The sequence below is a fragment of the Lepisma saccharinum genome, chromosome 12 (genome assembly GCF_977018435.1).
Source record: "Lepisma saccharinum chromosome 12, izLepSacc3.1, whole genome shotgun sequence".
Classification (NCBI taxonomy): domain Eukaryota; kingdom Metazoa; phylum Arthropoda; class Insecta; order Zygentoma; family Lepismatidae; genus Lepisma; species Lepisma saccharinum.
In genome coordinates this window covers 45,609,676-45,681,764 of record NC_139240.1, presented here as the reverse complement: position 1 = coordinate 45,681,764, position 72,089 = coordinate 45,609,676, and the positions used below count along the sequence as shown (strand labels likewise).

At 37.8% G+C, this 72,089-nt stretch overlaps 2 protein-coding genes across 9 annotated transcripts in view; both read right to left on the bottom strand.

Moving 5' to 3' along the window:
• The window catches only part of LOC145996040 (uncharacterized), a 577,368-nt gene extending 566,406 nt beyond the window's left edge, over positions 1-10,962 (bottom strand). For 7 of the 8 annotated variants that reach the window (XM_083132243.1, XM_083132249.1, XM_083132247.1 and 4 more), the window contains exons 1-4: positions 10,718-10,962; positions 7,047-7,220; positions 2,110-2,236; positions 179-312 (exon numbers count right to left, since the gene is read on the bottom strand). In XM_083132243.1, coding sequence (XP_082988369.1) covers positions 179-312; positions 2,110-2,236; positions 7,047-7,220; positions 10,718-10,765 — 483 coding nt within the window. In that variant the 5' untranslated portion in view covers positions 10,766-10,962. The remainder of the gene's footprint in view (positions 1-178; positions 313-2,109; positions 2,237-7,046; positions 7,221-10,717) is intronic. The other variant, XM_083132250.1, reaches the window with a different exon arrangement.
• An 18,296-nt stretch (positions 10,963-29,258) lies between these two features.
• Positions 29,259-67,397, bottom strand: LOC145996459 (uncharacterized). The gene is made up of 9 exons (XM_083132950.1): positions 67,022-67,397; positions 61,018-61,212; positions 47,949-48,133; positions 47,222-47,339; positions 44,848-45,018; positions 43,360-43,481; positions 39,607-39,850; positions 32,707-32,874; positions 29,259-29,767 (listed from the first exon to the last, which is right to left on the bottom strand). Exons 1-9 carry the CDS (start codon positions 67,223-67,225, stop codon positions 29,576-29,578), a joined length of 1,599 nt encoding a protein of 532 aa, XP_082989076.1. The 5' UTR covers positions 67,226-67,397; the 3' UTR covers positions 29,259-29,575.
• Positions 67,398-72,089: the final 4,692 nt, after the last annotated feature.

The window sequence follows — 72,089 nt, the reverse complement described above, 5'->3', positions numbered from 1 at the left end:
ACGTAAAACTTTCATCTTGTCTGCATTTATCGTTACTTTTCTATAATGACACTGTGTGTATTTTTGCAATTCGACATGTTGGAGGCCTTTCTAACCATGTAGTTTAATTGCATAAAAATAAAGGTGGCAAACCAAACATATATTTCAAATAAAAAAATAATATTAACCACATCAATACCTTTTTATGGTATTCTTCCAAACGAGATTTGTATTCAGTTTCAGTCCCTTGTGACAAGTTGAGACTTCCTGAAGATTCATTCTCATGCAAAGTCTCCAACTCTAGTTGCATTGCTTCTATTGTTATCACTTTGGCTTAAAATAAACACACACAAAAAACATTAGCATTGGTAACAACGATCATAATAATAGGGTTCTTCAATAAATGTTAAAAACACACTTAACTTAAAGAAAAAACAAACAGTTTAACTGTTAAACAAAGTCAGGACTGTGTTTTTTTACACTGGAACTTGAAGACATCCGTACATGATCAAATTGTCATTGAAACAGAGCATTCATGACCCAACAAAATCGACATTTGAAAATCGTTGAACAACGTTTCGTCAAAGGTCTGAAATTCTACCCGATACACGATCGAAGAAAAATCGGACAAGTTCACATTTTACCAAAAGGTGGCAGCATGAATGACACAAAAAATAAATATTGGCATCCCTGATTGCAACATGCTAACATCGTCACCTTGTAATTAGGGGGTCCCAGGTTTGATACCCAACTTTAAATTGTAGTTCCAGTCCCGATTAGCCTTTCTGTACATAAAGTGGTTAACAAGACTTCAAAGAAAAAAGGAATAAATAGACTAGCAATTACTCATTAAGAAATATAATACATATATGTGGCATTGAAATAGATTAATTGATTTGCTGTTTTAAGTCCACTTTATGCACAGTAAGGCTAATCGGGACCGGGCCTACAGCTTAAAGTGGAATCCGAACCACTATGTGCCTCCTTTGGCATACAAATAGAAAATAAAATAATTTAATTAAATCTCATTTCCATGTGTACATAGTTGTTTTTCACTCTGCTCATCTAAACTACAATTTTAAGATCGATACAAAATATATTTTACGGTTGGTTGTCAAATATACTTTATCATCACATCAATTACTGCTGTAGAAATATACATTATACTTTGTTGTATAATTGCGATTAAACCAACACGGACGAGAATGTCCCACCGCTTCTATGCTTCCAAGTCACAACCCTGTGTTAACACTTTCCACGTTGCTTTCTCTCAATCACAGAATAGAAATAAAGAGCATTCTGTACCTCAATTAATTTCAACAGCATGTGCTCTGATTGGTTGACAGTTGGTCACTAAACGTTTTACTTAGAACAGTTCATAATTAGAAATTCTTGGACAGCAACCATGAACACAAGAAGAATGATTATGAGTGTTCCGACATCACTTCCTTTAAGCATGGAATTCAATGTGCTGTTCGTGTTTCATTCGATCGTGTAGAGATAGCTTTACACAGGATATCACTATTAAAATATTAATTCAGTTTGTTATATATGACATCTGTTTCCATGATATGTTAATTGAGTTATTGTCTTAAGACCATTTTTATGCACAGATAGGCTAATTGGGACTGGACCTACAGTTTAAAGTGGTATCTGAACCACTAAGTGGCTCCTCAAGATATTGAACCTGGGACCCATTGATTACAAGGCGACGACGTTACCACTGCGTCATCAAGGAGGCCTTAACAACACAATTTAGTGCATTCCACAATGCACTTATGACTGGCTAAAACAACTCTTTTAAGAAAACAAAAATCTTTTACTGAAAGATCCAAGTCAGAATGACAAAACTGCAAATCTCATCCACAGGCTAAAAAAATGCTGGGTGGTGCACGGTGCTAAGCAAAATCAAAGAAAAAAATTTAAATGTTCTTCTAAGTCCACTTTATACACAGAAAGGCTAATCGGGACTGATTCTATAGTTTAAAGTGGGATCCAAACCACTATGTGGCTTTACCAGGTATCAAACCCTGGGCCCTTGGATTATAAGGACATGATGTTACCACTATGCCATCGGGGAATCCCCAAAATCAAATACCAACAAAGCAGTTGTAAATTTTGCACACTTACCAGATAATAAATCCTCTAGTTCTATAACTCTGCATCTCAATTTTTCTACTTCATCAAAATCTCCAGTAGCCATGCTATCTCTCTTGGAAGGGGTTTCATGTTTAGGAATAGCAACCACTATGTCATCCTAATAAATAAATAATAATAATAAATAATAAAGAAAAGAACACTGGAAACATATTAGTAAAATTTGCTTCTATTACAAACATTCTAATGCTACCCGAAAGCTAATATATTTAATGCTCTTTCACACAAGAAATCTTATACAGGGAATTGTACTCATTTTTGAATGAACATTACACAGTTAATTGTACACCAAACTGTATATTTTTGTTGTATAATGTGTGTTATCTATTGCCATCCTATTTACATTTATTTATTTATGGCTACAGCCCTCACTGCCAGATATTCCATGAACATCCTGCGGAGATTGTTTCCTGTTCATTTGATTTCCAGGTTCGGAGATGTGCCTTGGATCTACCGACCTGAGTATGTGCGACTTCTATCTCTGGGGGTATTTAACCTTTTCGGTCCCAAGCGTCTCGATCGAGATACCCAAAAGTACTCACGGTCCCAAGCATCTCAATCGAGACGCTGTGTCAAGGTTGTAGTTTTTACGTTTTTCTACTTTTGGCTAGAATTTAGATTTTTTTTTTTTATTGTTCCTAACACATGTATTTAACAGAAAGTGATGTATATAACCAAAACAAAAATTTCAACAACTTAAAACAGAACAGAATATTACAGGCTGTCTACCAAAATAACAAATAAAATATCCTTGACTTCTTCATGAACTCCCCCCCCCCTCTTTCCTTAACCTTTATGAAGGTATAGTTGGAAATTAAGAAAAATAGGTATTTTTATTCAACTCAAAACACTTACCACAAGGCTGGTTAAAATGAAAACTGAGGCTGTACCTTTACAAGGACTTGCTTTAATTATTAATGCTTCAGACTTCATCCTGAATGGCCATGTAATTCTTAAGAAACAAAATGAACAAATTTAAACCACAACTCAATACAATTTCAGATTTCCAAATATATTTTATCGTGATGTGTTTGTGTATGTCTTGTGTAGAAGTTGTGCTCTCTAATGTGTTTGTGTTTGTCTTCTGTAGTAGTTCCTCCATTCATATTGGGGGTTAGGCGTAGAGCTGACAACTCTGCACTGTAAAAAGCCATGTCAAGAATCAGCAATATAAGGCCATGGATGTTCCCAAGGTAAAATATTCCGGAGGTAAAATAGTCCCCCGTTCGGATCTCCGGGTGGGGACTACTTTGGGAGGTCCCTGGACTAAGGATAAGATCTACGTTAGGAATAAGGATATTAAATTAGGCACCTGGAATGTTCTGAGCCTTTACCGGCCTGGGGCATTTCAGTGTACAGTTAATGAGATAGTTAAGTATAAATTAGATGTAGTAGCTGTCCAGGAAGTTAGGTGGCCAGGAGAAGGGAATTGTAAAACTAAAAATTATACTTTTTTCTATGGTGGTACTGAAAATCATAATTTTGGAACAGGCTTTTTCATAAATAATAGAATTATCTCTGCTCTTAAAACAGTAGAATTTATTAATGATAGGATATCATATGCAGTTTTACAGGGTAGGTGGTGTAAAATTATTTTAATAAACATACATGCACCAACGGAAGATAAAGATGATAATACTAAAGATGATTTTTATACAGAGTTAGAACAGGTCTTTGATAAATTTTCTCAGTATGATATAAAAATTCTGTTAGGTGACTGTAATGCACAGATTGGCAAAGAAGAGACATTTAAACCCACAATTGGTAAAGAAAGTCTTCATGAATTAAGTAATGATAATGGTATAAGATTGATTACTTTTGCAACCTCAAAGAATTTAATTGTGAAAAGTACCACTTTTAAACATAAAGATATCCATAAATATACCTGGTCTTCTCCAGATGGTAAAACTCATAATCAGATAGATCATATTCTCATTGATAAGAGAAGGCATACTAGTATAATTGACGTTCGTACACATAGAGGTGCTGACTGTGCCAGTGACCATTACTTAGTAATTGCTAAATTAAGAGAAAGACTCTCAGTGATAAATCATAAGCAACAAAATCTAAAAGTTCTAAAATTTGATACAGGAAAGTTTACTGATGAAAGAATTAAGAAAGATTACCAAATTAAACTGTCAAATAGATTTGATGTTTTGCAGGATTTAAATGATGATGAAAATATAAATGAAACAGACGTAAATAAGAATTGGGAGCACATACGTAATGCAATAGAATCAGCAGCTAAAGAAAGTATAGGATACCATAAACCGAGAAAAAGTAAGCCATGGTTTGATAATGAATGTCATAATCTAATAGAAATAAGAAATCAGGCTAGACTTAGGTGGTTAAATAACTCTGATGATACAAATCTAAACAATTATAATAGAATAAAGCGAGAAGTTAACCGCACGTTTAGAAGTAAAAAACGAGATTACTTGAAAAGCAAAATTAACGAAATTGAAACAAACAGCAAAAATAAAAATATCAGAGATTTATATAAAGTTGTAAATGAGTTTAGAAAGGGGTGGCAACCTAAAGTAAACTTGATAAAAGATAAAGACGGTGATTTTCTAGCTGACCCAAGCGATATTCTAAATAGATGGAAGAACTACTTTAATGACCTTTTAAATGTCCATGTAGGAGATAAATCAGAAGTAAATGAAGTCCACACAGCAGAACCTTTAGTTCCAGAACCTAACTTGACTGAAGTTAAAGATGCTATTAAAAGGCTAAAGAATAACAAAGCACCTGGCATTGATTTAATACCAGCTGAGTTAATTAAATATGGTGGAAATTCATTAATATGTCAAATTCACAAATTAATTTGTTTAATATGGAATAAAGAAGAAATCCCTCAACAGTGGAAAGAATCCATAATTGTTCCTGTGTTTAAAAAAGGTGATAAAATGAACTGCAATAATTACCGTGGAATTTCTCTACTCTCAACAACATATAAAATATTATTTAACATTCTTTTAACAAGACTAACCCCATATGCTAATGAAATTATAGGTGATTATCAATGTGGATTTAAACGCAACAGATCAACTACAGATCAAATTTTTCACATCAGACAGACACTTGAAAAAAAGTGGGAATATAATAAAAATGTCCATCAGCTATTCGTTGATTTCAAAAAAGCATATGATTCGGTCAAAAGAGATAAATTATATAATATATTAGTAGAGTTTGGAATACCTAAGAAGCTTGTTAGTATGATAAAAGTATGCACCAGTGAAACAGAAAGTAAAATTCGTGTGGGTATTAATATGTCTGACAAATTTACAATTCATGATGGGTTAAAACAAGGGGATGCATTATCTCCATTGCTCTTTAATTTTGCCTTAGAATATGCTGTTAGGAAGGTAAACGAAACTAAAGAACGACTAAAATTAAATGGTGTGACTCAGTTCTTAGCATATGCAGATGATGTAGACTTACTGGGGGATGATGTGAATACAATTAAGAATAATGCTAAAATATTTTTCAAAACTGCTAAAGAGATAGGTTTGGAAGTTAACAAAGAGAAAACTAAATATATGCTTACAGGCCGAAACCAAGTGTTAGGTAATAATCAAAATCTAATTATTGATAACAATTCGTTTGAAACAGTTTCCAAATTCAAATACTTAGGAGTAATATTAACAAACGAAAATTATATTAAAGAGGAAATAAAAAGTAGGCTTAATTCAGGAAATGCATGTTACTTCTCTCTTCATAAACTTTTGTCTTCTCGTTTAATATCTAAGAAACTAAAAGTTAAAATATACAAAACAGTAATTTTGCCTGTAGTATTATATGGGTGTGAAACTTGGTCCCTTACATTGAAAGAGGAACATAAATTGAGAGTATTTGAAAATAGGATCCTTAGGAAAATATTTGGACCTAAAAGGGATGAGGAGACAGGTGAGTGGAGAAGGTTACATAATTTGTATACATGTCCAGACATTATTAGAATAATTAAATCAAGAAGACTTAGGTGGGCAGGCCATGTGGCACGAATGGGAGAGGAAAGAGGAGTTTACAGGATTCTTGTTGGGAAACCTGATGGTAAGAGACCAGTAGGAAGGCCAAGACGAAGATGGAGGGACAACGTCGAGATGGACCTAAGGGAAATCGGTAGGGATGGAAAAGAGTATATAGATCTTGCACAAGATAGGGACAGATGGAAGGCCTGTGTTGCTGCAGCCATGAACCTTCGGGTTTAAGAAGGCTAGAGAGTTAGTTAGTTAGTTAGTCAAATATATTTTATCACGTCACAATCTAGGTATATGCATACCAATGTAAATTCAGTATACTGTACAAAATGGTCACAAAGTGGGTGCACCCCCCTTTGTTTCCAATACTACAGTGGTTGCTGTTGTTATAGCGATGTGATCACGTACCTGATATTTCGCTTGTCCAGGACATCGGTATGGAGACCATCATGATCGTCGCACAGCTGAATTCTGCACCATGTCCTGCGGAGATATTCCAGCGCCACGTCCTATCAGCATCAGAGAGTTCATTAACATGACAAGGACGGTACGACTGGCACTTTAAAATCAAGTTTCATCATGGTCGAAAGATTGCAAATCCACAACAATTAAACATACTTTCCGATGAAAACCCAGGGGTAAGCCCAATTTGTGACCACCCTGTATAATATAAAGCAGCAAAAATTCTTGACTACAAGCATAATTTCTTGACTTGTTGACTGGTAGACAGCCTGTATTAATAAATGTTAATGCATTGGTATTACAATGCAAGTACACCATTTCCATCCTTTATGATTCAAAATATCCAGATATTACAGGATATACAGACAATGGAAAAGTATCAGTAGCGATTATAAACAAACTGATACTTTCCTATAATGATGCTTTGGTATTGGCATACACGCAGCCCTAATATACACAAATACTTACAGTCTTTTGTGTCTCCATTTCCACACTAGTTCCTTCAAAATCAATTGTGGAAGCACTATCCATGGAATTGCTGCTGCTTCCTGCTTCCCCAGCATCTCCTCCACCACCTTTAGATTTCTTCTTCTTCTTCTTCTGCTCTGTTGAACCATGTCTCTTCTTTAGATATGCAGAAAGCTGACATGAAGAAAGAGAGGAATATCATAAGCCTTCTTGTTATATCTAAAACTCAACATTCAGGACCAATATAAGGTGGTGTGTGCATGTATCCATAACAAAAATATCCAAATAACTGCAGTACGAGGTTCAGATATTAATGTAGATAAGGATATCGGAAATGGAACCTGTGATTGTTGTAAGTTTTTATATAAAGAGTTTCGGTATAAATATATTAATAACTTACGTTTTGCAAGTATCTATGTTGCTCCTGCGACGTTTCGGGATGCAACTGCTCCCTTCCTCAGGCTGTTCACGTTTAGGTTATATATAATTCATAACCACGTCAACTTCTCCTTAGGTACAGGATATAGGATTTGTAAAAGGTATGTGGTTAAAAAACAATAAAAATCTAAAACCCATTGCAGGTGCATGTCATAGTACCATGACATTTCCCCGATTATAAACTGCTCCTTGGAATGTTAAAACTTTAAAACTGAATAGCCACGGCCCGCGTGTGCTGCAATTACTCTATGAGCAACTTAGATACTTGCAAAACGTAAGTTATTAATATATTTATATTAAATTTGTGAGTAATTCGCACAACTTTCATCATGAATTAGAGTTTCGGTGTTGATGCATTAAGTGAAATTCATAAAATAAATGGTTGAGTGTTTTATTAGATTCTCTGCACTGACAGGAAGTTGATAGCACAACCTTTTAAAAGAGCCAAACGTTGGTTTACTAATACATGACTGCACGAATTCTTAATATAAAAAAAAACACTGGGAGAGGTAGATTCATGCTTTGGTACCAAGGTCTATAATTTCTGACTTGAGCACATAGGCGTGCACACAAGGTGGGCAGTTGCTCCCCCTAATACCTTCACTTAGAAATTTAGTGTAGAGGAATTTTATCACAGTTATTAAACAATATCATGTTGTTGTTGTTTATTTAAATAAGTATTTTCAAGGCAGTGAAAATTCCAAGCAACTATGGAAAGAGAGAAAGGATGCATTATTTTTCTATGAAATTGAACTATACAACGTTGTTCTCTAGCAAATTTCTTGTTATTAACACACCCACACACTTTATTTGTTAGTTTTGTTCCCTCTATTTGCTGACTTGGTGGCGATTGGATGACAAAAGTGTTGAGTGGGTTTTTACAGACAGTTTACTTTTTCTTTGTAGACATGGCTTAGCATTAAGAGGCCATAGTGCAGGACAAAAGTTGCAAAATTGCCCCCATGCACCCCTAATTGCAGTCACTTTTGGAAATTAATAAATGATGTGTCGTTGTTTTGAATCTGCTCTACGAAACCATGTTTATATGTAGATGAGTCTAAACCACAGAGAAGGAAAATAAAGGGGGTGGGGAAGAGAGAACTTTTGTGCCAAAGAAGTTTGAATTCTTCTAATACAGTGATATTAGTTGAGTCCGGACACACTCTAGATACGCCCCATTCTATACACATCAATAGAATAAAATGATGAGATGAAATGTTTTTTTCTTTCTCCGAATGAACTTTCATCAATGCTTTTGACCCCCCGAAATCAGAGGATCTGTGCATGCCACTTATAGGATGTGGTATTTTGTAGCTCTATTTTGCACCACTCCTCCAACTGATTTTGTAGCTTATATTTTACTCTGGGTAAGAGATCTGTATAAAGCAAACGAAGAAGTATTACATATTCCTGGGCTCTCATTTTTTAGCATTTGCATCTACTATGTCACGGTAATTATTTTGATTACTATGCGCTCGAATATATGTGAAAACCCACTTTCTGTCATTGTTGTCGAAGATGCTGCATCGTGCAGAAAATCAAGTATTCAAAAGTTGTTAACTTGCAAGCAGCACTGCCTGTTCTCGACAAAGCCTGCAAGATGCTCAATGTGTCAAGTGAGCATTAGGGAGTGGATAGAGGAGCGCTTGATATATGGAATAACACTCAGACGAAAGTATTGACATATCTTGTGGTAATGTTAATTTTTGAATTTCATTATATGACAGAACATATAATGCACAGCCATATATAAAAGTGTATATAAAAGTCAACGGTAACAGTTTACTATCCTTCCGAACACCTATAACTTTTCAGTTTCGTCAATTTTTGACATTCGTACTTACCTATCTGCTTCGCGGAACATTCCGTGAATGGTTTTTGGGGCTATCCATCCCAGAATTGGTGGGAAATTTAAACTAAAAAAATTTTTTTTGAGTCCAAATTTCCCACCGATTTCGGGCTCCGCCCCTGGGGTAATTGACCTACCGCCCCCAACTGCTAATGTGGCCCTGCCTCCGCTATGCTCCGGCTTTTTCTATAGACTCCCTGTTAAAGGCATGTTAGAAATTGGCCGGAGTCACCTGCCCCCAAACTTTTAAATTTGAAGAAATTAGTTTCCAGGATACGGAAAACTTACCTGAATTTCACACAAAACACCTTCCCGATGTTAGACAATACTACAGCAACTTACTATGTTAAGTAGTTTCTTCTGTAGAAATGAAGAAATCTGTCCGAAGGATAGTAAACTAGCACCGAAGAAACTACTTACCGTAATAACTTCCTGTAGTATTGTCTAACATCGGGAAGGTGTTTTGTGTGAAATTCAGGTAAGTTTTCTGTATCCTGGAAATGGATTTCTTCAAATTTAAAAGTTGGGGGCAGGTGACTCCAGCCAATTTCTAACATGCTTTTAACAGGGAGTCTATAGAGAAAGCCGGGGAGCTGGAGCGGAGCGGAGGCAGGGGAGGGGGGAGTATGTCAATTACACCAGGGGCGGAGCCCAGAATCGGTGGGAAATTTGGACTCAAAAAATAATTTTTTACTTTAAATTTCCCACAGATTCCGGGATGGCTAGCCTCAAAAACCATTCACGGAATGTTCTGCGAAGCAGATAGGCAAGTACGAATGTAAAAAAATTGACGAAACTAAGAAGTTATAGGTGTCCGAAGGATAGTAAACTGTTACCTTATTTAAGGTTATAATACCTTGGGTTGCATCAGGAGTTTGTTTGTAATAGCATAGATCGTCAGCATATGGAATTATTTGATATCCATATGTTTCTAGATAATGAATGTGATGAACATAAATGTTAAATAAAAGGGGTCTAAAAGGCTATCCATGTGGTATGCCATTTCGTACCTGCCGAGGACCGTTAATTTTATGATCAAAATAAAACAATAAAGTTCGTTCATGATATAAATTCCAGGTTAGATTGAAGGATGGACATTTAAATTTTCAATTATCTTTTATAGAATTTGAATTTGAACTGAGTATTCTGTTCAGCATTTTATAATGTCCTTGAAGTATATACTATTGACTTCTTCCACAACTATAAATCTCCAGAAAATACGTCTGCTAGGGTTTAAACCCAAAATTAGCAAAACATTAATGAACAGGCTAGACCGTTCGTATCACGCGCACGAAAGTACAGTACTCGAACCAATATTTATTCGCTTACAGTAATTAAGCTGCATCAACTAGATGAAAAAATTAAAGTATAAATAAATTCTAACCTTTTCTCTACCCGCTTCAACTTTTTTCTGCCGCCCCTCTCCATCCATTTCACGTATTCTCCAAACACATCACTTTTGTATCAGCATTTCAGTCACTATTGTTTTCAGAATTCAAATTAGGGCTGTTATTTAGTGTGTCACTATCTGCTAACATAATTTTTTACTATTTCAACTAGCATTTATTGTACCGAACCCCATCTACTAAATAGACAGAAAACGAAAAGAAGTTAAAATCACAGAATACTTTCAACGAGAGACCAGACTACGCTCTCCTTGCGCGGGCTTCCGGTATATGAAGTGATGGCGTGCCGCCGATGACGCCATCATAACAAAGGAGTTGTGATTAGTATAATCGAAATATTATAACAATCGAAATACAATTGATCGGGATCTTGAACAGTGGATTTCCACTTTGATCGTCTTTAAAGTGGTTATTGTCTTTTTGACTTTTTCCACTATGAAGCTCTGAAATTTCTTCATTATAACAATCTTTATTCTAGAAATCCAAAAACAACAACTTGAGATTAGAATCCGGCCTGGGCATGGGTATTTTTTGCGACTGTCCTTTGATCAATTCAATCACTCATCCTCATCGTTTCGATTAGCCACAAGTGGCAGAAAAAAGCAACAGTGCATTTGTTAACTTCTTTGCATAATCATAAAAGAACGGAGAAAATTCTGTGTGCACACGGGGGGAAGTTGCCCCCTCTAATATTTGCACTTAGAAATTTGGTATGGAGAAATCTTATCGCCGTTATTAAACAATATTATACTCTTGAAGTAAATTAAGTATTTTCAAGCCAATGAGCGCTCCAATCAACTGCGAGGATAGTGACGGCCAGTAGCGTACGCAGGATTTCATCAAGGGGGGTGTTATTTCTAAAACTTTTTCCAAATTCACATTGTTTTATTATACTTTAATTAAATAATAATAATCACAATTAATTAATTAATTAGCTGAATTAATACTAATAATACTACTAATAACACTACTACTACTATTAAGTAGTAGAGATATACATAATACATCTAAAGTAAGAATCACGAACCTTCCGACCTTCTGTAAACAACCGTCTCACTTCGAGTAACGTATCACTCCGCGCCAGCTTTTCGCGAATGGTGCGGCCATCATATGCTGCTTACTCGCAACCTTTAATTTTACGTAACATGGAAAAGCGTATTCTTTTTTTAACTGATAATCTACACATTGAAGTATAATAAATTTTCTACAAGTGATTAAATACGTGTTCTTGTTCAAGAATGAACATATTTTTCTACGCCAAAAGTTCAATTTATCTGACACTGGGTTAACAGATCCCCCTTCCCCCTCCTCGCTCAGCATGACAACGCCAAAGTTATACAAGAGAGTGAGAGATTCGTTTCAGTAAATTCAAGCCTTTTGGTTTTATTGCTTCCTCTTCCACCAAATTATTGCCCAACATTGTTGACATGTAGAGCATTGTTTTCTCCTTTGTGCAACAAATATACCGCCAGTTTTAGCAGAAGCTAAACAAAGATAAGCCGGGGAATAAAAAGAGATTGTTTATCTTTCTCTCGGTTTCTCGTGCACTACAAGAAGACGATAATAAGCACATTATTTGCGCACGTCTCATGCAAGTAATGTATTTTCTTACCTTGATTCAGTAGCCTACTTCCTTTTTGAACTTGAGGCATTTTCGGCGCTAGACATCATCCTGTCAGAGTACGGTCTGTGAAATTTGCTTCCCAAAAAGGAACTCAACGTGGCACAAGACTGCTAAAATTGGGGAGATCGTCATCAATCATCACTATCAACATCTTCTCCACAGTTGACAGGACGGCTCTTTGATTGAAATAATACGAAAGCACCTCGCGTTGTATTGCGCTTATCTCAAAATCGGTTTACTTGTTTATACGAGCAACAACGTGTTTTTCTCGCGGGACTCACAACTTGACCGGTCGTTTTCCTTTCTTTCACTACACCGAAAACACAAAGACGCAGACATACAATTACACTTGGACACCAACTTCACTGCTTGCTCAGGATAGCACCGACACAACGTCACATAAACGTTAAGAACAACCTGCTTCTAGCCACTTTTCAAACGGCTGTATTTCCGAAAGACTCTGAAAACACGGGAGACCATCCTGCACGCATGGAAGTCGTCATGTTCGAAACTGGCGCTATTTTCTTGCTGTTCACGTGATCGATTGTAATTTTTACAATAATCACGTATTATTATTATAAACAGAAACCTTTAATGAAAATATATTTTAAAATGTATAATCCAATGTAATTTACACGTTTTTCTTCCATGAGCGTACTTTCATAGAACGGACTACATGATGCGGAAGAAGTCCGTTATTAGGCTGTTGCCAACCACAATACTTCTCACTAAGTCAAGTACAGAAACGGAAGTGGTATGTCGATTGTCGGCATATGATAGTGTGATTTCACATTGTCAGTGACGATCCTCCGGGGATGGGGAAGGGGGTGGGACGCAGGAGTCGATCTATAATCCAAAGGTGTTCACCATCCGGATGGTGACATCCTCACACTCCGGAATACTTTTGCGGGTGAAGGAAGGCAGGCCGTAGGGTGAGGCAGGTTGATTTAAAATGAACACCTCACAACAAGAGAGAAGAAAAATGTGACAATATTTAAAAATTCACCTCCAAATATGCATTTTATTTTATATGTAGCGTACAATAAAATGTGACTGCCTCAAAATATTTCTGTATTCTACAGTATTCTTTCCCCACTTTTATGCTTCTCTAAGTTGCCGTTTTAGTTTCCCTTGGTGTCTTTGCTGCATAATTATTAATTTAGTCAATCAAATCATATGTATTAACTTACTTTCATTATCTATAATAATAAATCATAACACTTTTCAACATCAAATAAATTTAATGAGGAAACCCCGGTTTCAAAACGTAATTCATTTCATGTGTCACATTCTTCTAGCAAGTTTTTTTTTAGTAAAATGTGAGAGAAAATTAATCCTTTTGTACGGAACCGTCTTACTTCTGCGGGATAAGATGTACATTTTGTATTTGATTTTTTTAATTTAGCGTTGCTTTTCTTCCACTTTTGGCTAATCCCGACGATGAGAATGAGTGATCTTCAGATGAAATTGATGAAGGGACACTCACAAATAACACCCATGCCGGGATTCGAGCCAAGGAACTTCGGTGATGAGTCTGAAAATCGCCCACCAGGCAAGATGTACATTTTTTAAACTTTTTTTTAACATACATTCAATAACTTTCAACAGGTCATCACTCAGTGATACACTGCTTATTCCGCATCTGTTGACAAATGGAATGTTTTTACACCTTGTAGGCTATGTGGATTATTTTTGTTTCCATAAGTTTGCAACACTGTTAGGGTACACGTGCTTTTGTTTACAGAAGGTCTTAAGTTCTATGATTCTCACTTTAGTATTTATGGAAACAATAGAACGAAATTACTTTCTAGTCATTCGATTTTTATCAAATCCTGGGAGCATTTTTTTGTTTCTTTGTTACGAAATAATTATCTGGTCAACGAGGTGAGACATTTCAAGGGTGAAGAAGATCCATAAATACAAGAAAATATATTAAAATAAATTGAAGTAATCAAAATATGGAACTCATCCAAGGAGCTGCGGTGATCTGGTCGGTAGTATGGTAGAACGTCTGACAAGTGACAATCACACGGGAGATCCAGATTTGATTTCCGAAATTGGTTGGAATTTTTCCGGCTTTTTCCCCGCATAAATGTCCCCGATAATTCACATCTGGATTATCTCGGTGTTCTTACCAACAAAACATTTTACAATAGTTAAGCTTATTGTCGCTTGAATAATTGTCTAGTCAACAAGGTGAGACATTTTAAAGAGAGACATTCAAACGTGCTGCGGTAAACAATATAGTGGGAAGGCGAATTCCTCACTGTATTCACGTCCGCCTAGCCTTTGTCTATACATTAGCCTCTTACAACGTACCAATAACTTTATTTAGTTAATTCTCATTGTTCACACACACAAAAAATACATGTTCGTGATGGCCTCTACCGAAATTTTGAGAAAATCAGAATTTTCAAATAAAAATCCGTTAAGAACTTTAAAAAATCAAAATGTGTAAATGCGAAACCTCTTTTAAAGTGAATCCCGATTACCATTTTTGTCTTTGAATACAATTTTAATGGACTGAAAAACTCCAAAAATACGAAATATTTTATTATGCAGCCTGCCCTCCAAAACGAAGCCATGTGCTATCCACATTTACTATTCCAGCTCCTCCAGAAAAAAGAAATCCTGCGTACGCCAGTGTGTTAAACATAGTTGCAACTGAGATACAAAACAACTTTTTTCTCTTTTAAATCATAGTTACCCTAACCTAATCTCATAAACTCGTGTTTATTTTCAAGGCATCACTCTGAAAGACGCGTGTGTTTGGAATACTGTGCTTTTCTCCATGCTGCATGGAAATAATAATTCAAATTATTATTATTATTATTATTATTATTATTAGTAGTAGAAGTAGTAATAGTAATATTATTGTCCCAGATCTTTGACTGTGAAAAATTGGCCATTTAATTTTTTTTCCACAGCATTTTTCATAATATTTCAGAAGCTCAAGGGGGGGGGTTAAACCCCGTAAAACCCCCTTGCGTACGCCACTGGTGACGGCAATTGGGGGCTTGGTGGGGCAGTTGCACCCTCCACTTTTTGCCCCAGCACTTTGGCCTCTGCTATGGCTTCTGCCTGACTTATATTGCAAGAAAAGGTGAACTGTCCCTACCCCCTCCCCGATATGGCACCCAATCCCCGCTACTTATGAGGGACATTATTTCTGGACTATCCCACTTCGGTCTTGTCATTAACACTCCCACACAGCCCCAGATTTCCCAAGAGACCTCAGGCCCGGGTCTAGAGCGGCACTTTGGTACGAGGGGGGGGGGGGGCACGGCACGATTGTTTGTTTTAAATTTATAAGGAATACCTAATTCTCGAATTGCCTCTTCTTTTCTCCGGACACGAATAGAATGACTTAATGTAATAGTTGTATTGTAAATATAAGTTTTAAGGCCGTACTAAAGGCAATGTTGTGGTATTTTTTCGATAACATATGGCAGCACCGTTTGCCATGGCAACCGAGGGCCATGTTGCCAGATCTCCGCGTAATCAAGGTAGATACATACAGGTTGGTCAATTAGGGTATTCCTTGATGGGATATGACGTCACATTGGTTAGCAGTTTTTATTGAAAAATCTAAGTAGATGTGGAGCAATGTAATTGTTTATCATGATATTTTAGTTGTATGTTCTTATTGAAAAAAATACAACAATTTATCAGCAATGGAAGATAGTAATAGTCGTAATAGTAATATAAAATCCTTTGTATTGTATTATGTATTTCTTTTAATATTTCGAAAGCAGAAGAGAACATACAAAGATAACTGTAGTTAATTCAAACACGAAATGCATAAAGTAAGGAGAGTAATTGAAATAATTGAAAACATTTTGCAATTACGTTTGAAGCGAATGCTGCGTTGACTGTAGAATTCACTTTATATAACATTACTTGAACACATTTATATCTTTTATCGGTGACGTTACCAGATTTTCTTCATAAATTTGAAGAATTTCAGTGAACATTTTGTAAATATTTATAAATATTAGCGCTCTCTAACGATCCTCAATCTTTTATCCTTCAAGTGAATAAATATGTAATTCTACACCCTTATTTTTACTGAGTTTTAATATCCCGATTTTGAAAGAAAAATGTCAGAAGAGTCCTGGATACACAATGGAAGACATATTTGTTATTTTTATAATAGTTAAATATTAAATACAGTTTTGTAACGCATCTAATTTATTTGCATGTCATGTCACCACACAATGTCCTGTTTCATAGTTCTTTACGGATTTGATCTATTCTGGTTTTCAGTTCTACAGCTGATGTAGAATCTTTGGAAGTATCAGTAACATTTTCAAGTAACAGTAACTGTAAACTACTCACGTTATGAAATTAGTAATTGTAACTCAGTTATTTTTCCACCTAGCTAGTAAGTTGTACAATTACTTTACTGCATGGAAAGAAATAACTTGAACAAAATGTTCTCCTGTGGCGGAGTGGTTAGCACATCGCGCTAGGATGCCAGGGGTACCGGGTTCGAATCCTGACCTGGGCATGGATGTTTGTGTGTGTCCATTCATCAATTTCATCATATCCAATCATCTCCATCATCGTAAACTAGCCAAAAGTGGCACAACAAGCGAAGTAAAATGAAGCAAATCAATCAATTTATGATAATTAAAATCTTGAGACCATGAGGACAATTTTGTATTTTTTTCGGCAAGAGCCAGGATGTATCCCAAGTTTATTTGTATTAGAACACTTACCATATAAGACTACATACATAATCTCCAACAATTCTCATGGACACAGTAATTTTATAGTTCAACAAAAATTCTAAAAAATATTTGGTTTGCTCAACAAAATAAAATGAAATGTTAATCGTCATTGCTTTCTAACAGAAGTTTACTGTGAATTTCATTGCCTCAATGTTTGTACATGAAATGTAAGAAATAAGTTATAATTTAATGAAACTTAATGCTAAGCATTTGGTGGTCATCGGTGGTGAAAAGGACATCGCGCTCTTCTCGTACCTGCCAGGAAAATACACCCTTAAAAGAGTGATAGACAATCATGGACATGATCCGAATGTCTTACGAGATGAAACAAGTCTAGAGTAAAGTAACTGTAGTAATAACTATGTCAGGTACTTTCTAAACAACAGTAATTATATGCGAATTACTTTCTCAAGTGATTAACTCGAAGTTACTTTTAATAAGTAACTATTCAAACACTGCTGATATATCATCGAGTTCAGCAACATACAGGCGTGGTTGGCTGTATAGCGCAAATGTGCAGTGAACCCCCAGTAATATACAAAATAAACAATAACTAAGAAGTTCATAAGCGTAGAGTGGCAAATTCTCTTAGTGAGAAGGAGAAACCGTGGGCCAGAGCCACTCAGCTCCCCTCTAGTTCCGTTTCGTGCAAAGCCTCCGCTGAACCTCCGCAAGCCAACCCCTACCATGCTAAAAGCTTAGGACGGCTAGCAGAAGCTCGACGCGTACATATGGCGAAAATACATGCAGTCTGAGACTGGGGGAAGGCAGTCTCGTCAAAACGGACATGCGCAGTTCGTAGGATCACCAGCGAGCTGGAGTGAATCACGCTCTTCTCTCTTCCAGTGTTGCACTATGTGTTTCAATTTGAATTCATTTGGCATTCTCTTTGTATTATTTATATTTTACAATACGTATTAGATTAATGAAGAGGGTGTTATATAAATGTAGAGGTAACACCGAACGAAAGCTAGAAGTAAAGATGATGGGACAAATAAGATAAATATGATAGAAAACAACTTGCCTACACATTCAGAGTTTTCATCTTTAAGATGGAAACACTTCAGGTGGAAGGAGCCGAAAAGTAAAAAATAGCGCGAGGGCGAGGGGTTGCTTATCGGACAAGACTTGAACAACCTTTGGTCTTCTTACGTCAGACTAAATGCTTTCGTTGACATGTTAGGCTTTTTAGGTTTAGTTGTCTTAGAATATATACACTCACTTTTCGGGGCTTACCGTGCTTGACCAAAAATGTAATATTTGCTATTTATTCAAGCATAACCTAACAATGAAGGCATTTCGCATACGTCAGAAGACGACCAAAAAGTTGTTTGGGTTTCGTGCGATCAGTTATACTCTAGCGCGAGAGGGTGTTCGAAGGGACGCGCGCATTTAACTTTGTTACGTGTCATTGTCTCCATACTTGTTAGTTTGTTTTGAAGTGCATGGCTGGTGATTGAAATATATATGGCATAGTGATACGTTGAGTGAAGTGAGGTGGATTGTGTATTGGAAGGAGTGTAGTTGTTGCTGTGCAAGAAGTTAACATATTGCATAGAATAGAATCTAATCGCTTTGATTTAGCGATATACTTTCGAATAGTTATATAAGAATTATCTTGTAATCAAGGGGTCTTGGGTTCGATTACTGATACATACTCATTTTAGCAGGCAGAGATTTGTATTTTTTAACTGTAGGTTCAGGATCCAGTTCCAATAATATAGTCTATTTGACAGTGGTGGGACCAGAAAAGAGTTGGCAAGAGTGGAAGAGGCAAAATTGAGGCGAGAATATTTTCTGAATTCTGAGAAACCCCTAAATACAATACCATACGAAAATCTTAAATTAAAATGATCGCCCCCTACACACACACTCCTTGGTGCTGTCACTGTTATCTGAACATAAAGCAAATTAACTTTGTCAGTAATCTACCAGCCAAAATTTGATAATTTTTCCCAGTACTATCTCTACGAACAAAAGCGTGTAGTGTCTCAAAAGGTTTAGATAAGTCCACTTTGCATAATTTTGGTGAACCCCCAGGAAAATTATGCACGAGCCGCGCCTGGCAACATATTAGTATGAATTGCGAGATAAGTTGAGCCTCCCCCTTGGCAAAGTGGTAACATAATCACCTTGTAATACAGGAGTCCTAGGTTCGATAGACGGTGAGTGTACAGTGATCGTCAAATAAAAATGGGACAACTAGACCCTGGAAGTCTCCCTTCTCTGCAATGCGTCTTGTGTGTTGTCTAAATCTACGGCGATGAGTGAATAGTAATAGCAAATTTTCAATGGCAAGTTATGTCACTGCCATTGAGTTAGGCAACATACACAACGCATTGCAGGGATGCAGGTATTTCAGAATATAGGTGTCCCATTTTTATTGCCGGTGACTGTATATAGCAGTTTAGATCCCACTTTAAACTGTAGGTCCAATCCCAATTAGCCTTTCTGTGTATAAAGTAGATTTAAAAAAAGGAGTTTCCAGGAAAGATACAATACAGTAATAAATACCATTAGAATAGAAGTTCAATAGCTTACAAATAATTGTTTACAGGGATTACTAAAACTAGATTTTCGGGATATATAAAATCATATTTACGTTGTTGTTTCAATGCATATTTATTATTTTTCTTTATCATACCCTGCAAAACATTAATGCGTTCTCTGAGAGCAGTGTTGGCGATTCGGTTCCAAAACTTGGAGAGGGCAAGGACACTTTAATGTCCCTTGGTAGATAAGGTTTGGTATAGTATTGGGGTAAAAGTGGAGGCCATCTGCCCCCCCCCCTCCTAATTGCTGCCACTGTCTGAGAGATTTTGCAAATCATCATCGCATTCAGGAAGAAATTTATTTTCTTAGGATTTTTGAAAATACCTCTCAAAATTTAAACTTGCAAGAATATCAATGAATGTGTGCCAATGCTTGACAGACAAGACAAGTAAGTCACACAACTCGCACTTTTTTTCTCTCCTGTTTCCCATAATATACAATTTACAATTGATGACCACTTGCTATCAGATATTATTAAGGCTTGAAACATAATTTCTTGAGCATATTTTGGACTCTTGATTTCTAGTAAATCATCACCATTCAATCAAGTGTCTACGCTAGCAAGCAAAAACATATGTACTCTTCCATGTACAGTTCAAACAGTTCACTTTGTTGATTTATATTCCATATAAGCTTATACACCAACTGCCATGGTACGCAACTGCCATTGTCGGTCAAACCTAATGTCCTTTTGTACAAATTTCAAGAGTGCTCTTTACTATTGGTAGAAGACACTTCGATTAGTTTCTCAAATGCTCATCTGCAAAAAGAACAAATAAAAATAGTTTTAACATCGTATATGAGACTATGAACTTACAAAACATGTTTAAAAAATATTGATATTATATTGTTACAACCTTATACAAGTTGAGTTAATAATGGAACTTATAGATGTTGTGTAAATGGATTTGAAAATAATGGATCCAATCGGCACTATAATGCTTAACGATATCGTCCTGTTATTAAAGGGCTGTTTGGTTCACGATATGAGCTCACTTCAGTGATCTAACTTTATACTGAATGTTAAATATGATGAGCCTAAAACAAAAATTTGCAAAATAATTGTTAGAAATATTTTCATAGTAGAGTGATGATTGCAACGCTATATGGAGTGAGGTTCCTCCAGGTTCGAATCCTGGGTTCATGCAGTGACGTGCGGTGACGTCGACACTTGGGGTAGCAGTCAGTGGCGTGCTCAAGGGGGGGGGGGTTGGTGTGAGTCACACCCCTCCTCCCTTTAGGGCCAGTATTCCTTCAAAAAAGAAGAATGTCAATAACAGGAAAATATTGCAAAATTATGAATGAGTACTAGAAAAAAGTACACGTAACCCCCAACCACATTCGAAAATAAAAAACTATTTGATTTGACTCTAAGCCAGAGATCCTGGGTTCGAATCTCGGATTGGCCATTTGTGTTCTTTGTGTGTGTTCCTTCATCTATTTTGTTGTACCAAAGGTGGCGGAAAAGCGAAGTAAAATAAACCAATTTGAGCAATCAATCAATGATTTGATTTCATTTTTGTTACTTAGCGTCGCTTTTTTGTCACATTTGGTTAATTGTGAAGATGATACGATGAAACTGATTAAGGGACGAGCACAGGGAACACCCATGCCAGGGTCAGGGTTCGAACCCGGAACGCCTGGTGTCTTAGCACGCTGTGATAACCACTCCCCCGCGCTTGGTTGATTTGGTGACAGGAAACAAAACACAACACACTTTTTTGTAGTTTCTTCAATGATATTCATTTGACTTTTTGAGTTCTGAGATACATTTTTCATTCCAAATTATTTCATTATTCACTGCAACACATAGGACAAGAATGCGCACTCATCACGGGTTCGAATCCTGGCCTGAATTGTTCATATGAGGTCCCTTCACCAATTTCATCATATCATCACTCAATCCTCATTTTCGCGATAACCAAATGTGGCAGAAAAGCGAAGTAAAATAAACCAAACCAACAACAATATGAACACGCGTTCTCTTGCCCAAATAAATACATCCGTATTTATGACTGTTACAGGCCAATATATTAGTATATTTAAATAAAACATTACTAAAACGAGAGTCAGAGAGAGCCTGAGCACATATTTGTAATTTAATCATTATATATTCCATATTTGAAAAAGAAAAAAGAAAGAAAGCATAACATTATTGTCTGCACATAACACGTTCCTATTTTATAAATAATAAAACTACATCCCATATTATACATACACATATTGTACAACGTGTAAAAGGTTGTGTAAATACAGAGAACATAAGTACTGCAGAAAATTTTACCCTGTGTTCTTTAGAGGATTTACAAAAAAAATTATGAGAAACCAATCCCCTATCTGTCCTATAGGAGATAGACTGGGGGACCTGAAAGCCTGGGCTTTCAACCATTGCAGCGGGGGGCGTGGGGGCAAGGGAACTAGAGGTAGAAATCTTCCTTTTCCTTGGGCCGGCCGTTTCTACCTGGAAACTGGCCTGGCTGAAGAAGAGCGAGCTAGGATATCCAGCCTGCTTTGCCCGCGGAGAACACCGATGGACGAGAAGTGCGTGGAAAAGAAGGTGTTGCATATGAGCTGTGGTGGCTTTAACAAGACAATAAATATTGTGATTTGAATATAATTCGAGATGTGAGATTGATTGATCTATCTCTGCTAGACTAGCTACTCCTCAGTGCACGTCACTGGGTTCATGTATGTATTTATATCATTATCTTTGTTCCAATCATCCATTTTATCAAATCATTATCAATCATCATTGTCCCAAGGAGCAGAAGTTGGAGGTAAAATAACAGAAATACATTATGAAATGGAAATTCAGTTCCTACTATATTTTTTATTTGAATTATTATAGTAGACCAGCCAAGATGCACAAAAGCTTAAAAAAACACTTTTATCTGCATGGAATGTTAATAATAGGCATCCATGCTAAATCAATCAGTCTGACAGAAAAACTAGGGTGGATGCCACCAAAAATTTCGACCTTATAGGTAATTTCAAGGTCATATTATGACCATAAAAGGTCAAATTTCAAACTCATCCAAATATGTTCATGTAATATATCAAATGAAAGATATGGACGAGACAAACTGTTTCGTGATATTTTTAGGTCAAAATATCGATGTCAGAAGTAGTCTTGTGGGGTAAAGTTAATCAGGCTAAATTTGTATACATGGGAGTCCTACGTAGTGGACCATCCAAGAAGCAAAAAGAGCATTTTTAAAACATTTAACTGTATGGAATGATAATATCAGACATCCATGCAAAATCAATCAGTCATAGGTCTGAGAGAAAAACTAGTCAAGCTTCATACTCACTGGTATTCAAAGTAAACTATTTAGTAAAAACGGCTACTGAAATTCAATCTGATATTGAACCAAATATACGTAGCATAACACTGGTCTACATATGATTTTTTTTTTTCTGCTGACTCAGATATTTTAACTGATTCTATATAATTTGAGGTCGCTGATTCCAAATATGTAGTCAGAAAAAGTGTATCACGTGTCAATTTTTCACAAATCACATTTGAAAATTTTCACAATATTATAAATAATACTGGGCTAAACTCCAACAGTTTTCCATGTAGATATCTGCACATAATGAAATTATAGGACTATACATAGGTGGCGTAGCTGATAACAGGTATTAAGTTGCATTGTTTCACAAGTCACATTTCAAAATTTTCAGAAAATTATATCCGGCTACATTCCAACAGCACTTGCAAAGAGAATGCGACGTAGTCAGATGTCCATGCAGAGTATCAAGTCACGTTGTTTAACAAACATACGTTTCTATTTTCTCAATAGGAAGTTCTTAATGGACAAAAAGTTTAGGCAATTCCGGCAAATTGATCAATTTGTTTCACGAGCACATACAGTCAACACCTGATGCCTGTACTTATGCTAAACTTAACATACACCACAGAATAGCATAACGTGCATACCTACTTAGGCAAAAAGTTTCGTTTCTTTGATTTTCTGGAGTAGGTGGCCTCAGGAACGTCACGCTGCAAGCACCAGCAATAGTCGGCCATCATGTTTTCATTCCATCTCCCCTGATATCGGTGCTCCATGGTTTTTATGGCTTGGTGGAAGCGTTTGCCCTGTTCTTCACTTACAGCACCAAGATTGGACGGAAATACATCTAAGTGGCTGTGCAGGAAGTGAAACTTGACACTCATATTTACTCCTAACTTTTGAAACGTCACCAACAAATTTTCAACTAGAACCTCGTAGTTGTGCGCCCTGAAGTTTCCAAGAAAGTTTGTAATGACATCAGAAAAGGCACACCATGCATCTTTCTCTGTTCGGTTCATTGTTTGTAAGAATTCTTCATCTTTCATTAGCATCCTTATCTGAGGACCATCAAAAATACCTGCTTTTACTTTCTCATGCGTCAATGCAGGAAATTTTGAGCAAATGTATTTAAAGTAAGCCCCATTCTTATCCAGAGCTTTTACATACTGCTTCATTAATTCCAACTTAATGTGCAGTAGTGGAAGTAACGCTTTCTTAGGATCAACGAGCGGCTTGTTCTGGATGTTTTTCGCCCCGACTTCAAAGCTTTTCCTGGCAGGCTACAGTCTTCGTACCCAATGTTCGTTCCTTGCTCGACTGTCCCATAAACTCATATTTCGTGAAACCTGCTTGTTGACCAAGTAACTTTGAAATGACTTTGAGATCTCCGCACACAAGCCAACTGACATTTGCATACTTTATCTTTCGAAGCAGTTCTTTCAATGTTTCGTAGCTTTCCTTCAAATGTACGGAGTGGCCAACAGGAATGGATGCTAACTTATTGCCATTATCTAGCAACACACACTTCAAACTCCTCTTCGAGCTATCAATAAAAAGCCTCCATTCTTCTGCATTATACGTACATCCCATCGCTTCAAATAGTCCCTTCACATCTGTACAATAGACAAGTTCTTCCTCCCTTTGAAAATATCTTAATAGATGCGTCTCTCTGTCCCGATACATGTTCCAGATGCTAACATATTTCTTTCCTTTAGTCTACACAGGTCCTGCATACTTTATGAGGTGCCCAGGATTTATCTTGGTCACCCAATTTAATTCCGAAATATGCACTATATGCTTTCCTTACAAAGTCAGTAATATTTGTCCTTTATTTTGGGGTTAACAATGTTCGAATAACTGATTGAAATAATATTCATTATAATATTCCATTGCTGCCATCCTGGGACCTCTTTACGGACTACGTTCTTTCATTGCTCTAAATATACATCCCTAATATTAGATAATTTTCTATTTTCCTCCGAAACCTGACGTGATAGAAAAAAACGGATTTCGGTTTTGGATTTACCACCCTCGAATTACTAAAGAACAACCATCAGCTTCCAGTCAGCAAAATGGACGTAGACCAGTGTAATCAGGACAAATTATGATTTCTATGAAGTGCTGTGTCATCCACAATTAAATTATTGCCCTTGTACTTGCAAGAATGGGAACTAGTATCTTCATTTATCTATACCGGTACTCATTTGGAAATTCTCAGTAAACATACAGACTTGTGTTCAATAGACGGTAAGACTTTAGTCTCATAACTGTTAGGGTGTACTTTTACACTTTAAATATATACAGCATCAAGTTATTGGACGAAATGCACTCTCATTATGAGCCGTCCTAAATTATAAAGGGACAAGAAAACAGAAGAGCTTCGTACAGTTTACAGAACCGGTTTTCTGACGTGTTGCTGTAAAGGAAGATAACAGAACTGTGTCCGAAACTTGCAAACATTCATGGATCTCACATTACATCTATTCGAATCAAACCTAACTTAGCCTGACCTACTTAATACATATGAATATTTGCGAGCTGCTTCAAAAATAAAAAGAGAAAATCTCTTGTAGAAAACAGGTCAGAAAGTACTCGTTTCAACCATGTACAAGGGCAAAGTAAAAAACATTTAAACAAACTACTGATTTGTAATAAATATTCCGATGTACATGTGAATAGCAAGAGTGTCCTAGGTTAACTTACAGGAATGAAAATAGAGCATTTTATGCAATATTCATTTAATTATATCACATATAATCTTTATTAAGCTATATTTCATGCCATGGTAATGATCTCAAAACGGTATTAGGATTATGCCTAACGTAAAATATAACATTCTATTCTGATTTTACAAAGAATTATCAACTTCGTTTGGAAGTAAAGAAAGTCATGCAGTGTTTAAGAAATTGATAGGTTCAAGCAATATTCTCACAGAAATTACATCAGAAGATATTTCTTCAACATGTAAATAAATTATACATTTTGCCTATATTTCAAACATTTTGCTTTTGACGGATAATATTAAGCAACAAGCAATTAAATATTAACTTACCTTCGAGTTGTTCAGCTTTTTAACATCCTCCGTGGAATATTTGTTCCCTTGTTCTCGTATCTGTACGGGATTCGATAGCTTGGTTTGATTTTAACTTTTTCAAGAACTTGCATTGATCATATCGTTAGAAATCAGTGAAATCTCGGCAACAGTGTTGGCTAAAATCTGCACCACGGAGTATATTGTGACGAAATGCCACTTCAAAAATTTTAGTGATAAGCACTACTCTCTGAAGGTACGAAATGTTTTCATTTTTTCACATAGTATTTCAGGTTCTTGCGGGAAGAACATGTGATCTTTGTTTCACCATGAAATCTTCCATACTAGTTATAAAAGAAAGAGAATGCACCAGTATTAACAAAACTACCACTTCAGCGCCATCTGTACGCAGCAGTTTGAACATGACGGAGACCTTATATTTTCTGTTATTTACTTAAATCCCTTCAATCGTAACAAAATTATAAGGTTCACATGTTCTAGTGAATAAAACAATCTTTTATATCGGAAAATTTCTTCCTTACCGAATCTATATTAGTTGTACGGTTATCCTTAGAAATTTAGGTCTATGCTCTAGCATGGCTTTAGAACCAAGAGAGATAGGCTAGCAGGGCTCAGAACAATAGTGCAGGAGGCCTTCGAAAGATCGCTTACAGCAGACGACAATATGGGGGTGTGTCTGCGAGAACCAATCAGGTCCGTGAATGAGCAAGCCCGGTTGCCACAGCTAGCTCGCTGCACCCTTCCGGAAGGGTGAGTGACCTCTGCCTCTTGCTACCTCAGCCTGTTTGTTCGGCTGAGGAGCAGACGACATGAGAGTATTGACAATAGTGTGCGAGCGACGTCTGCTGTTAGCCCGCGAAATGGTCTTTCTAAGGCCTCCTGCACTATAGTTTACTAATTTGTTGTTAATTACCGACGTTGTTGTTTTGAATGTAGAGTATTGTGCTGAGCCGGGTCGGCGATTGCGGCAAGAACGTGGAGCCTGCTGTTTGCTTTTGAAAGACAACTGTTTGAAAACTTTGACATCATACATTGATGTGGAAAATATACTCCTCAAACCTTAACATCTTCACTTCTTCTACTATTTCGACAGCAATCTCATAGTTTTCACATCCTCTTTCTAGCTATCCTCAGTAGTTTTCTTCTTTATGGAAATCTCATTATTATTATTATTTCATAATAATATTATATCCATTTAAATCTCAATTGGTCATGCTGCATGCTGAGCAAGGATGTATTTAGTGGGGGGGGAGGTCCAGGGGGTGACCTTCCACATATTACACCCAATTGTCAACCTCACTTCCACATAGTACACCCTGGACTGCTTCATGCAGACTAACGAGGCTCTGGCGACTGGCCAGTATAATTCTGTGTGTTGTCCTGTTATTTGTCCTTGTGTGTACCGAGTGCCCATTTACAGCCTCAGCTTTTAACCTAAGTCAGAATATTTTAAGATTTTAGTTATGTTATTTGCTATGGGAAAGGGCTGGACACCGTATAACGTGATGTACCCAAATTTTTAAATTCAAATTTAAATTCAAATGTTTCACTCTGTGTTCTAAGCAATATGACTAGTAAGCTTCGGATGTAATTCTCTACATGTAAACTCTTCCAGATGTTGGAAAAAAAAAGTAAAATGTAAATGTGATTCATGGATGAAATAAATCTAAATCTAAAGGTGGACTCATCATTGCGCTGCTGGCAATAATCAACCTGCTTTTTGGCATTGGTGCTAGTAAACAAGGGTTTCGGGTTCCCCCTCCCCCCAAACTTAGGGTCCGAGTTATGCTCAAGGGCTTACCTATTTGCACATCATTAAATAATTAAGGCCTTTTAAAATATATACAAGGGGGCTGATAAGTTCTCAGCCCGACCCAGAAGGACTTTAGCTACAGGCATGAAAGTTTCAGGCTATTCAACGTATTCTCCCTGAAGGTCAACACACTTGGCACTTCGTTGCTCCAACTTCTCTAACCCCTCCAAAAAAATGATTTCTCCTGGTCTGCAAAAATCTGTTCGGCGGCTGCTATAACCTCGTTATCACTTCTATATTTCTCTCCTTTTAGAACTTTTTTCAGTCTAGGGAAGAGGTAATAATCAGAGGGTGCAAAGTCTGGTGAGTAAGGTGGGTGGTCAATGCACTGAAACCCTATGTCCTTCAGAATCCATTGTTCTTCCAGCCTTGTGAACGGGAGCATTGTCCTGCAGAAACAACACACCTCTCCTCAATTTCCCTGGCGCTTTTCTTTAATAGCATCCTTTAACTTAGCCAGAAGACTGCAGTAATATTCTGATGTATGGTTTGTCCCTTTGGAAGGTAATCTGATAACAAAAACACCATCCTTATCCTAGAATATTGAGGCAAGCACCTTGCCTGCGGACCTCTGTGCTTTGAATTTCTTTGGCCTGGGAGATCCTAAGTGGCACCACTCACATGACTGCTGTTTGGTCTCAGGATCAAAGTAGTGGAACCAACTTTCATCCTGGGTAACAAGCCGATGCAAAAAATCGTCCTTAGAGTTCGCAAAATACAGCAAAATCACCTGAGAAGATGTCACACGTTTGCGTTTCTCATCGGCGTTCAAACGTTTGGGCACCCATTTCGCGGAAAGCTTGTGAATGTCCAACTGATTATGGATTATTGACAAGACACGTTCTTTGGATATGTGCAAGGTCTCAGCTATCGCTTGAAGTGAAATTCGTCTGTTACTCAAAATCAGGTCATGAACCTGATCCACTTTTCCAGAGTTGACACTGACACTGGCCTCCCACACCTTTCACCATCTTTTGTGGAAAAATCACCAAGCTTAAAGTTTGAGCACCAATTCTCCACAGTGGAGTATGAAGGTCAATGTACACCCAATGTGTCTAGCATGCAACCATGGATTTCCTTCGGCAACTTCTGTTGCAGGAAGAAGAACTTCATGACACCTCGCAACTCCTCTTTGGTAAATTCCAAATTTGGCTGCACCATGGTTCAATCAATGGCTTGTAAAGAAAAAAACGTTAGTGATACGATCATCCCAGCTAGCACTTAAACTTCCAAAAGATCAATGTTTCAAATGCAATCAATGATTTCAGGATGACATGTGCGGAAGGGGGTCAGGCCGGGAACTTATCTGCCCCCCTCGTATATTTTTTTAAAAATCTGTTTGTTTTACATGTTTTGATATGTGGACAGTATTTTTTTTAATTGTTAATTTTTATTGATGTTAATATAAAAACAAATTACAGTATTTATTAACAGAAAAAAATAGGCAAATACAATTGTTTATATTTTTAATATCGTTACATTTATAAATACAAACATACAAAAATAAAAGACATCATTTAAATTTACACGACCTAACTGCTTCTTAGACTTCTTCAGAACAACAAATTATGTCACATAATAATAAAAAAGAGGGGGCTGCAATTTCTTTCTAAGATATTCAAATACAATAAAAGAAGACTTGGTGGTTTGGCAACACTAGAACAGTCACCCCCATAATTTCTTATTATCGCACACAAGTATTGTCACAGGATTTTCATTACATGTAAATACATGTCAAAACACATAGACACACTTAATTTTACTTGACTTATATTCCCGGTTCGTCCTTTTTACATGGGCATATCCACTTAGTTTGGATGTTCCCAATGACCTCTTCGTTTCTACTCATAATATCTGCTAGTCTTTTCTTTCTGTCAATTTCTTCCTGATCAATTTTCCTCTCATGCACAACTGGTAACAAGTTAGATGGTTTGTAAGTTTCTGCAAATTTTGTAAAGTCCTGAAACACGCAAATACAAAATAAATATGTGGTAGTACCCAAAACATAAATTCATAAAAATTTAAAGTTATTTTTCTGTCTGTAGAGTATGGTTCTAGAGTGGGAATGAGAGCCTCCACAATGGCATGGTGGTAATGCAGTCACCTTGTAGTCGAAGGGCCCTGGGTTCAATCGCTGGTGGTTCAGACAGTACCGATCAGCCTGTCTGTGCATAAAGTGGACATAAACGTTGGCAAGATTGAGAATACAGTATTAAGGTACAAACATGTTCCAGCAATACATACAATCCAAAACGGAATTTTAAAAAACTAGTGCTACGTCCTGAACAATCATGGCAATATTGTGCTGTGCCTTTTCTTTCCCTGCCTACAAGGTTAGTCGGATTTTACCATAATCCAAAATGTGTATAATGTGGGGGAAAAACCTCATCAAACTGATCAAAGATGGAAATAGTGTGATGAGCATCATCCTTACATTTCTCTCTCTTCATTTTTGCCATATACTTGTTTGATAGTAAATTTGGTTTTTAGCTGGGCTGACGTGGAGCTAAATTAATTTTATATATTTATTTTTCCATCATTCTGCTGTCAACATTTTATTCCATAACTTTTTCAGTGATTTTATGTGAAGTTCATACAAAATAAATTAAGTATCCTATTGCATGGAAAAGTTGCCTGTTTCTGTGGAAACACAAAACTCCTTCCATACAATATTTTTACAGGACTTACCGTATCACACCATGAATAATTATTTAATTATTCTATGCTTTAATTGCATTAAATTGTCTCTAATAGAACAATTAATTTTGTAACCTTCCATTCAGCTTAATATAAATTCACCTAACCAATCATTTTGACAAGTTTAATTGACCAGTTTAAATATTTAGAAACAGACTATGATTTTGTGAACAATGACAAACATTTCTGTTGCTACAGAGGATTCTACTGGTGATATGACAACTGTAATTTCCATGCACATATAGTGTCATTGTATTCATCCCAAATTAGTCTCTTAAATGGATAAGAATTGATAAAACTATCAATTATTTTTAAACCTAAGTAATAAGTTAGTTTTCAACAGAGGAAATCAGAATTAGCTGGAATATTCATCCTCGTTTCTTTTCAAAAGTTTTATATTCAGGTTTGATGACATAATTTTGCAGTCACATGTGATGTGCATTATTCTTTCAGCTTGGCACTACAGTATTGCAACATCCAAAGGCACAAAGTTACACAAGTGAAAAATAGTATGTGCTGCTGCTGTCAGGTGCAATTTTTTTTTAGACCGGTTAATGGTAGAAGTGTGTGGGATCCTGAAATATCAGCACCAGCATTTGGAAAAAAATTCCTGGCCCAATCCTGACTTCAGGATATGATTTCCGGAGTCCTGAACGGACAGGAAATTTCAAATGGTTCTTGATTAAAAGTGCCCTGCTACTGGCAAAAAGCAAAACTTAGAACAAGAAAGTATGAATGTCTTTCCATGTTGCAAGTAGGAGCGATTTTTAATCTAGATACGATCTGTAAAAAGATATGATGAATAATTATTTATAGACAACAAACTATGAACAAACAACTTCAACCTGAAGTTACGGCTAATTAAATGGAAGTTTTGACTTTTCCTAACACAAGCATAATTTTCAACCTATTCTGTTCCTGCTGATGTGTTTTGCTACACCATTGGAAATTTGATATTCCCAAGAGAACAAGTAAAACAATACTCCCATAAGTGTAATGGTAAGTTTTCTCCCCCTCCTACAACCATCCAGCACACAGACTTCTCTTTACTCAGCTTGCTGCGGGGAAAGGTCAGTGGGGAAGGAGCAATTTTGGGTTTTCACGTGGAACTGTACTAGTGCCCTTGCTTCTCAAAGTTTTCTGTATTATTAATGTCAGAACCATCTTGTAAAGGAAGTTTTTATTTCAGAAATGCATAAACAAGGAGAAATAATATTTAGAATTTGAAATATTCAAAGTGTCAGTGAATACTGATCTTTTACTGTCCCTGAAGTGTCCAAATTTTTGTCAGGAAATGGTGAACATTACCCGTTCTGATCACATCCTGACCATAAAACCTCCATTCTGTACACCCTTCGTCAGTGGCCTTGCAACCCTGCATTGTCATCATCCCAGCAGAGAACACAACTGTCGGGCCTCCCCGATGGTGCAGTGGTAGCATCATCACCTTGTAATCAAGGGGTTCCGGGTTCAATACCCGGTGGAGGCACATAGTGGTTTGGATCCCACTTTAAACTGTAGGTCCAGTCCCGATTAGCCTCACTGTGCATAAAATGGACTTAAAACACTAACTCAATCAATCAAAACACAGCTATCAAAGGTATTGTAAAATAAGACTATGGCAGGGAATGAGAGGTTGGTGGCACTATACAGAGTGTCCCAAAATAGTGTTTACTCTCTTTGAACGTCAATAACAAGAACACTAATAACAGCAAGCATGAACTTTTTTTGGTGTCACATACCTTAAAGTTATAGATGTTCAAAATGTCCACCATTGGCAGTAATACATTGTGTGCAATCCGAACAGGTCGATAAACAGCAGATACGGTTTCTGCGGGAAGGGAACCATAGGTTGTCTTAATTGCATGTCCCGCGTCACTCTGTCTCTGGCTTTGTAGTGTACACACATCATTCATCACAGTTCCCCACAGGTAGTGATTTAACTGTGTTAGATCAGGAGATCTGGATGGATATTCGACTCTTCTTACGTTTCTCAAAAGAAATTTCTCACCTCTGCCATTGATACGCTGTGACGGGACTAAAAACAAAAGAAGGCCTATATGCTCTCACACATGCTCAACATAAAGATTGCAGCTTCAAATACAAAACGTCCAGTCAAGTCACCTTTAATAGTGTCTCTGTTATTAAAGTTCGAAGAGTGTAAACATTATTATGGGACACTCTGTAAGTGAAAAAACTTACTTTGATGGATTTTTCAACAAGTGTGGCACCACCTCCTTTCTTCTTAATGTCTTCAACCATGTCCTTGGCATATTCCAAGATCTCCTTATCCGTGTTTTCAAGTTGTTTGACTTTATCTATTATGTAACCCTCATCTACAAGTTGTTTTCGATGTGCTTTAGTTTCCTCCTGTAAAATTAGAATAAATTTAGTGTTCTGTTGAGTTTAAAATGGTTTTTAATGCCATTGTCATAAATATTGCTAAAGAGTTCTTTTACTTGGCATATAAACAAATTAAACATTTTGCTGTTAATAATAACTGCGATTTTACCAGGGTTGCTACTTTTTTTTTATTATGAAATTCCCTGACATTTCCAGGTTTTCCAGTCCACAAATGAAATTTTTTCAGACATGTTCATCACCATAATTTTTGCTTTTGAACCTTGTGTTTTTCAATGAAATATATAATCCGTTAATTATTACAAATATTCACTTTCACAACATTTCTTTTTTACCAAATTTCATTCTACACACACAAGAACACGTGAAAATTTGATGAGTAAAATGTAAAATTACAATTGGCATCGAATGTATTGGATGCTACAATCACATCCATCTAGCCTTCAGGCTAAGGTAACAGAGGTACATTATTTCACCATAAAAGATCTCCACAATATAAAAACAACAGAAAGAGTTCATAAACCAAGCACAATTTTTCATTTTATAGTGTAGAAAATGCTGCTTCTTTGCTTACATTTATACGTACACAGCATCTGGAGAAATTTTTGTTCTATACAGAAAATGCCAACAAGACTAAGATCTATAAAATAATAGACGATAACCTCATCTTCACCAACCTTTCTGACAATTATGATTATATTGTCAACGAACTTTAGTTATCAATCAGATATCTGGACTGCAAGTTTCAACTTTGATATTCTTTCTAATATCTAATATTGTAAAAGTAAAAATTTATTACAGAAATTCGAAGGAACCATAATTTTGCACAGGACTGAGAATCGAAACAATGAAAGAAACAAGTTTCTAAACTGAATCTTTTTTGGGAGTGGAATCACAACAACCGAATCCATAAGTGGAAGTGAACTGCTTGTTCATTTTGCAACTTTTTCTCTTGCAGACTCCAAAATGCACGTAAATTCCAGACGATCTGCAAAATTCCCTGACATTTCCTTGATTTTTTCCTGACAAGCCAAATTCCCTTACATTTCCCTGTTTTACATATTCTGCATGATACATTCAACAGAACAAGAATAAATTACGATTACAATTCTCATGATCCAACACAGAAAAATGTTATAAAATGTTCACCAATTTTACATTTTCTCACATTTAAAATATGGGGAAATGTAAAATTCACATTGGATCCATGAAAAACGAAATCGAGGTTCCACTGTACAACCATTAAAATTTTCATTATTAATATTAATGATATCTGTGTATACTAAGAAAATCTGTAAATATGTACTATTTCTAGCATTCATAAAGAATTTTCTGAAGAGCACACACTACTTGTCACTGATATTTTCATTTCACAAAATTACAAATAAAATAATCATAATAGTTTTGTCTTCACTTCCTATATTTTAGTCTACATGAATCTTTTATGAGGTCCACTTAATTATATTTTAATATTTCAACTGGACTATTGTATGGCACAGAGTATTAATTATATCTTTCTAAAAAGTGTGGCTCAACCAGGGAACGAACCTGGGTCTTTGGTACTCCAATAGTCTGCCACAGAACTTATTCCACCATATCACAGTCCAAGTAATGGATTGGCAAAGAGATACGTCCGAACGGTCAAAGATCACCTTTACAAAAAATTCAGAACTCTTACTACTGTTACATAATACAAGTTTAGGTGAAGAAAATACCCTACCATCAGCTTGGGTATTAGCATTTACCCATAGAACTTGGTGGACAATAGAGGATAGTTGCAGAGAAATTATAGGTAGTAATAAAGCTCCATTTCTGAAGGCTCGGAAGTCGGGAAGGTGACTAGAGGAAGATTATGGAGATGATGATTTAGTCTGGATACAATGTTGATTTAGTCTAGATACAATCTCCAAAGTTTACGAGACCAGCCTTTTCACCGCAGAATAGGTTCCACTTGTCTCTACGAAGTTCAGATGTTGAGCACTCACAAAATTGTGCACATTCGATGTATGTGTCGTAGATGAGACAACTCTACCAAATAAGACGTAAGCTGGAGTGACAGTTTGTCATCTTCACAGGTTCAGCAACACTCTCCGCCAGGCAGAAGGAAGGGATACTGCCTCGGTTCCCTCCAATGATGGTACTGCTACACCCAGGGTACTTAGAAGGTCTACTCGACACAGAAGTCCTCGAGATATGTAACTAAATTTCTCTGTAGTGTGTTCACATTTTTCATTTTCTGATTTCTTCTTCATTTTTCTTAGTCCAGAAGAAAGATGATAGTTGCAGATTATAAAGAAAAGGTAATCAAATTTATATTCTGTGTTGGTTACTATGACAACACAATTTTGTTATGTGGATAGAGGAACATGGACTACAAGTATACATGAATACGTTATTATTATTGTGAACAGTTATGTGTAGGTTTACACAATTAAACTGGTGTTGTTATGTTCACTGTTGTACCCAATGACTTTATTTCACCTAATAATTCTAAGCAATGGGAATGAGACGACATCAATTTCATTGAAGAAAACTTTTCCATTAATTTGATCATTCGCACGCTCCCCAAAAATAATGCACGACACTTTCATGGTTATCCTGAAAGTTATACAAAATCGAAAGTTTCCATTGATTTTGTACCAATATTATGTGGAAAAAAAAGACTCTATTTTGTGATTATATAACAGGTATTTTTTTTTACATTCTGATGTAATTTTTAAATATTTTAAAGCAAAACTCTTTTAAATTAATGCATATAATTGGAGTGGAATACTCACAAACTAATATTAGTAATTATTTTAAACAACTTTTAATTGTTACAATTTTCAAGCATCGGTATTGGTATTGATGGGAATTGGTAAGAAGAGTGCTCGAAGTAAGGGGGTGATGGTATTTCCCCAGCTGCCTAATTGTCACTATGTTAAACCAGTGATCAGAACACTACATTTTAAAAGTAGCTTCGCTACAGCTACCGCTACTTGTCCAAAAACGTAGCTTCGCTAAAGTAGCTTGCTACGCTACTCATGTGCGCTACTTCGCTACTTTTGCGCTACTTCTTCATCATCATAATAAAAAAAAAATAAAACAAACTTGAAACAACCACATGAATATTCAAAAGAGGTCCTTAGTATGATAGCTGTACTTACTGCAAAATAGATTGTTATTTATTATCATAATTTCCGACATTTGTTAGATGTTTGCTCTAACATTGCAGATAGCTGGGGCATGCTTCTTTGGTATAACTGAGTAACAGGTGGAGCGATGCTTTACGTAAGTTTCCTGTTGGGAATGCTTCCCTGAAGACACAGTGAAAATTTTGTCACCTTGTAATGATAGGTTCGATATCTGGCGGAGGCACTAGTGTTTCAGATCCAGTCTCGATTAGCTTATCTGTGCATAAAGTGGACTCAAGACAAAAACTAGGAAAGATGCCTAGTTGGGAGGATGGACCCTCCTGTTCTTCCATTCCCCACACTGCTCATCATCATTCATCATTCTTCCTCATTCTCACAATTAGCCAAAAGTGGCAGAAAGCAACTCTAGATAACAGAATAACAAAATAAACCATTCATTCTCATTGTCAAGATTAGCAAAAGTTACAGAAAAGCAATGTAAAAGTAGAAGAAATACAATGTGTAAACCCGAATGTTCTAAACATATTGCACTTTTAAAATTTGTGAACAAATATTATGACCAAAATAATTGTAATTTCAGAAAGTGTGTCTATCATTCTTGTGGTGAGATCCTATGTACTAACAATGATCAATGTTGTTAACGTACTGAGCCATTGCATCCTGGCACTATTGCTTTGTTATTATCCATCCATTGATCGCTCGTTTTTTGCACTGCAAGATGTGTTTTACACAGTAATTAATGACATTTACCTGTCTCTTGCACCATAGATATACACAGGATTTGTTTCTGGGGTGGTGCAAACAAGGCTTTTTCCCCCAAGGGTGCAGCAAACGAGGCATGTTTCTCCCCAAAATAGCGATGCAGCTAAAAAAACGTAGCTGTTAGCCAGAATATATTCACATATGCCAGTTCAGTTTAGTTATCTGGATATTAGATTTATTCTATTCTAATGAAATAAATTATGCAGATATCTATAATCTGTGATATCAAGATATTTATAATCTAGATTATACGTATTTCCATGTAATAGACTTTGTCTTTATGAACCTCCTGCAAAAGTAAGCGTTATTATCGAATTTTTCTTTGACGCTGTGATCACATTCAAAATTTTCCTCAAAATACAGAGAAGATATGTAGTTGTAGCAGAATTTTCGCTACAACTACAGGAATTTTGTAGCTACGCCAGTACAGCTACCGCTACAAATTTTATAGCTAGCTACAGTAGTGCTGCTACAAGTAGCATGCTACTTCCAACCACTGTGTTAAACCATAGGAGCTTCCCTCCAGCCCAAGGTTCATCCAAACATCCCCAAGCTAACATTTTCCACTTCAGGTGCTGGGTGCAGGTACAGTCAACGGCAAAGATAACAGTAGGCAAATTGTTCATCACTATTTTCATTGCTCTTTATTCCGCACTCTGTGTTGTTTTAAGGAATGAATTTCTGTTGATACAAAGCAGATGATGTCCTCTGCCTATTGACGTTGTTACTTCAATTCATGACATCACATTGTGAAAAATGGACTGAATGAAAATGGTGATGGACAATTTACCCACTATTTCTTTTGACGTTAGGTGTACCAGTTCAAAGTGGTATCAGCTCTGCCATAATATAGATACACACTAGGGATGGCCAGATCCAGATCCTGGTGGATCCGAAATCCGGATCCGGTTGGTTCCGGATCCAAAAATTTTTCGGATCCGGATCCGGTACTTTCGGATCCGGATCTGGTACTTCTGGATCCGGATCCCTTTTGCCATCCCACATGCGCTTCTTTGGAAAGTAAGAATGTGTTTATAACATATTGTTACCTGCTAATACACACACACACACACACACACACACACACACACACACACACACACCCGCACGCACGCACGCAAATTTAAGTGGGCATTTGACCCCTGTGTCCCCCTCCGATTTTCATGAAACTTGGCAGGTGCATAGAGGGGCCCAAAGGAAGAAATACGTGTTTTTGTGTTTCAGCTAAAAAACTGTTTTAGGGGGCAACCCCCCCCCCCCTCAAATGTCAAGATGAGGAGAAATTGAAGTGGGGATCTGACCGCGAAACTACGTAAATATGGCATAGGAAGAAACAGGGGGCATAGAGCCCCTCTATACACCTGCCAAATTTCATGGAAATCGGAGGGGGGACAAAGAGTTCAGATGATCCCCACGTCAATTTGTCCTCGTCTTGACATTTGAGGCGGGTTTTGCACACTAAAACAGTTTTTTAGCCGAAACAAAAAACACGTATTTCTTCCTTTGGGACCCTCTATACACCTGCGAAGTTTCATGAAAATCGGAGGGGGACACAGGGGTCAAATGCCCACTTAAATTTGTCCTCATTTTGACATTTGACGGGGTTTGCCCCTAAAACAGTTTTTTAGCCGAAACAAAAAAACACGTATTTCTTCCTTTGGGTCCCTTTATACACACACCTGTAAAGTTTCATGGAAATCGGAGGGGGACACAGGGGTCAAATGCCCACTTAAATTTGTCCTCATCTTGACATTTGAGTGGGTTTTGCCCCCTAAAACTGTTTTTAAGCTAAAACAAAAAAAAACACATATTTCTTCCTTTGGGCCCCACTATAGACCTGCCAAGTTTCATGGAAATCGGAGGGGGACACAGGGGTCAAATGCCCACTTAAATTTGTCCTCATATTGACATTTGAGGGGGGGTTGCCCCCTAAAACAGTTTTTATCCGAAAAAAACACGTATTTCTTCCTTTGGGCCGTTTATTCACACACCTGCCAAGTATCATGGAAATCGGAGGGGGACACAGGGGTCAGATCCTCACTTCAATTTGTCCTCATCTTGACATTTGAGTGGGTTTTGCCCTGTAAGACAGTATTTTAGCTGAAACAAAAAATACGTATTTCTTCCATTGGGCTCGACTATGAACCTGCCAATTTTCATGGAAATTGGAGGGGGACACTTAGAACACCTCCCTTGTTAGTCTTACACTTTGTAATTATATAACACTGCATATATCAATTTGTAAAACTGTAACTGTAGAAAAATTGTATAATTTTTGTATAACACTATCTTGTTATATGCGTTAAAGGTTTCATCCTGGAATGGAATGTCTCACATTTATGTTTGTTTCCATTTCCAATACATTCGAATGAATACATATTCGTTTCAATGGCATTTACAAAATCACCTCTGACATTTTATGTTAAACAAGTAAGATTATTTTTGTGCACGTGTGTGTTAGCCGATGCGTAGCAAAGTATTTTAGGAACAACACTTGAAAAAAATTATTGTAGGACTAACTAATGAAAAATTTCTTTGTAATCGAAGATCATAATACCTTTTAAGGTGTGGTAATATTATAATGGGATTAAGATACGAAACTCTCGGATCCAGATCCGAAACTTTCGGACCCGGATCCGGAACTTTCGGATCCAGATCCGGAACTATCGGATCCAGATCCGGAACTATCGGATCCGGATCCAGATCCAGAATTTTCGGATCCGGATCCAGATCCGTAACTTTTGGATCCGGATCCGGATCCGTTTGGCCATCCCTAATACACACCCTTAAGGATTGAAATAAAATTTAATTCCAGATGTGTAATAAATTATTGATGATTACTTACAACTTGCTTATCCAGCGCTTCCTTGTATGCTCTGTGGCTTTCCAACTTCTTCTCTCGTTTCTTTTGATCAAAAGCTTCAATGAGTTCATCTCTCTTGAATCTTTGTATGACATCCCACTTCTTCATTTCTTCCAGCTCTTGTCTCTTCTTCGTCCCCTCTTCAATCTGTGCAGTACGGAATTCTGTTACTTCCTTCAGCCGTTTAAGTCTTTTTCTCTCCTTTTCTTCTGACGCTGCTGCTTCTCTGTAAAATATATAATATATAAATATTCAACTACAATAATTTTCTAATGTCTGTTTTCATAATTTGTACCTTTCTTGTGCATTCATGTAGAGGTACTGTCGGTTCTAGTGATCATTATTTAATAATTGCTAAAATTAAGAATGAGACCAAATCATAAACAACAGAGATAGACCTGAAGCATGAGCAATGCCAGAAATTTTTGTAGGTGGAGTAAAGTCATTGATAAGACTTGAATAGTACCAACAAAAATAATAATTATTATTAACATGATTATGATTGTTATTATACAACAATAACTATTATAGGCTAATAAAAATACAATTTATTCCGAATTATTATGACCTCCTCCATGGCCATGCAGTCTAAAGCGCTGGCATGGGTTCGAGTCTGCCTGGGTTCAGTCTCTGGGTTCTAGCCTGTGTATAGGACCAGTGGCAACCCAGCATAATGAGGAAATTGGGGATCTACGAGTGAGTAGAAATATCCTACGGCTGAGGGTTTGACGTGCTGATCCCATGTCACCCCATTACCAGTTGAATATCTCCACCCCTCTAGGTACGATTGTGGGAGGGAGACTGGCAGTCAGGAGATAGGTCAAGGCCCTTCAAGGCTGTTGTGCCATGGGTTGTTGTTGTTATTATTATAATTATATCCTTAAGGACACTTCTACTCAATCTTTGAAATGAGTGAATATCTAGCACAACTGTGTTTCATTAGTTTTTAAGAATTCACACAGTTAGTGCACTTAAATGCATAGTTACTCTATTTTTATTAACTTTTAGTTACCTAATTTAATAAGCTTTAGAAGTTAGGGGAGAATGTTAACCATGAAAGTTTATGTTGTGTGACCTCTCACATAAAATTCTAACTTTTGAAAATTTGAAAACTGTGGAACCATTTATTCTTTGTATTAAATGATAAAATATGAAAATATAACTTGTTTCCTGTAGTTTACACTAAATGTTTTTGGACTCTAAATAATTATTTTGTTCTAATAGTAACTGAACTGTATATCTGTTATTATTATTATTTTAAATAACATGTTTCCTGCTTTTGTAACTCAACCAGGCTAATTTCCAGAGAAGGGGGTCCAAGGACTGGTTCGACTCCCCCTCCCAATGTCCATGACCTGAAGGAAATTAGAAAGGATAGTCAAGAGCAATCTTTCCCAGAACAGCAGCGACAAGTAGAAGAGATATGTTGATGCAGCAGTGTTAGTTTCGTTTGCATTTGATCACTTAACATTACATTAACTGCATCGATGAGCCTGAGTTGTGACTGGATAAGGGTATACCAGTGCTTGAAGTGGAAATTCTTAGGTGGGAAGATGTTGCTTGAGACTAGGCGTAATTTGTGTGGGCAAGGGAGCACTAGTCCCCCTCCCATTTTTTAGGTTTATTAAAATGTACAAGTTAATGGTACTTTTAATCCTTCTCGGTCCTGAAAAACAAAGTAATGAGTAATTTTTATTTCTCAATTGTAACAGTTATTTAGTAAAATAGTTCTGGATGCTATTTTTATGGGCCTCCCCCACCTGCCTTCCTCGGGTTAGGTTCTAAGTTATAAGAATGAGTTGCGGGATGCTCCTATGTTTTAACAGGGAGACAAAGGAACAGCTAGTGGGATACTTTGTGCAATTCTTCCTAGGCAGGGTGGGAGATGCCATCATCCTTCAAGCACTGGTGTGTGTATATGTAGGTTGTTAATAAAGTAGTGGCAACACTGTCAGGAAAAGGTGATAACACCATGCATATGCTATCAGGCAGTAATGTCAGTTTGGGTCCGTGTCGATGTGTGGAGTGCCAAAAGTGGTCGGTGCATCGAGTGCTGTTGTGTATGTACGAGACTGAAATGAGCAACATTTTTATCACCGCCCTAAGGCATGTTTGCCAAAGTAAGACAGCGATTTTGGATCAAAATCCAGATGGCTCATGGTAAAAATGCACTAGAGTGTGATCAGTACTTGCATGAAGCATGTAGCAACAGTACCTAACCGCAACCTCCTCAAGAAATGCACTTACCCATTGTGCAACAATCAGCTGTGGTTAGGTACTGTTGCTATAGGCTTCACGCAAGTACTGATCACACTCTACTGCATTTATACCACTGGCAATCTGGATTTTGATCATGCTTTTTGGCAAACATGCTTTAGGGCGGTGATGAAAATGGTGTTCATTTCAGTCTTGTACATACGCAACAGCACTCGCTGCACCGACCACTTTTGGCACTCCACACATCGACATGGGCCCAAACTGACAGTACTCACTGCCTGATAGCATATACATGTTGTTATCACCTTTTCCTGACAGTGTTGCCACTACTTTATTTACAACCCACGTATAATAAAACAAACCCCCTACATCCAGGCAAGGTCTCACATCAGTATAGAATTAACGAAAAATTCAACCAAGTATAAATGTAACATATAAAGTGTCAAAACTATGCTCCTTCAGGGTTGCTACGATTTTTTGATTATGAAATTCCCTGACATTTCCAGGTTTTCCAGTCCACAAATGAAAATTTTTTAGACATGTTTATCATCACAATTTTTGCTTTTGAACCTTGCATTTTTTCAATTAAATATATAATCTGTTGATTATTATGAATATTCACTTTCACAACTTTTTTTCTTAGCAAATTTTGTTCTACTCACAAGAACACGTGAAAATTTGAAGAGTAAAATGTAAAATTACAATCGGCATCAAATGTATTGGGTGCTACAATTACGTGCATCTAGCCTTCAGGCTAAGGTAACAGAGGTACATTATTTCACCATAACAGATCTCCACAATATATAAACAGCAGAAAAAGTTCATAAACCATACACAATTTTTCATTTTCTGGCAGATTTATAGTGTCGTAGAAAATGCTGCTTCTTTGCTTACATTTATAAGTACACAACATCTGTGTTCCATACAGGAATTCTATAGGAAATGCCAACAAGACTAAGATTTATAAAATAATAGACGATAATCTCATCTTCACCAACCTTTCTGATAATTATGATCATACCCAGATAGCATTTAAGTTAACTGCAAGTTAAATCGACATTCAATTTAACTTGCAGTTAACTTACGTGCTATCTGGGTATTGTCAATGTACTTTAGTTATCAATCAGATATCTGGACAGCACATTTTACTTTGATAATCTCTAACATCTAGTATTATAAAAGTGAAAATTTATTACAGAAATTCAAAGCAACCATAATTTTGGACAAGACTGAGAATCATAAAAACAAAAGAAACAAGTTTCTAAACTGAATCTTCTTTGGGAGTGGAATCACAAGAACCGAATCCAGAAGTTGAAGTGAACTGCTTGTTCATATTGCAATTTTTTCTCTTGCAGACTCCAAAATGCACGTAAATTCCAGACAATTCCCTGACATTTCCCTGTTTTCCAGATGAGTAGCAACCCCTGTCCTTGTATACTGTAGCTGAACTACAGTAGGTGATTACATTTAATATTAAAAAAAAAATGGTGATATGTTCAATATGCAAGAAGTACTAACTTAGCTTCTTTCTCTTCTATTGCTTTCTTCATGGCTTGTTGCACAAATGCAAGTTGATTTGCTTGTTGTTTAAACACAGTTTCACCCATTTTTTGTCTTCTTACAACATTTTCTTTCATAATCTGTAAAAAGAAAACCATATTGAGCAATTATAAAAATTAACAAACAATGGTTGAATTATTTAAAAAACATATGTACTGTAATATTGGAAAGATTACGCTTCCTGATGCACATATGAATCTATGTATGTGTTAAGGATTTCAGGTTAAATTTTATCATGCTGTTAAAATTGCAATATCTCTTAATAGATACACAGATTTTTTTCTTTTGAACTGAATCTGTCATTACATCAGGTTAATGACATATTATTTTTAAACACATGCACATTAATGTATGTATTATAATATATATTTAATCATGAAATAACACTGCTGGTACATATTTGTACTTACTTTTTCACAATATTTTGACTTGAAGACATCATGATCAAAGAATTGTTGTACATGTATAAGTGGCTAAAATTTTATTTATTAAACACATGATCTATTAATAGGTCATACAAATGCACACATGGTAATTATACAATCTCTGATTTTTTTAAATGGTATAATTAAAAGATCCAGAAACGTAAAAAAACCATGCACCATATGAAAATCAAACTCCCAAAGTGTTTTTTTAATTTTTTTTTTCATTCTGCTGGCGTAGATGTTAAAACGCTGACAGAGGTGTGAGTGTGAACCAGCTGGAGAAAGCATTTTGCATGCCTCAGTTTTCTATATAGCCAGTCAATCGTGTAGAACTAAAGCAAATATGGCCCCCTCTCCTCAAAAATTAGAAACAGGAGCACAGGTGGGGCAAAATTTAGTACAGAATTTCAGGTGGAATTCGTGGAATTGTTGATTAGCACAATGGATTTCTAGTAAAATCATAGGCTGTCGTTGGTTTGAACCCCACCACTGGTAAAGAGCAATATATTAACCTGAATAGGAGACAAGAGGTGCTCTCTTGAAATGCAGTGTTAGTATAACTGTGAAAAGAAGCAGTCTGTTTTATTTTTATTTCAGAAAAAAAAAATGTTCATCACATTATTTTTTTATTTAAAATTATGAATCCCAAATATCATCAGGTAATTCAAAGTCATCATTGTTTTCACAAAGTCTCTTGATGTTTTCTGTTATATTAAATTTTAAAGATGGTGGCTTACCATTTGTGACAAAGAAAACTCCGAAAACACAACAAAAAACTGTTTTGTTATGCTTGTAATAACCGTGAACTACAGTAAAATAATTCTACAATGCAAGCAATGCATACATACAAGAAAAACTATTAATGCTGTAATAATTGTTGGAGCTTTGACAGCAAATAATGAAGAGTTTCTCTCAGGATACCAGGCAGGTCAGTTCTGGATATACTTTCGAGCTTTTGAGAACTATGTCCCTGCTGATATACCAAGAGGATCCCTTCAATTATAATGCTATACAAACTTACGGAAAGTGTTTTATCCTTAATCATTTTTGATAACCTGTTCTTAAATTCTGCATGGGATGCAAGCTCTTCATCTTCTTCCTTAGCTACCACTTTCTTTTCCTCTTCAATTTCTTCCTTTTCTTTCTTTGCTTTCTTCACTTCTTCCATAGCTTTCAGTTTTAAATTGTGAGCCTAAACACCAGCACAAAGAAGAGAAAATGTTAGAAAAATAAGGAGTTATCCTTTTTTCAGCTTCCGAAAGTAAAGTATAGAGCTGTGAAATATATCTTAGCAGGCCCGTAGCCAGAATTGATCTCCAGGGGGGTTCTTTGTGAATCAAGTCCATTTTTCAAAAGTTAAACAGAGTTAAATAAAGGTAAATTATGTTTGTGGGGGGAGAGGGTCATTAAGTTACACAAATAGTACATTTTTTCTATATCTTTTAAAATATCACTTGAGGTGCTAATTGGCTGCTACAGAAATCATCCTAGGCTTACTACACACTCCATACTACGTTTGATGATACACATATTTATATTAAACAAGAAAAGATGGACAAAATTCAATCATAGTGCCTACCATACATTCCACTCCCCGGCCGAAGCAATAAAACTCCCCTTCGTTCCCAAAACTTGGGAGCTGTTAACCTTTCACGCAGATGCGGAGGGAATTTGCATAATGACATCAAAGTCACAGATTTCTGTATAAATAGGAGGTCGCAACATGGGCAACGAAGGTACAGATAATTTGATTGAATTTGAATTTAAAATTTTGGGTGCGTCAGCACTTAGGCTACTTTGCACCCGTCGCATTATGCAGGGTCCAGCCCCTTACCATAACATATAACAAAACTATAGTTACGCATAACTAAAATCTTAAAATATTCGACCAGTTAAAAGCTGAGGCTGTAAAGGGGCACTCAGCACACATAAGGACAAAAACAGGACAACACACAGAATTATACTGGCCATAGGGTCAGTCGCCAGAGCCTCATCAGTCTGCAAAAAGCAGCTCTAGGTGTGCTACGTGGAAGTGAGGTTGACAATTGGGTGTACTACATGGAAGAATCACCCCTTATACCCAAAAGGTACAGATAAAGAAGCTCCCTGTGAAGAAACTTTCTGAAGTCTAGAAAAGAGAATCTCCTAAATACTTGCCGCTACGTAAGACTTCTTATAAATAAGGTGAATGAATGTAATAGCTGCTGTTCATGCTCCCTGAATTTATCCTTCACCAAAGTTGGGAGCAAAATAATATCTGCTTGTCTACATTTTCACTTTTCACTGCAAACAAATTACACAAAATAGTTTTACCTAATGTCAAGGGGGCTGACGGTAGTTCCAGGGGGGACTCAGCCCCCCTGGCCCCTGCCTGGCTACGGCCCTTTATCTTAGGCTAAGATACATTATCTTTGTTAAACCTAGGTAGTAATGTATTTTGCATAGAAGCAAAACTTGTTCTATCTCTACAATCTGTCAAGACCTGATCAGAGGATGATATTGTGAATGGTTTGTACAGCTAACTGCAAATGTAGTAGTAGATAAACTGTCAATCATCATGTTCTTTCAGTATATTTTCACACATTACAAGTGCCAACAAATCAGCAATCCAGCATAAGTTGAATTCTGTACAACAAGAGAGAATAAAAATAACAATGGACAATTTACCTACTATTATATTTGCCATCGGTTATGTCATTAGGTTAATAAACCGAGAGGAGGCATGCATCTTTATTTAAACTGTAGGTCCAGTTCTGATTAACCTATCATGAGCAGATAGATCATGAAGCAGACAGAACATGAGTCCCTGACGCCCTCCCGATGGAGTTACACCTGAATGGAGCCCTGGTTTTACATTCCTCCACGTATGACATTCTTTAGCCACATGACCCTGAAGAATGTATAATCAAGAATCCACTATAGTGACTGAAAATTTGATAGAAAATCATGAATTAACCCTGCTATTTTTTCTAGCAAGATCACACTTTGGTACAGAATACTGAAAGAGCTGCCGTCGCGGTAAATGTTGGGAGTAGTCGCTTGTTTGATGCAAACACAGCGACAGGCTCTCCTTCATCATTTCTTAAAAAAAAGGTCTGGGTAGGTTAGATCTGGTGCTCAAGGTAGCCAGAGACCTTTCGAATCTATCCTGTTCTTGAAGATGCTACTTGAATTTATCAGAAGTGTGTCATGTTGCCCCATCTGGAGGATGTGACATCAACATAGCTCCTGGTGTCATTCATTTGTCTATTTAGGTATGCTGAACGGGAGTTTCTTCTTCCTACAGTAATGAGCACATCCATAACAAATTATTTACTGGATGAAGCTAGTAGTGAAACACCCTATATAACAGACTTTGGAACAATCATTAAAAAAAAATGAGAACATATACATACATCTAACTCCTTTTGCTTTTGGATTTCTTTGAATTCTGCAATCATTTTAGCAAGATTAATAGTGTCTCTCTTCTTCTCCTCTTCTTCAAGTTCCTTTAGCATTTCTCTCTCTTTCTCTCTATGAAAGCAGAAGAAAAAATCACAATGGTAAATACAAATAACTTAAAAGGAACTTCATCACAGACGCAATTATAAGGAATAGGGATAATATGTCAAAAACCCTACTGGAAATTTCTACTTTTTACAGTAGACATAATCTTGGAAATCTACTGAAACTCTGAACACCTTCAGTAGGCCTAATCATAGGCGTAACTTGGCAGGACAAGGGGGGAGGGGAGAAGTTTCAGGTTTTTTAAAATTTACAAGTTAGAAGATCTGAGAAGCGGAATAATAAAGAATAATATTTGTGATTTCGCAAACGTCACTGTTATTTAGCAAATAATCCTGGCTGCTGTTTTTTTTGAATGGAAAAATTTTCAGGTCTCTTGCCCCAAACTTAAGCCCCGGTTTCATTCTACCTCCTCAAAATTAGGCCCAAGTTAATTCTGCCCCCCTCAAAATTAGATCCCAAGTTACGCCCATGGACCTAATCATCAACATTTTTTGCTTGTTACCAGGAATATAGGACATTGTCAAACCTTCTACCTATATTTCCATTTAAAAATATCATGACATATCAAAAAACTTAGCCACTTGAACTCATAACATTAAATTTCATGTAACGTACTGCTCTTTCCTAAATTGAACAAGTTCTTCAACTTTCTTTTTCTGTACTTCTTCACGCTGTACATTCTCTCGTTTGAAAGCTTCCAAGTCTGCCACAATTTTCTGATGCTCCTTCTCCTTCAGTTGCTTCTCTATCTCTTTCTGACCTTTGCTGAACTCCAGCTGAGCTCTACGCTCACGCATAACCTGCAATAGTTATATTATCAAGTTAGGTTGTTGGTTGTGATATGTTCCCTCTCTCTCTCTCTCTCTCTCTCTTAAGCCGGCTTTACATGAAAGCATTTCCTTTAACATTTTTGCTAGCATAAATGCTATGTAAATGTTTCCAAAAATCTTATAGCAGATAGTACTATACACACAAGCATTTCATATAACTTTTCGGATAGCTTTTGCGATTACAATGCATAACATATACAGCATGAAAGGCACGTCGTGGTGCACCATCTATGCTGAGTGCACGGTGTTTACATTTGAAAAAACTAAAATATTATTCCATACGTGTACAGTAAACATTGTAAAGTATGTATTTAAGCAGTGCCATTGTTTTGTACCTAATAACGGTTTATATGAAACGTTATTCCTCTTGCTTAAATAGTTATGTGAAGTGATACATTGTTTGCATCTCACGCGGGCGCCATTACATATGCACTTGTGACCTAGAGGTCTCTTCTGATTGGTTATGCTATGAAAAATGTTATGGAAATAAGACAGGTTCTATCCTTGAGAAATGCCATAAAATATGCCATACGATTTTTCACTTTACACGGTAGCATTTTGGTCATGGCACAAATGTTAAGGAAAATGCTTTGTTTAAAGCGGGCCTAATACACATATACTTAAGTGAATGTGCCCAGTTTCACAACATACAAAATAAAAACTGTCCAGTGTGCGATCCGCGCAAGAGACAAAAGACAAAGACATAAAGACAGACGATGGATTCGGGAGTTGAATGGCTTTGTCTACGCGGCTGGTCCAGGGATACGTGCCTCCAGGTTACGTTGCCGAACAATAGGATAGGTTAACCTAACCTACTCACCCACTTTGGGCTTGATTGAACCTATGAAACTACTCTGCTGTGCAACCCGGACGCACCCATCCCCATGCAGCTCTACGCTGTCCTCCAGTGACCATTAACATGGAGGATGTCCCCAGTAGACCAGCATCCATTCCGAGGAATGATTGCTGGTGTATCATAGGGACTTTCAGCCTAGTTATTCCGGAGCGAGTGGTACGCTTCCCGGACTTACCCGCCCAAATATGAATTGATAAATCAAGATGTTGGAAAGACACATTTAATATTCGGGGTACTAATACATTTTAACTATATACAAGCACTGCACAAACTTATAAGATTGTTTTTACAATTGGAACCAACAAAATGGGTAATAAAAACACTGTACTTACATATTCTGCATTCACCTTACCACACCTGGGCCTTGTTGCACATGTCACTCCAACTATAAATGGGGAGATTTTCTGAGAATTTACACGAAAAATATAGCGGTATCTTAAGACATATGGGTATTGTCTTGCAACTGAACGGTTTCAGGGAGCTATATCACAAAGGATGTGCCGATTAATTATGGATGTCTTTGGATACAAAGCATCATGGCTTCCTGGAGGCTCATTGTCCTCACCATGTGCTTTTGAGAATTTCAGAATTTTCATGGATATAGGTTCCATGCACTTTAAGACACTTCCAGTGCTGTAATTCGTTCATATTATACACTACAGGACTATTCCCAAGCCCTTAATGGATATTTCACACACTGGTGACACCATTGTCCTCTCTCCACTGGCCTACTCTGGCCCAAAACTTGGAGCGATGTTAACTGTACCAACTGTTAGCAAGAAGTGAAATCAAGATGGCTTCCTCACATGTTAAAAGCTATCACAGACTCATTGTCTGGTAGCCACGCCCATGAGGCCATCTGATTGGTCCACAGCACCTTGGGTTACTTGCCTTCATCAAGTACCTTGAGAAGCCCAATAGATGGCAGTCTAGTCAGGGCTAGTTCCACTGACTCTCACCAGATGGCTCTGGTGCTGTGAGACCGATTGTCTTTTGTCCAAAAACATCGATTTTTTGATGTTTTTGTGGTTTGTTTGCACATATAATTGTTACTTGGAGTTATTTTCAGGGAAAGCAAGTTATTTTGTGCTTGCACAAATATTATCCTGGAAATATCTGTATTAATAAAAAATTTGCATGAAAAGTAACATGTGCTCTCTGAATTCTACCTATCAACAAAAGGGATGTATTTTTGATAACCAATGAATTTTGGTCTGGGGCTTATTATTTACTTAATATTTTGATGTTTTATCATACTTTTACTAATTAGGCCTAATTTCTGTTAATCTTAACATATCTGGGAATGTCTATTCCTATTAATTTTACCTGAATTGAATTGGCCTTGTACTTTGGTTGGAGTGGAGTGCTGCCTGTATGTATTGGGGATGTATACCCAACCTTTGGTTGGTTATACATATCCCGGGCCCTCGGGAAAAGAAAAAGGATACGTGAAGCGGATCATTTTTCTTTACCCTTTACTACACTATACCCAAATACATACACAAAATATTTATATACACACTGAATTGTTAAGACCATGCTGGTCCGAAAAGAACATATACATGAAAGAAAATAAATTTGCAATTATTCTTGCCCGTCACTCGGATCTATGTTTGAGATATTGTTCTGTCCGATATATCGAACGATTTCCTAGACGGTATATACATGGTTAATATAACACACTTAAAAGTTTTCAATAAATGATTTTAGTCATTCATGTTATATCTGCTTATTGCCGCACTGAATACAGTTTTTGTATTCGAACTGCTTAGTAGTTTTTAGGTACGTATCTAATGTCTCTGCCCCTCATTCACTTGAGGGTGCAGTACCTTCAAAAAATGTTCACCATACGCCTTGGTCTGTTGTCCACATTTGATCACCTCACAATTGTTCTTCAATATCTCCTTAGGTGGAGATAGCTGTCGCCTGGCTTTGTGCACTTTGCGTTGCCATCAAATGTTTTTGTTGCTCGCTTAGCGGAACAATGCTTCGACCTGGCTGTCCATTGGGATTGTGTACAATCTGTGGAATGCACTCATTTTGTGAAGTCTGTAGGATTGTCATGGTGGTTCGTTTCTGGATGTCATTGTTCGATTACGAACCCCTGACACACTCCCTGCTTCCCCATATTGTTGGAACGCTGAAAAGATTGTCTCTAGTTCCTGGTATAATATGCTTGGGGGTCTGCTGCTGCCTATGACACCATGCACTTTTGTATGTTTGCTCCGGGGTTTTGTGGTGACACTGAGGGGGAGTTGGAGTGATGTACTCACTGGCCCCACTTCACACGCAGGCTTTGACCTTACCCTTGTTGGTTTTTGGGTTGTTCCTTATAAACAACCCTATATGTTTGGGGGTGCTCGCATATTTCCATTACTGCTAACCCTGGTTTGGTCGAACCCAACCCATCGGTAGTGCAAATACCCAATGATTGCTAAGCAATATTTTGCTTGATTGGTAGTGAGTGATCTAGCATAGATTTGTACTCATAGGGAAATAAACCTCTATATGATGGTTGGACTCACTTTTGTGTCCAACAAAGAAATGGTCTGGGTAGACAACAATGAAATTACCCTTTATACCACAATGAAATTGCCTTGGCATATAATACTGAAGTAATACTTTTGTATACAACAATGAAATAATACTTTTGTATACAACAATGAAATTGACTCTTACACTCAACAATGAAATAGGCTTTTGTATGCAACAATGAAATACTCTGGCATACAACACTGAAATTGACTTTTGCATACAATGATAAAATAATCCCTCACATGATCTTGACAAAAAAAATTTCTACCCTATGTACAAATGGGTGAATGTCACAGACCAGACAGAACCTCATCCACAAAACCTCTGACCTTTAACATATATTAATACTAGTGTTCGAAAAATGTGTAGCTTTTTCTCCTCATCTTGTACCTGTTGTACACTCCTATCCGTGCGTCTTACCCTGGATGCGCTAGAGGGATACCAATACCTCTTATGCGACTAATACTATAGCGCAGGAGCCGTACCGTCGCGTACTTCTCTCCTAGGTCCTACTGATATCGGGTTTAGGAAGAAACGTAGAGCTGACGAGCAGACATCTACAGTTTCCATGGGGAAGTATCACAAGGGTACGAGGGTGGAGCCATTTGTGCGCAGTTACTCGTCTTACCAACAGACAAAGCAAGTCGTAGGGAAACGGCTGCACCCCGTCGGGATTGAGGTTGAGTCCTCGTTGAATTCAGAGGCCCCTTGGCTTGAATTAACTTCTTTGAGGTACTCTCGATGCTAACACCGGATGTAGTAGTCTGAGCTTCTCAATGTAATGACTATACACCTTATAGCTACACCTCCACAACTTCATGTTATTGACATGTTGGTTGGGTAGGCTCTTACCGCTAACACAATGAACAAGATTAAATATGTTATCCGTCACCTGATCACTACAAACTAATGGACCGAAGAAGGTGTGGAACAATTTGTGGGTCTGTCCCTCTAGAGCTTTGCTTTGGAGATGGGATTTAAGAAAAACTAAGTCGTACACTTTGATCACAGTTCTGTTTTGCTGTGACTCATTTACCTTATTGTTGGCTTTGTTTCGCCTTTCGGCCGTCCGGGATACAGCCATGAACAATTGCTGATCCCATTCGGTTTGTTCACCTGTAGGAATATGAAAGTGTTCCATAACGGGGTTCCTGAGTGAAACATGTAGCCTAAGTTCTGCTGGTGCGTACCCAGTGGTGTCATTGATCGAGTGATTGATAATGCTAACCACTGCTGGTAATTTATCTGACCATGTTTTATGGTTTTCATTGCACATGAGCTTTAAGAGCTTTCCCATATCGAGGTGCGTCCTCTCAACTAGATTGGCGGATGGGAGATACGATGGTATAAACAGAACCTGAATTCCCATATTTTCAAGGGTTTGAGTGAATTGCTTGGCCCTAAACTGGGGACCATTGTCCACTACAATTCTTTGAGGAAGTGGAAAATGTACAAAACATATATCAATGAGTTTCCTCACTATTAAATTCCATGCTTACTAACCGAGTAGGAATTGTTACACCCTGGCCACCATCACCCCCAGCGAGAATAGCACTGGCTAGTTTCCCGAGGGTTGGTCGTAGGGCAGAATGGCATTCATCTCACTCTGTTGAGATTCCATTTGTTTACCCTTGGGTGTGTGACCTGGTTTGGTGAACCATTTTACCTCATCGAGTGCATTGAGTATGGCATCCATACCTCGTGGGCTGAAGTGAACCAGGTCGGGTCTCATGTTTTGACCGTAACCCATGGTTTCTTCGAACAGCGACATGTTCATTTCTTGGCCCTTGTGCACAAATTTCGATGAGGAATCCAGAACCCTTACATTGCTATTATCATCAAGGGATAATATTTTTGCAATTAGTGAGTCATACATGGCCCAGAACCTGTGTCGATTCTCATTGGCTAACCTGGGAACTGGTGGAGGAGTCAGAACAATGACCTTCTGAGCACCTTTCCTCTTTAGGGTGTAAATGATATCCTGGAGGTTCCGGAACACCTGGTTGGTGTCCTTCCCTCGGAGCATATCATTTGTGGATATCATTAATAACACATTTTTATGAAGACACTTTTCCCTTCTCAAAGCACTGAGCAACTGCGCTGAGGTTTGTCCAGATATGCAAAGTCCGATGTGGTAATTACCATCACTGTCTCTTTGGACAGGATACCCGAATTTTCTTTGCGCAAGACGTGACAACATTGAATCACCCACTGCCTGATACTGATTTATCAGTGGAGTGTGCTTGCATGAATCTGAACATTGTGGGACAGGTTTAGGTTTGGCATCGCCCTTCCCCACGTCAGGACGTTGCCTACCTAGTTTCCCTGGTTGTGCACATTTGGATGCACCTCAGCGAGATGCTCGGAAGACCCGTGTGAGCTGGCGGAACTCTTACGCTGGGACGTTCCACCCTTTCTCCGGTCTACCTTTCTGTTTGGGTACTCCTTAGGCCGGGAGCCCCTCGCAGATTTGCACATGTGAGCGTCCTCCTTTTTGGATGAACCGCTCGCTTCACCCTGACCACGACTCACATAGGTCCGGTTAATGCGAGTCGTAGTTTTCCCGTAATTGGGTCGTGCTGGCGTTGCAACTTCCCTCTCAGGATATTGTGGCACTTGCACACTCTCATACCGAAGTATGGAGTTGGCCACCTCCTGAAGAGAGACGAAGGGAGCCAGGATTAACTGGTCCTTCAAGCTGCGCGGCAGCTGTTGCACAACATGGGTGAAAACCTGGTTGTCGGCGATTTCTGGCAACGCAAGCCTAATCATTTTGACTTGTCGCCAGAAATATTTGTGCACTGATCTGTGCTGGGATGGGTTGTACCTTTCGTTGAGAGCCTTCGCAAGGGAAGAAGCTCTCCACCCATCCCCTTGGAAATATGAGAGGAACTGCCTTTTGAAATCCGAGTAGGACTTGAACTTTCGTTCGTTCCTCTCGTACCACTGCCCTGCCTCGTCCCGTAGACAGAACGAGATTATTTGGAGGGCATCCGCCAAATCTACCTCCAGGAGAGTGAGATCTCTCTCAAACTCCTGCACAAAATCTGAGGCCAGCCTGTTCCCCTGCCCGTTAAAGGTTGGGAGCTGTTTGAGATCAGCAAACCTAACCCTAGGTTTGCTCTTGTTCCTCCTCCGATTCTTCCTCTTCCTTTGGCTGCGGACTTCGGCATCCGAGCTTTCGGAATTGGATTCCGGGGAGTTACCAAGTGGGTGGTACTTGTTAGGGGGAGACACATAGCCACTGCTCTGGTCAGAGCTTTCGTAACCCTTAGGTCTTCGTTTGGTTTTGTGCAAGGCATGGTAAACAGACACATTCCGTGCAGGTGAGACGGGCATGGTGGCTGACGTAAGTGGAAGGGCGGACTGAGTTATTTGTCTCTCCATCCCTTCCAGGCAAGCAAGAATCCTCATCAGGCTTGCATCGTCAGACCTTTGTTCTGCTGGCAGCTGCTCCTCACCAACCCTTTGTTGTGAGGAGGTGCGCTGCTCAGTGACTTGGCCCTCGGAAATGCATACATGCGAGCTGCGGCCTTCCGCCTGACAGTTCGGCATTTCCTTCCTCACTTGCTCGAGAACCCTGTTCTCGATCGTGACCATGTGGTCACTGCAAGTGAGCTCTCTGCATATGTTTTCTAGGGCATCTAACCTCCCTAGAATCTGAGCTGTGGTGGTCTGATTGTCACCGCCTTGCACTTCGCTAACGAGTTCCCTCAGTTCCGAAATTTGGCCTGACACTTGTGTAAAATCCCTACCTAATCTTAACTCTAGGTCATTACATTGGATCTCTATTTGGTTAATTCTATTGGTGTTGGTCGCTACTTGTTTAGTTAACAATTCTGAGGTCTTCGTGGTGGCATTGTGGATGGAGTCCAGTCTGGCCTGGAATTCCGTCCTTACGGCTTCAAGTTTCTTATTTACTTCAGCCGATGCCTTGGCAAATTCCCTACCCTGAACATCAATTTTCGCCTCAAGTTTCTGACCCTGTGCCTCAAGTTTCTGACCCTGTGCCTCAAGTTTCTGACCCTGCGCATCAAGTTTCTGACCCTGCGCATCAAGTTTCTGACCCTGTGCTTCAAGTTTCTGACTAACATTTTCAGAGACTTTCGCTTGCTCCTGGAGCATTGCCACAATGAGGTCAAGTTGGGGGTTACTACTGGTACTTGCACTACCGTTGGGTGGGAACCCACGACCTGCTGGTCGTTCCAACGACCTTGATCTGGTATTCATATTTGGGGAGTGCCGGTACTGAGTCTCATAATCTTGCGATCCGCGCAAGAGACAAAAGACAAAGACATAAAGACAGACGATGGATTCGGGAGTTGAATGGCTTTGTCTACGCGGCTGGTCCAGGGATACGTGCCTCCAGGTTACGTTGCCGAACAATAGGATAGGTTAACCTAACCTACTCACCCACTTTGGGCTTGATTGAACCTATGAAACTACTCTGCTGTGCAACCCGGACGCACCCATCCCCATGCAGCTCTACGCTGTCCTCCAGTGACCATTAACATGGAGGATGTCCCCAGTAGACCAGCATCCATTCCGAGGAATGATTGCTGGTGTATCATAGGGACTTTCAGCCTAGTTATTCCGGAGCGAGTGGTACGCTTCCCGGACTTACCCGCCCAAATATGAATTGATAAATCAAGATGTTGGAAAGACACATTTAATATTCGGGGTACTAATACATTTTAACTATATACAAGCACTGCACAAACTTATAAGATTGTTTTTACAATTGGAACCAACAAAATGGGTAATAAAAACACTGTACTTACATATTCTGCATTCACCTTACCACACCTGGGCCTTGTTGCACATGTCACTCCAACTATAAATGGGGAGATTTTCTGAGAATTTACACGAAAAATATAGCGGTATCTTAAGACATATGGGTATTGTCTTGCAACTGAACGGTTTCAGGGAGCTATATCACAAAGGATGTGCCGATTAATTATGGATGTCTTTGGATACAAAGCATCATGGCTTCCTGGAGGCTCATTGTCCTCACCATGTGCTTTTGAGAATTTCAGAATTTTCATGGATATAGGTTCCATGCACTTTAAGACACTTCCAGTGCTGTAATTCGTTCATATTATACACTACAGGACTATTCCCAAGCCCTTAATGGATATTTCACACACTGGTGACACCATTGTCCTCTCTCCACTGGCCTACTCTGGCCCAAAACTTGGAGCGATGTTAACTGTACCAACTGTTAGCAAGAAGTGAAATCAAGATGGCTTCCTCACATGTTAAAAGCTATCACAGACTCATTGTCTGGTAGCCACGCCCATGAGGCCATCTGATTGGTCCACAGCACCTTGGGTTACTTGCCTTCATCAAGTACCTTGAGAAGCCCAATAGATGGCAGTCTAGTCAGGGCTAGTTCCACTGACTCTCACCAGATGGCTCTGGTGCTGTGAGACCGATTGTCTTTTGTCCAAAAACATCGATTTTTTGATGTTTTTGTGGTTTGTTTGCACATATAATTGTTACTTGGAGTTATTTTCAGGGAAAGCAAGTTATTTTGTGCTTGCACAAATATTATCCTGGAAATATCTGTATTAATAAAAAATTTGCATGAAAAGTAACATGTGCTCTCTGAATTCTACCTATCAACAAAAGGGATGTATTTTTGATAACCAATGAATTTTGGTCTGGGGCTTATTATTTACTTAATATTTTGATGTTTTATCATACTTTTACTAATTAGGCCTAATTTCTGTTAATCTTAACATATCTGGGAATGTCTATTCCTATTAATTTTACCTGAATTGAATTGGCCTTGTACTTTGGTTGGAGTGGAGTGCTGCCTGTATGTATTGGGGATGTATACCCAACCTTTGGTTGGTTATAAGTGGTTAAAGATATTTTAATGTCCAGTTACATTGAGTATTGACTACACTTAGCACAAATCAGTTTTCAAAATGGCCACCTCTTGCATGCACACAGGCTCGGAGTCTGGCTGCACACTCATCTATTGCAGGATGCATGATGTCTACCAAAAAACCTGCCACTGTTGCTACCAAAGGAATGCTTCGAACTTGCAATTGTGGGGTGCCTCTTCTTGTAGACGATGCCCTCAAGCTCTGGCTCCAATTTGTAGCCCAATGGGTTGAGGTCCAGGCTGCCAGATGGCAAGTCTGCAGGCAAAATGAAATGAGGCATATGACGCTCTAGCCACTGTTGCATTGATCACGACTTGTTGGCTGGAACAGAATCTTGCTGGAAAATCCAGTGTTGATTCCAGAAGAATATGATGCTTAAATTTTTGACGACAGGCTTCAGGACTGTGTTTTCATACACTATTGCACTGATTTTAACCCCCTTTTCACAAAAATGCAGCTGGGTGGCACCAGAATAACTCATCCCCCACTAAACCATCACTGAAGAGGGATGATATCCCCTCTGAACACTCGGAGCTTATTGACGAGCTTCCTGCGAGCTAGATGCATATATCTGATCATTTTATTATTATTATTATTATTTATTATCTCAATAGGGTTACAATTAAGTCATACAACATTTCATTTAGAACAATATTAATACAAATAATGACTTGATGCCCTATGTGGTAAAAAATATACAAAAACTACATCTAAGGAAAATTAGATGAATTTACATGAGTATACAGTATAAAGTGTTCTATAGTAGCAATGAAATAAAGAAAGTTTGAGAGTTATACACATTTAGAAGAAAGGAAAACGTAAGGGTGTGTGGGTTTGGGTATGAGTGTGTATGAAATTAGTCTTCGAAGTACATGGATGAAAATTTTAAAACATGTGTGTGTGGTGGGAATGGTGGTGGAGGGGGGGGAGGTGAAGCACTGAAAATAATGTTACTGGAGTTAGAACTTATAGGATGTGAACGTAGAAGACGACAGAACTGCACTTTGCTGGTACTGAGTTTGACCTTCGTCGGGAGTGAATTCCAGGTTACCGCTGCTAGGTACGAGAAGGACTTCTGGCCAAATCTGGTTTTGTTAGGTTTGGGGATTACTAGGTCTCTATGTAAGGACGATCTGGTGGTTCGGGTACTGAACTCAGAGTGGAGCTTAATCCTATTATGCAATGGAGATGATTTGTTATGTATACTATGGAATACCTTATTCAGGTAGATGTAATGTATTCTCGAAGTGACTGTGGGTATGTTGTAAATCTTGCGCAATTGTTGGGAATTATATTCTTGGGGGTGCATGTGTATGATTCTTAAGCAATTGCTTTGGATTGTTTCAAGTTTCTTCAGATGAGTTAAGTTACCACCAAAAATAAGACTAGCACCATACTCGAATACGGGACGAATAAAGGAAAGGTAGAAATGTCTACTAACATTTCTATTGAGATATTTACGAATTTTTTTTAAATATGTAAACATGGTGATAAATTTTACGAATATAGTTATTTATTTGGAGGTTAAAATTTAGCTGGGGGTCTATAATGATTCCTAGATACTTTAAATGATTGCTCAAAGGTACTCTGGTGTCATTAAGGGTAATATCTATTGTGTTATCCGGGATTCCCTTACCGGTATGAAGCACCATAGCCTTTGTCTTTGCAACGTTAAGCTTCAGGTTGTTGACGTTGTACCAATTTAGTACTTTGGGGAATGAGTTTTCCATTTTCTCCTTTACATCCTGGTACGTTTCTGGATAATTTCCGAAATATTTGAAATTTGACAACTAAAATAATTTTGTAGAAATCAAGGTGCTTTGGTTTAAATTAGGTTGATTTAAATTGGGTGATTTTTTTAAAATCGCTGATTTAAACCACTTTAAAGAAATAATTAAAGAATAATGTACATACATTATACAAGTATCACTTTTGGTGAAAATACATTAATCTCGCAATCATTTAATGGTGTTTATTAGGCTCTAAGGAAGGAAAAGAAACAAAATATATGTACTGATGTGGTTATGCTCATACGAAAGGAACTGTAATATATAAACTGTCAACATACTTACATTTCTCTTGTTTTAAAATTTAATAATTTTCATAGTCAAAAATAGAAAACAAACTTGTGTAGAATAATACACAACATACTAATCATGTTAAACCATAAACAGTATTATTATCATTAAGCTGAAAATACACGTGGCAGCTGATTCTTTGCAAACTATCATGAAAAAAATATCCAAATTTCAGCTACAAGACTATAAAAAATATTTTTAGTTACAATTATATGTTTTATTGGTAACAGTTCGTTATATCAGAGACACATTTCTTTATTTTTACAGAAGAAACTACTTACGGAAATGAGTTTCTCCACGCTTTCCAACATTCGTCGAGGTATTTTCTTTCATCGTAGAATATATTTCACCGGGAAATCATGTATTTTTCAAGAGAAATATCTCACCGACGCACAATTGCCATTGCTTTCGCTATGTGAACTGCATGCGGCGTACGTTTGATGACATAAGCCCCTGTCAGTGTTTCCAACCCCTTTTTTTCACTATGCTTGCCAACCTAACCTTATCGGAAATGGTTCGTGGGGCTATCCGTCAGCTACCGTGCATAATGGTTTGTGGGGCTATCCGTGAATGGTTTGTGGGGCTATCCATCAGCTACCCATGCATAATATAAAATTTTCACAATTTGACAAACACAATAGTAGGTATTTTTCGGTGAAGAAGGTTGGAAACACTGCATACCCACAACATGAGTCAAAATGTGCCCGCCACATTGTGTGTTACAGAAGCGAAGTAAGGAATCAAAAAAATCACTCTGTATGTGAAAAATTGTGTTTGTTTTCGTGTAAAACGCATAATGTTCCGCAATACACAATTGGTAAGTACGAACCATGTGAAACACAAAATATCGGATTTTAATGTGTCTCCGATATAACGAACTGTTACCGTTTTATTTCCACTGGAAGAAATAAGAAATAAAAATCATGATATTTATCGACTTGTAGGAATGTGTACAGTTCATTTTAGCAGAACTTTTGCTAACACTAACAATTGTTGCTTTTGAGCTTGTTTTTTTTTCATACATATAAGTTGTTAACAGTATACAAACTGATAATTCACAAAAGGAATATAAACAAGAAAATAAAATACGATAGCATGCTGTACTGTAGCCAGGGTGGTATTTGTAGGGGGGATGGGGGGATTCGCTCCCTCTGCTTGATAAAGTGGCATAAAGTCATTACCTCATGCTGTCCCCAGACAGTCAGTAGAATTTTCCCCCAACTGGAATTTTTTTAAATAACACACTGTCTGTAGCCTATAAAATACTACTGTAGCTTTTACATTTATATGCGATCATTAAAATGCATGTATTATTATTATTATAAAAAAATCACCTCTATTGTATACATTCCATCTTTTACATAATATATCATCATCAGTATTTTACCATGAATGACTTTTTGGTAGATGTTAATTGATTTCATCCACATATTTAATACAGACATATCCAGTACATATGTATGATTTGAAGTAGGCCTATAATATATTTACCTCTGAAGTTCGAAATGCTGAGTTAATTTTCTTCACATTATCATGCTCATAGAATATTAATTTTTTAGCATTTTTCAGTGTCCCTTGCCTTTCTAATTCAAGTTCCTTGTGAAATTCTTCTAGTCTTTCATCCCTAAGAGCATCTAAAGCTTCCTGGCGTTCCTTTTGTTGCTGTATTGTCCTGTTCTTGATAGCCTAGTAAGAACAAATATTCAAAAAATAAAAGTATATTAAAAGATACAAAGAAAGTAGCAGTTATGGAAATATTTTGCTCTGATTAAATATCTCTTACATTATTTTGTACATAAGAAAAAAATTCAATTATGATATACAGGTGAATAGCTTATGGTGATGTTTTCACAATTAAGGAATGTGTTTAAAATCCTGTTTGTACTTTTAAGTGCTGTTTTCTATCTCTTTAAGATATCACGAGTATGAATATGAATAATGATTAGATAAAAAAAAGGGGGGACACACAAAAAGGAACATACATGCACTGGCATGGCATAGCGCAGTTCTCTGGGGGCCCCCTGCAAGTAAAATATTGGGCCCCCCTTACTGACAAAAAAATTATGATGCGGGAGTGGAACGGACGTACAATTGTTAGCTAGTCCCCCTTACCACCACCCTCCCCCCCAAAGTTGTACAAGAAATTAAGTTTTACCCCAAATACTCTTTTTTGTTATCGACTTATATATCAGTGTAGTACCTTCTTGAAACTAAATCAGGATGGTCTGAATCTCTGATAAATAACTGGAAGAAGAATCTGGAAATCTTTTCTCTGCGGCACTGCCAGGAATCATTTTTTAAGGAGGGGAAAGCTTCATAATGCCAAATATTTTGTTTGTGATCATTTTTTATTTTTGCTTGAAACATTTTTTAATGAGGTTACATAGGTTACATATAATACACAGATATTTTTTTAAAAAATGCTGTTTTGGGGGGGAATTGTTAAGGGATAGTAAGCACTCATTTCATGGACTTTGAGGTGGTTGCACCTTCAGCCCCTAAGCCATCCCTGGCTGCGCCAGGCCAAGATTCAACATAATAGTCGCTCACATTAGCCTTCTAATACTAATAGTGACTACTCAAGCAAACTTATCACTGCAGTTATGGGAGTTGAACCAGACCTCTCGGATTTCCGGTGGTAACCTAACATCACACAAAGTCAATTGCTATCTGGTCGAAAAAATGGTCGCCGTCTTTGGTCTTGGGAGATAAAGCTGCGATCGGACTCTATTCACTGGAAATTTGCAGCTTGGAAGGACTGAACCACTCCCCCCCCCCACCACCAAAAAAGATTCGACCTTAATATCATTATTCATAATTTTACTGCTGCCACTTCTTTTCGATAGACCATTGATCATATATTTCTTAAAGACTTTTTAATGAAACAATAACCATTTTATTAATAGATCATCAGTGCTCAAATTTGCATACGCATCCTCCTCCACATACTGCATTGTCTTCAAGTTGATCCATGCAAGGATCCTTCCTTATATCCCCAAACTCAGAACAAGGGAATTCGCAGACAGGAACTTTCACATCGAACACTGCAGATCACAAAATCGTAACACATTGGAAAAGAAAAATGGTTATTGTGTAGCAATAAGGAATCGACTGGTTGACCAACTGAATCTTTCTACAGGAATCACAACCGTAGACAATTGACACACTACACTACGTTTACGACAAACTGCGCAGCCATAACAGTATGAGATGAGGGATATTTTCCTATCGATTACTATATGCAGAGAAGGTAAGTTAATTCTGCATTTCGGAGGGGATCCATTTGATTTGATTTGATTTAGTTTATTTTACTTCGCGTTTTGTGCCTCTTGGCTAATTTGCAAAGATGGGGATGAGTGATGAAATTGATGAATGGACATTCACAAACAACCAAGCCCGACCGGGATTCGAACCCGGGACCCTTGGCGTCGCTCGGAGGGGATCCATATGACAAGTTACCCGGGCTCCTCTGGATGAGGTAATACTCCACTGCTTATTATCGCAGACGTCGTTACATGATATTACTGGGAAACAGATTTCTGTTTCGCAAATCGATCTTTTTTTTTTGTAAGCGACACTAACTGGAATTTCTGCTATTATATAAAATTTCAGGACCACATTGCGGGGCCCACCCGCATTGCAGGGGTGGTAGCTACGTCACTGACTGGACTTGAACCTATAATCTTCAGTGGCAAAATCACACTAGTTGATCACTCAACATGCTTGGCCAGTAGGGATGTAAATATAGCAGAACTAATGTGGGTAACACTTTACTATACCTGAGACAGATGCCTTCAAATTTCCAGGAGAAAGTACTTACAGAATTCATTTTCTGGAGTGTTGTTGATGTTCCGGAATGTAGTTTTGGTCCATTTTAATGCGAATCCATGTGGTTTTATACGAAAATCTATTTCCGACGTGCTATTGCTGCTGCCGCCATTTGCTTTCTGCACGAGAGCACAATACGCGATATTGCTGCTGCTACAAGCCGATGTTGTCCGTATATGCTAAATTGAACGAAAGGAGTGCTAATGGAACCTAACCTAACAGGCCTAACCTAACCTAGTAGGCATACCTCGTCCCCGTAAGTAAGTAAAAAAGTCAATTTAAAATTCCTAAAGTGTTTTTAATTACCGTGGAATTTCTCTACTCTCAACAACATATAAAATATTATCTAACATTCTTTTAACAAGACTAACCCCATATGCTAATGAAATTATAGGTGATTATCAATGTGGATTTAAACGTAACAGATCAACTACAGATCAAATTTTTCACATCAGACAGACACTTGAAAAAAAGTGGGAATATAATCAAAATGTCCATCAGCTATTCATTGATTTCAAAAAAGCATATGATTCAGTCAAAAGAGATAAACTATATAATATATTAGTTGAGTTTGGAATACCTAAGAAGCTTGTTAGTATGATAAAAGTATGCACCAGTGAAACAGAAAGTAAAATTCGTGTGGGTATTAATATGTCTGACAAATTTACAATTCATGATGGGTTAAAACAAGGAGATGCATTATCTCCATTGCTCTTTAATTTTGCCTTAGAATATGCTGTTAGGAAGGTAAAAGAAACTAAAGAAGGACTAAAATTAAATGGTGTGACTCAGTTGTTAGCATATGCAGATGATGTAGACTTACTTGGGGATGATGTGAATACAATTAAGAATAATGCTAAAATATTTTTCAAAACTGCTAAAGAGATAGGTTTGGAAGTTAACAAAGAGAAAACTAAATATATGCTTACAGGCCGAAACCAAGTGTTAGGTAATAATCAAAATCTAATTATTGATAACAACTCGTTTGAACCAGTTTCCAAATTCAAATACTTAGGAGTAATATTAACAAATGAAAATTATATTAAAGAGGAAATAAAAAGTAGGCTTAATTCAGGAAATGCATGTTACTTCTCTCTTCATAAACTTTTGTCTTCTCGTTTAATATCTAAGAAACTGAAAGTTAAAATATACAAAACAGTAATTTTGCCTGTAGTATTATATGCATGTGAAACTTGGTCCCTTACATTGAAAGAGGAACATAAATTGAGAGTATTTGAAAATAAGATCCTTAGGAAAATATTTGGACCTAAAAGGGATGAGGAGACAGGTGAGTGGAGAAGGTTACATAATTTAGAACTACATAATTTGTATTCATGTCCAGATATTATTAGAATAATTAAATCAAGAAGACTTAGGTGGGCAGGCCATATGGCACGAATGGGAGAGGAACGAGGAGTTTACAGGATTCTTGTTGGGAAACCTGATGGTAAGAGACCTGTAGGAAGGCCAAGACGAAGATGGAGGGACAACGTTGGTGATGGACCTAAGGGAAATCGGTAGGGATGGAAAAGAGTATATAGAACTTGCTCAAAATAGGGAAACATGGAAGGCCTGTGTTGCTGCAGCCATGAACCTTCGGGTTTAAGAAGGCTAGAGAGTTAGTTAGTTAGTTAAAGTGTTTTTAATTTTTAAAAAATTATTTCCGACGCGCTATACGCGATATTGCTGCTGCTACAAGCCGATGTTGTCCGTATATGCTAAATTGAACGAAAGGAGTGCGAATGGAACCTAACCTAACAGGCCTAACCTAACCTAGTAGGCATACCTCGTCCCCGTAAGTAAGTAAAAAAGTCAATTTAAAGTTCCTAAAGTGTTACAAATTCCATTATTTCACCTAAATATGTGCAGAATAGTACGTTAGCAATATAAAAAAGTGCGAAAGAAATCATTCCCAGGTGTCTCAGGTATAGTAAAGTAGTACCCTAATGTGCTGTAACTGTTAATACACAAAAGCACAATGTAGTTTATTTAGTGTTGGAGTTTCATACTTGAGACCAGATATCATGTGATCAGCTGTTGGAAGAATTTAGGGACCTTTTTTTCTTATGATAAAAGTGTAAAACCCTGATCCACCTAACCTAACAACAAAAGCATTTAAGGATGTAAAACCCCTTTGCAACTCATGTCATGTGACAGTAGCAGCAGTAGTCAATATCCAAGACACCCACAAACAAATGGCCGCTCACAAAGAGCTTGACATATTGGAGTATGTGAAAGGGGAAAATGTTTCTCTGCTAAACATGCAGTAAGCAATCACTGTGCCAGTGAAATGTATGTGTAAAGACACAAACGGAAATCGAACCATGTTTTGATTGATTGATTGCGATGGTGTTATATCGGAACTCGCCCCTTATACTTAAATGTGGCGTGCCTAGGGTTTTCGAAAGAGGGGGGTTATGTATTTTTTTTTTAAGTATGCAGCCGTTATTTTGCCATATTTTCCCTTTGACTTCTTTTTTTTTTTAGAAATACTTGACCAAATGGGGTAATGATCCCCCACCAAACCCCCTTTGGGCAAGCCACTGGTACTTACTTACATATTTCAAAAGTCAAACATAAGAATGCAAAATTGCACCCAATACTGAATGACGAGCTATGATTTAGTAATGAAACATTTTAAAATACATTGTTACAGGTGAAAGACACAAAATATATTAGTGATAATGGTGACACAAAATATATTAGCGATATTGGTACAAGTTCTGATTGTTTAACTTCGAACTAATCATTGTACGTACATATGCACTTTTAACATGGTTCGAGGGCCACACCGATGGCGCAGTGGTAGTGTTGTCACCTTGTAGTCGAGGGTTCCGGGTTCAATTCCCGCAGAGGCACATAGTGATTTGGATCCCACTTTAAACTGTAGGTCCAGTCCAGATTAGCTTTACTGTGCATAAAATGGACTTGGTAAATGTCTTGTTATATCGGAGACACATTTCTATCGGATATTTTCAGTTTCAAATGGATCGTACTTACCAATTGTGTATTGCGGAACATAGTTGAAGGTGCCATTATGCTTTTTACAGGAAAATAACTTCGATTTTTCACATTACGAGTAATTCCCTTGGGTCCTTTCTTCCGTTGCGGAACATACAATATGGCGCGCACAGTTGGATCATCGCGCGTCGTGCTTGTGTTTTGTCGATTTGGAGTGGGTATGCAGTGTTTCAACTTTCTTAACCGAAAAATACCTAATTTCGTGTTCATTATGTCATCACAAACCATTCACGATAGCCCCAAAAACCATTCATAATAGCCCCACGGACCATTTCCGGCAAGGTTAGGTTAGGTAAGCATAGTTAAAAAAAATCTCGTAAAAAAAAGGCACGTTTGGAAACACTGGCGAGACCGCGTGACTTTCGACGCTCACGCCATTTGCAGGTACATAATGGAAACAACGGCATAATGTTGTCGCTTTGCACAAAATGCAAGTTTATTATATCAAAAGTGCTTATTTCTTGTTGTGCAGCATTCTACGGAGAGAAAATACCTCCACGAACTTTCAAAATTCTACAGAAACTCATTTCCGTAAGTAGTTTCTTCTGTAAAAATGAAGAAATGTGTCTCCGATATAACAGACATTTACCAAATACGATATCCCGTTGAATCTTTGACAAAAAATAAGTAAATAACATGGACTTACTTCGATTGTGTTACTCCAGTTCTGAGCGATTTTCTTTGAACCTTCAAGCTCTGACCGTTTTTCTAATTTTGCTTCTTCTGCAGCTGCCAATTTCCATTCTTTTCGGTGAAGCCAGCTTTGAATTCGGTTCATTTCATCCTTGGAAATGAGCAAGAGGTGTTTTGGTTTACCTCCACCTTCCGGTATTATACGAGACGACTGCATTTTGATATCTTAACAGTGTTCAGAGCGTATCCACATAGGAAAATAATAAGCTGGACGCTAATACGTAATAATTATAAAAGAGATATCTGGATACTGTCGATTATTTTTCGACACTTCACATCCGCACTGGTCGGCTCCATACCGTTTTGCTGCAAGTACGTACCACATGTTGCAGGTGTAGTCAAACAATCTGTAGTTCACAGATTAGTAGTTGCTAGGTTACCCCAGGTTTACCAGATCTTGATTTTAAAAATCCCTGTTCTCTCCAGAATAGTCACGGGCACGAAATGCCACAGCTACAACCACAACATTTGCAATGAACCATGGCCACAAGCTGGCCGTGAATGGGGCTGTTCATTTCATTGCCAAATTTTTTTCCGGTAGTGTCTGCTGCCACGTTCTTTTTCTGCTGGAACGGTCTTTGTTTTATCGTGATTTCTTCATGCTATGTATGCAATTACGTCTGTAACACATACTGTGAAATTGTAGCGATTACTTTCACATAAATGTTTTAAGATTAGGTCCCTCAGCATTCTTCTAATAATAAACCTAAATGCTCTCGTGGTTAGGTTAGGTTCTGTTAGCATTAAAATAATATCGCTAAATGCTTTCTAAAAAAAAAGGTTCTAAATTACCTGTACATTCATTCCCACTAATCATAAACTTGCATTTCTCTCGTCTTAATCTGTTCTTAAGATTTGTAACATCCTCTTAGCAGACGAATTACGTGGCAGGAGCAAATTTGAAGCTTATTCTTGCTGCTGACACGTGCGTGGCAGCAGACTCGGCCAACTTTTCCGCTAGAGGCGCCACCCCTCCTGTGACCCTAAAGAATTTCGTTCGTCATCTGGTTGCCCTCAGCAGCTTTACATTGGAGTGCGATAGGATGGTTATTCAAACATTATTTTCAACGAAGGTAAGAATTTATCGTGTAAATCGATAACAAAAATGTATTTGGAAAACCTTTAAGATTATATAACAAGTCATAAGTTTCCGAAAATTTCATTCTCGTGAACCTATATATTAAAGCGCAACGTCAGAGTAGCTCAGACGAGCTAAATATAGTAGCCTATGTTTATGCACAAGGAGCACTAAACTTGACGTAATTTTGGTCGTTCCTAGCTGCCATGGATCTAAAAAGGTAAAAAAGGCAAAGTGCTCCCCTGTGCTTAGCACCACGCCGTGAAGGCGTATAGGGGGTGTGGGGGTAACGCCCCACACTTTCTTGATCCAGTCGTGAGTGGAGGTGATGTGATCAGCATCACGCCCCTAACCGCCTTTACCCCCCAGGGTTCCCCCTAGGTATCCATGTCATTCGACGCTGGGTGGGCGCCGGGGCCGCCTCCAACGTTAGGAATGACCCCGGATTTGAACCGGCCGGGGATCGAACCCGGGATCTTTAGCATGGTTCTATTATACAAAAAATTAGATTTTCACACTACGCTTTTATGTTTCCTCTTGTTGCGACTTGCGATAATTCAAAGGCGGAAGTAGGAATCGGAGAAACTCGCCAAATCATAAAGAAAAAGTATCAAATGAGTAAGCGCATGATTTTATTATTATACACTATGCTCTATTCGATAACTTAATATTAACATGTATTTCTTTTGTATTAAGCAGACATTTTCAAGCCGTATTTTCAGGCCCGTCAACCCCCCCTGGCACTGAGGTCAGCCCCCTTGACATTAGGTGAAATTATTTTGTGTAATTTGTTTGCAGTAGTGTTGCCCACGAGACGAGACTTTGGCCTGTCTCGTCTCGTGGAAATGCTGTGAAATGCTATCTCGTCTCGAAAATATTCGTTTGTTTCGGGACACATGACCAATCTCGTCTCGCTCGAATTTTTAAAAGCCTGTCCCGTCTCGTCCCGTGGGCAACACTATGGTGGAACCCAGGGGCGGCGCGTGCCTTTTCAGTCAGGCAGGGCACATTTTTCTTTTGGGTGGGGAGGGGGGCAGTTAGCCTCTATTCCTCTTTAAGGTTTTTGAGGGGAGTTCCTTGATATGGAGTAAGTAAATTAACATTCTGATCAAGATATCTCTCCAAAGAGCATTAAATACTCACTACGTAGGAATACGAAAAATCAGCAACATATGGAACAAAAATACATGAATAAAAAAAACCTCGAATACTAACGTTGCTTGCAGTAACTAAACTTTGGGTAGATACTGGAATGATTAGGAAAATGTTACACTGAAGTTTCTCTTCCATTGTCAATGAATTGAAAGGCGTAGATATTAAAGTTTCTACATGATTCAATGTCATATTCACCAAGTATCCACTAATATCAATGACTAAGTAGGAAGATGATGCAGCGTTAAGTTCAGTTACAACACTTTACTTTGGCCATGTACCCCCAAAAAGTTCGTTTATACTTACGAAGATATTCTGCATGTCAAGTTGCTGGAACACAGACACAATTACACAAATAAATAAACACGTACAGTAACTATAAAATCGCGAAAAACTAATTATTTCATAAGCGACCAATACGCACAGACGGAACGCAACGCAAACTCACACACTAACTCAAATCCAAATCCGTATTACAATGGGAAGAAAAGAGGAAAGGAGGATCTTTTTGAAAATACGAGGGACTAGTTTGTGCAATAAAAAGTGTTGTCAACTTTTCAGGTCGCCGGAACAAGCGCGAAGAAAAGCATTCGAGGGATTTTTTTCTATTTTATTGCTGCAGGCTGGAAGAACGAATGAACTGCCTACCAAGCGTTGGAAACACTGAACGAGGCAAACATGAATGGGCAGGGCACCTCGTTTACTGCCCAGAGACGGCTACGAATTTTGCGCTTTTCCATTGTGAGGGGACCGTCCCTTGCCTATGCTGTAAATGTTTGGATCAGTCAGTGACGTCACGTCTCCAGGGCAGAGCCGAAATTGAACTCTCTCCAACAGGACGGAGAAATATATTAACCTCGCACAGGGTGCATGCCCTGTAAGTCTGGTTGCAGCAACGTAGGGGTTGAGGGAAAAAACCAAAAAATATTTACGCGTATATACCGATCGTCTCTTCAGATGAACTTTTTATGTTAAAATTGTTGTGGGGCAGTGCCCTAGTTGCCCTTTATGTAGCATCGCCACTGGTGGAACCACGAGCAAAACAACCTGCGCAGACCCGCGAGTCCTGTGCACCGTACCCCCGCGAGTAGGGGAGGGGGAGAGTTGACCATGCTTCCTTATGGCCCGAGGTGGAGGGAAGAAGGGAAAGTTGCGCGGGGACTTCTTGTCCCAAGGTTTTTTTTCCTTGTGGCAGTGAAAAGTGAAAATGTAGACATTATTTTGCTCACAACTTTGGTGGAGGATAATTTCAGGGAGCATGAACAGCAGCTATTACATTCGTTCATCTTATTTATAAGAAGTGTAAGTAGCGGCAAGAATTTAGGAGATTCTCGTCTCTAGAGCTACTTCACAGGGGATCTTCTTTACCTGTACCTTCGTTGCCCCTGTCGCGACCTCCCGTTTATACAGAAATCTGTGATTTTGATGTCATTATGCAAATTCCCTGGGTGACGTGTGGTCAGAACCCTGATTCAGGGTCGGCGGAAGGGGGGGGTCGAACCGTGCCACCGCCCAGAACGGCAAATTTTCAGGGCGGAAAAATTTGAAGAGAAGAAAAAAATAAGTTTATTGAAAACTTGAAAGTTATAATATTATATTATATAACTTGGAAGTTAATATATGTCAACCCACCGTTTTGAAGGAACATATCAGTAGTCTCACTTTAAAACCACTGAGTGCCACAAGGTGAGAAAGCAGATTCGATGCATTAACTCCGTTGATATATCAAGTGGGAGAGGTATATGATGCGCGCTCCTTCAAATAATTGGCGACAATAAAACTGTCCAAATGGTCGTACATGAGGCTCAGTGTATTGCAAACCAGTTCTGTGGTTATACATTCCTTTGTTCACTATTTATCTGGTATGACTTTTTACTCCACGTAATGTAATGAGCAAATGTCTTCAAAACATTAATCTACGATGTGTTAGATGCTGATAGATGATTTTTTTAAAAAAGCAGGAGTGATGAAAAAATTCAGTTTCTTAGACGCCACATGGCAGGGCCTCCCTACCTCCACTCGTGGAGGCGTAAGGGGGCGGCGACCGGTGAGTCCCGGATGATGAGAAAGAATTGGCATCGAATTTAGATATAGATGATCCAAAGATAGGCAACACGGCCGAAATAGAAAAAAGAAACAGTTTCAGTATGATGAATCTGTTGAAGATCCACAAAAATGGTACAAAGTTAATTTTTATTACCAGGTCCTAGACGATTATTTTAGCTCTAAGAGAAAGATTTTAGCAGCTTAAACATCATAGTGAATTTTCAATTTCTTTTATGATATTAGTAAGGATAAAGACATGCCAACTGACCTTTTGTTTGAAAAGTGTACAAAACTCCCGGAAAGTTAACACATGAAGGCTACTGAATTAAAAGATGAACTAAAAGTGTTTTTGGCTATAATAAAACAATTACACCAAAGGAGACTTTAAACTGATAAAGGGTCATGATTTTGCACCTAATGTGAATGTTGCACTTCGAATTTTATTAACTTTGTCGCTAACCGTGGCAAGTGGCGAACAAAGTTTTTTTTTTAATTAAGGCTAATGAATATACTATCTTCGGTCAATCATGTCTGAAATACGCTTCTTTCCATTTCATGCAAGATATGATTATACGAAAAATAATATTACATGCAAAGTTAAAGTTCCCTGAGCATATACCACCATTCCATCAAGGCACATTTAGAGGATGTTGGGGTAGGGTCACACACATTCTCGATCTCGGCCATTTGCCCCCAGGTACCCATTAATTTGAGGCTGGGTGAACCCCAGAGCCGTTTTATGAAG

Coding starts and splice junctions, on each gene's coding strand:
- LOC145996459 (XM_083132950.1), bottom strand. CDS start 67,225: ATGCAGTCGTCTCGTATAATACCGGAAGGTGGAGGTAAACCAAAACAC. Junction 32,875..39,606: donor AAGCGCTGGATAAGCAAGTT/GTAAGTAATCAT, acceptor CTAATTTTACAG/GAGGAAACTAAAGCACATCG. Junction 29,768..32,706: donor TTGTTGAAAAATCCATCAAA/GTAAGTTTTTTC, acceptor TGCGTGTTTCAG/GACTTTACAAAATTTGCAGA.